At 39.4% G+C, this 60,948-nt stretch overlaps 1 protein-coding gene and 1 non-coding gene across 2 annotated transcripts; both read right to left on the bottom strand.

Annotated features, from left to right (window-relative positions):
* Positions 1-25,922: 25,922 nt before the first annotated feature.
* On the bottom strand, positions 25,923-38,748 carry ZNF330 (zinc finger protein 330). The gene is made up of 8 exons (XM_049770115.1): positions 38,625-38,748; positions 36,731-36,829; positions 32,944-33,023; positions 31,790-31,916; positions 31,240-31,344; positions 29,293-29,339; positions 28,070-28,187; positions 25,923-26,879 (listed from the first exon to the last, which is right to left on the bottom strand). Exons 1-8 carry the CDS (start codon positions 38,734-38,736, stop codon positions 26,599-26,601), a joined length of 969 nt encoding a protein of 322 aa, XP_049626072.1. The 5' UTR covers positions 38,737-38,748; the 3' UTR covers positions 25,923-26,598.
* On the bottom strand, positions 34,230-34,348 carry LOC126005386 (5S ribosomal RNA). Its single transcript, XR_007494494.1, has one exon. It is a non-coding gene; the product is annotated as a 5S ribosomal RNA (ribosomal RNA).
* Positions 38,749-60,948: the final 22,200 nt, after the last annotated feature.

The raw sequence follows: 60,948 nt of genomic DNA on the forward strand, positions 1-60,948 counted from the left end.
TTGATTTGATCCAAACTCAAACCTCACCCAAAGAGAAACTCATCTAACTGTAGATCAGAGTCCAATACCAACCCAGAGGGTGTTTTGGTGACCAAGCACATTTATTCTGAAAGAGACAACTTTTCACCACTTGTTTGCCTATATATGAATTAATTCACCTATTAATGAGTTTGGGATGCTTACACTGCATTGGAGATCCAGAGATAAGAAGTCAATGAGGAGATAAATTAAACACTTTAATAATGCTAATTCTATACATTGATATAATTGCATATTTCAGACATCTAGAAAAGTTGTAACTAACCCCACATGAGGAAGCAGGCCATGGGAGACATTTTAGAAACAGTGATGGTTGTATTAAACTGGGAATGATGAGACAAGTTACTCCTGTGGCTGGGAAAGAAACTTAAATTCTGGAGTCAACCCAAAAATATATTAGAGAATGCAGCAATTCAGCATAGCTAAAGGACTGTGCAGAGTAAAGTCCACCTAAAGACTGTTTCTAGAGAATGGAAAAATGATCATTTTTGAAGGATAAGTAAGATTTTACAGATAGAAATAAAAGAGGATTAAATAACTGCTTGGCAGTACATAGAAATTATGTGACGGATGGAAGAATGGATGAAATATGAGTGAGTGGATGAGAAGGGCAGGCTCAGAGAATTCAAATTTCACCCTGAATGCCACGTACAAACCACAGAAAGACAGGAGCTGATTAGCATTAAAGCCAAATCATTTTGGCAAGTGTATGAAATAAAGACTAGAATTGGAACGTTGCAGGCAAGACCAAGAAGCCAAGTGAGGAAGAGGGAGATCACAGCTTTACATAAGACAATGACAATGACAATATAAAGAATGGGATGGAGGTCAATCAAAAAAGACTCCAGCTCAGTGACAAGTTCAACAAGGGGGAAAGTGGATGAAAAGAGTACATTTGTTTCTAGGTTTCTGTTTAATGATATCATTAAAATTGCAAAACAAATATTTAAAATATATGTGGGAGCCAATCAGATGGCAATTAATAATCCTAGCAAATGGAGGGAAAGGCACCAATTCCTGTAGAGAAGAAAATTAGCTGCCAACATGGTGGATTAACAGAGGTGAGAAATAGGGGGGAAATGACTGAGGTTGGCCCCCCATCTTAAGGCAATCCCATCTATGGGACATTAATAACACAACTTCAAATTTTGAACTGACAGATAGATGGCATAGGACAACAACTATTGGTGTGGATGTGGGGAGAAAGAAAAGCTCATTCATTGCTGGTGGGAATGCTGTCTAGTCTAGCCTTTCTGGAAAACAATATGGATATTCCTTATAAAATTGGAAAATGAGCTCCCATATGATTCAATAATAACACGACTAGGGATATACCCTAGAAACACAAAAACATAATATAAAAATGCCCTCTGCACTCCTATGTTCATTGTAGCTCTATTTACAATAGTCAGAATCTGGAAACAACCCAGGTGCCTGACAACAGATGAGTGGCTAAAGAAACTGTGATATATCTACACAATGGAATACTACACAGATATTATGAAAAATAAAGTAATGAATTTTCCTATTCATGAATGGACTTGGAGACACTTAGGCTGAGTGAAATGAGTCAGGGGTAGAGAGATAGAGATAGGATAGTTTCACTCATCTGTGGAAGTTAAGAAAAATAAAAGATAGTACGGTAATAATATCCAGATGAGGGCCAAAAGGAATAGCCCATGATGAATCTTACCACAAAGAGTGGTAAGTGCAGTTACAGAAATAACTACACTAACAATTGGAATGACAATGGTGTGAGAGAAAGAAATAGGATGCTAGTCTCAAAGACAGACATGGGGTGGGACAGGAGGGAAAGTTACACTGGTGAAGGAGGGTGGATATTTTATGACTGAAACCCAACTATGAGCATAATTGTTACATTGGTGCTTAAATAAAGGAATTGTTGAGTTTTTTTTTAAAAAAAAAACAATTGATAACATTAAAACCAAAAATTTATTTTTCTTCTTTATAGTCTAAGATCTCACACCTTTTGACAAAGAGGAAAAACCCAAATTGTAGGATATAATATAATGATGTCACTTATCGGTCCCAAGAAGATGGATTTCATGTTAAATTATGAAGTAAATAAAATCTATAGTATTAAAATGTATGTGAAGGAGAAAATGTTTGTGCCTAATAAGTACTTTAAAATTAAGAGAATGTTTAATTCTTTTTTATTTTAAATAATTTTTATTGTGACCAATATGAATTACCAGTCTTTGACAGTTATTTTTAAAGTACATTGTGACAGTGAATTAGGGTCATTTTCACCACAACTGTTGTCCTTCCTCCACCCCTGTTCCCAGCATGCATTTCATACTTCTTGCATTGGCCCCTGGACTGCTAGTGTAACATGTTCACTTTGTTATAGTTTATTGTAGGTTGAGTATCTTGATTCCATTGTCATTGACTTTGGGTTTGGTATTTAGGTCTGATCATTTTTATTTCCACTCAGTATTCATGCAACTGTTTGCTCCTGGTATCATCCACTCCCCCGCCCCCCATTTATGAGGCAAAACAAAATGATTCAAGTTCTGTGGTTCTGTTGGGGGAAAAAGAAAGAAATTTGTGAGGACCCCATCTAAAGGTATAGAAATGAATTTAAAAGAAGAAGGAAAAAAAGAAAAATTCAAACCAAAACAAGCAATGACAAAAGGACACAACAACTGCAACAACAAATAAAAACAACAAGAAAAAAAAAATAAAGGAAGGGGCTAATGTGGCAAGGTTTTGTGGGGGTTTTTTGTTTTGTTTTGTTGCATTGCATTGCATAGTAAGTAGTGGAGGAAATTAGAAAGGAAATTCCCTTGGCCTAAGAGATACAAGGTTTCTCCACCCTTGAAGCATACAGTCATGGGAACAACTACAAGCTCCAGACATGTTCATTATCAAACCTCAAGGTCCTTTTATGGTGCCAGGAAACATTCTACTCAGTTGTGGTTGTCAAAATCAATCCTCTGTAATTAGAGATCTTGGTATTTGCACAGGTCATCAGATGAAGTCTAGGATAAAGTCTTTCTTTATGGTTCCAGAAGTTCTGCTCCATCACAGTTGTTTTAGTCAGTCTTCTGTAATTAGTGATCTTGGTTTATGCATAAATCCTAGGACGAAGTTTAGGACAGAGTCTTTCCTTATAGTTCCAGAATCTCTGCTCAGTCACAGTTGTCAAAATCAAACCTATAGAATTAGAGATCATGGTTTTTGCATAAATCCTAGGCCAAAGCCTAGGCTAGAGTCTTTCTGCTCAGTCATGGTTGTCAGAGTCAATCTTCTGTAATTAGTGATCCTGAATTTTGCACAGATCAAAGGACAGAGTATCTTCTGATTTCATCTTACCATTTGGTGATGTGGTAGGGAAACCTGCTCTTAGATCAAGTTGTTGCTCTTTCTTCATTGTCAGGTTGTCATATCAACCCGGCATAAGTTGGTGCCAGAGCTATTCTTTGATTGACTTTGTATTTGTGCTCTAAGTATTATAAATGAAGGGTATGGGAGATCAAGAGATAACTTACAATGCAGAAAATGAGTACAGGTCAATGCAAAAATCAAAATCAGTTGATCTGATACAAATACCCCTAGTGAGATCCAGTTTTTAGTTATAATATCAAAAGTGCCACAAGGGCTAATTCTTATAAATGTGAATTGAAATATTAATGAATGTACTTGGGAAAACTGTATTCAAGAAATTGAAAGTATCTCTGATAATAATATTAAGACTGATTTCTCTATGGAGGTGAAGACTTTACATGTAATTCTCTCATTTGAAATGAAAAGAGCATAATGAGCATTTCCAAATAAAATAATCTCAATTTCTGCTGTGTCTCTAAAACATGACAGACATCTTGGGCCGTTTCTCTACTTGCTTCAGGATGGGACTTGATCTTCTTTGGCATTTAGCCTTAAGGGATGCCTCCTTCAGAGATGAGTCGCCCCTCCCACAGACAGAGGAAATAACTGATTTTTTTTTTGTCTTTCTAAATCATGACAGACATCTTGACCTTTTGTCTGTTTACTTCGGCCTGAGACTTGATCTTCTTTGGCATTCTTCTGTGAGGGCTCATGTCCTCCAGAGGTGAGGTGTCCCACCCACAAAGGGTGGAGCCAGAGGAGCACTTCTGCTTCGCAGCCGTGTACATCATCTAGCCAATGAATACCACCACAACACGTAGCCCACAATACAAGGGTGACAATAGAGAAACAACGCAGGCCAACACCAGCCACAGAAAATGAAGATGGCAACTCTGATGACCTGAAAACAGCCAACCACCTAATTAGTCTCTCAGATATGGAGTGTAGAGAAGAAATATGGAAGATGTTCACAGAACTCAAAGAAAGCATAGATCGAGTTGAAAAGAATACTAATAAGAAACAATAAAATATGAACAGAATACTAATAAGAAACAAGAAAATATGAAGACAGAAATCAGAAAACTCCAAACTGAAATAACAGGTCTGAAAAACTAGGTAGACAAATTGAAAACCTCAATGGAAAGCCTCTTTAACAGGGCAACAGCAGTTAAGGATAGAATCAGTGATCTGGAAGATGAGATGCATAACAACTCGATACAGGAGAAGAGATTGGGGGAAAAAAAAGCCTTAAAGAAAATGATCAAGCAATGGAAAAATTACTCAAAGAATGTGAACAGATGAAAATAGAAGTCTTTCTCTGGCTTCTGGCTCTCTATTGAATCCTTTCTTGATCTGGAGGCATAGAGTTCTTGATCTAGCCGACATGGAGTTTGGGAGACACCCCATGTCGAAGGCCTTCTCCCTAACTTGAGTGTGCTGGGGGTCTTGATAGGCCCCAGCCTTCCCCTCTTCTGCCTCTGGCCTCCAGGCCCTCCCTGGGTGCTAGCCCAGGCAGCCAGACAAGGTGGGCATCGGATGGTCTCTCCTGGATTGAGTTCTAAGCTTTCCCCACCCTTCCCCCAGCACTAGGATGGGAAGGGCACAGGGTGGAGGGTGGGCAGACCCTGGCCTCTGGCTCTCTACCAAAATGGTGGGTCCTAACTTGGGGTGTGCTGAGATTTCCTCGGTTGCACTAAGGTTGTCATTTTCAATTTCTTACCAGTGTACATGTTCAAAACCACGCGGGGGCTAGCACCCCCAGATGCACAATATATATTAAGAGTATTCCCTATCCTTAAGTTATTTTTTGGGTATGCTGAATGTCCTTTTTTTTCTGCCTTTTCACACACCCCAGAAAGCTCATTTTTACTCCTTAACTCTTTCTCCCCACCCCCCAATCATCAGTAACCCACATTACTCTTTTTAACTTCAGTACTACACAATCCCAATCACATACCAAAGCCGAGGATTGGATCTAACAAACTCCAACTATTTCAAAAGACAAAAAATGAACATGTATGGCTTTTGAATATTTTATGTGTTTTTTTCTCTGACAGCTATATGTCTTACTAAATATTCTCTTAGACAATGAAGATTCTAACCACTTTTTATCTTTTCTTCTCTTTGTGAGCTGTTCAATAAGGAATTTTGGTGAAAGAGTCCCCCAGTTTAATGCTTATGATTGTACCATGTCATGGGGATTGTTGGACTTGTTCTTATGGCCCCCATATGTGCTGATAATGCCACGTGGCATTGTTCTTTGTTTGCATAGGCACATTAAAATAAGAAAATACTATACATACAAATAAGATCTTATCTAATAAAGATTGGAACCCACACAAATCTTGTAGTGCAAAGGGACCTTACACCTTACATTGGCATAATGACCTGGCACAGGCCTCAGAAGAATGGGCATTCTGCATTCACCCCTGAACCAGGGAAGCCATCCACAAAACATCCAGGTTTGTCTATAACATCACCTGGAAGCAATCCTCTACCAGGGAAGTCCCTACCGCTGCTCTGACATCGACCTGCTCAAAAGAGACTTCCCTTAACACTGAGTAGATTTAACAACAACAACGACCTGCTTACAGGACAGGGCTCTCTGCATTGCCCTTTAATTGTGAGGTGAAACAAGAGGACGCTCCACATCCTGACTTCAATGTAGAATATACAGATTACAGGATCTTTAATACAGAAACATGATACTAACAACAGAGACTGTGTGAAAAATAAAAGTGTGTTGGCACTACAGACAATGTCTTGGATTAGTCAAACTAGCTTGCCTTGAGCCTAGAGTTGGTCTTATGCCAGGAAACTTTAGGGGTAGGGTCTCCTTATATTTAGGCCAAGGTTATTTCTTTCCATGTCCCTCATATTTTGGTGGGCCTATGCAAACAATAATTGCCACTCTAACGCCATTTTTACTGTGCTCCTTTGACTCTAATCCTTAAAAAGAACCCATTTAAACTTTTGAGGTTAACGTAAACTAATGTGCATGTGCATTGAAATGTAAAAAAATACTATGCCTTTAATGTTTAAGGAGTTACATAAGTTTTATGGCTTTAGATTGCTTTGCGTGCTGCTAAGAAATATTCTAATGTATTACAATCTGGGGACTTGAGGAATAAAGGAATTGTACATGGGTTCTGTTTTATTTATCATAAAGTTCTTTGGCTGAACGTTCAAAGTTAAGATATCAGCAAGGTGACTTCTTCTGAGAATTCTGTTTATAGGTGATTGTCCTTCCACTGTAACTTTACCTTGTCCTCTTTCTTTGCATCTTTAGTCTCATAATTAAAAAAAAATTAAAAAAAAAAGAAAATAGAAGTCTTTGATAAGCTCAACAGAAACAACTTAAAAATCATTGGAGTCTAGGTGACCCAGAAAGAAAATCTTCAGGAAGAATCAACAGTCAAAAACATTATTACAGAGAAAATACCTAAGCTAAAGACTACAAGTGACCAAATAATGCATGCACGAAGAGTATCAGGTAAAAGAGACCCAAAGAAAAGCACCCCAAGACACATCCTAGTCACAATGATGAATCCCACAGATAGGGATAGAATTCTGAAAGCAGCATGATCAAAAAGGAAACTTATATTCAAGGGAGCATCATAAGATTTACAGCAGAGCTGTCACAAAAAACCCTCAAGGCCAGAAGGCAATAGTGGGACAAAAAGAAAAACTCAATGAAACAAATGCTTCGCCTAGAATACTGCACACAGCAAGACTCATTTCCAGGTTTGAAGGAAGTATACATAGCTTCAGGGATAAACAACACCTCAGAAACTTTGCAGATTCAAAACCAGCCTTAAAAGAAAAACTGAAAGGTCTACTTTAAGACAAAACTGACCAACAGACACACCAAACTTCTACACAAAGATGGCACAAAATCTCATGACAATTATCTCTCTCAATGTCAATGGACTGAATATACCAGTTAAGAGACACAGAGTGGTAAATGGATCAAAAAGCTGAATCCAACCTTCTGCTGCCTACAAGAACCACACTTGAATAATCATAACAAACATGGACTCAAAATCAAAGGCAGGAGGAAAATCATCCAAGCAAAGAGCACCCTTAAAAAAGCTGGAGTAGGGACCAGAAAGATAGCATGGAGGTAGGGCATTTGCCTTGCATCCAGAAGGACGGTGGTTCGAATTCTGGCATCTCACACGGTCCTCCGAGCCTGGAGTGATCTCTGAGCCTAGAGTCTGGAGGAACCCCTGAGTACTGCCGGATGTGACCCAAATACCAAAAAATAAAAATAAAAAAAATAAAAAGCTGGAGTAGTCATACTAATATCAAATGACACAAACTTACACTCAGAAAAGTTGTAAGGGACAAAGATGGACAATTTTTGCTAATCAAGGGATATGTACAACAGGAAGAAATCATGCTCCCAAATATATGAGCACCCAATGAAGAACCAGCAAAGTATTTAATACAATTGTTGCCAAATCTGAAAAAATATATCAATAACAACACAATAATTGTGAGATACCTCAACACTGCCCTGTCATCCTTTGATAGATCAACCAGACTGAAACCCAACTAGCTCTGAAAAAAAAACATACTAGCTCTGAAAAAAGAAATGGAAGAAAGTGAATAAGTAGATAGATATAGATATAATATAAGGCACTCCATCCTCAGAAACCTGGATACACATTCTTCTCCAATGTACCTGGGTCATTCTCCAGAATAGACTACATACTGGCCCATAAAGCATATCTCCATAAAATCAAGAGGATAAAAATAGTGCAGTCTACCTTTGCAGATCACAAGGCACTAAAATTAGACGTAAACTACAAAGGGACACAGAAGAAAAATTTTAACACCTGGAAATTAAACAGCTTATTAGTGAACAATCAGTGGGTCAGAGATGAAACCAAAGAGGAAATCAAAACATTCTTAAAAAAAATGACAATAAAGACACAAATTATAGAATTTATGGGACACAGCAAAAGCAGTACTGAGAGGAAAATTAATAGCTTTGCAAGCACACATAGGGAACAAAGAAGGGGTCTACATAAATAGCTTAATGACACAGCTTATAAAATTATAAAATGATCAACAAATGAACCAAAAATAGTAGACTGAAGGAAATAACAAAGCTTAGAACAGAAATCAATAAAGTGGAAATCCAAATACAATCCGAAAGATCAACAAAAGCAAAAGTTGGTTCTTTGAAAAAAATAAAGAATATTGATAAACCTCTGGCAAAACTCCCAAAGAAATAGAGAGAGAGAAACTTGATAAACTGTAAATAATGATAAAATGAAAAGGTGGAAATCACTACAGATATTGCAGAGTTTCAAAGGGTAATCAGAGACTATTTGAGGAAGACTTGAGAAAGACTACTTGGCATGTTTCTATGCCACGAAACATGAGAACCTGGAAGAAATGGACAAATTCTTGGATTTATATAACTTCCCACGGTTAAATAAGGATGAGGTACCATATCTGAATAGCCTCATAACTATTGAGGAAATTAAAATGGTGATCAAAAATCTTCCCAAAAACAAAAGCCTAGGTCCAGATGGATTCACTAATGTATTCTTTCAAACCTTTCAAGAGGAACTTCTACCAATCCTTTTTAGGTTCTTTCATAAAATTGAAGAAACAGGAACACTTCCAAATAGTTTCTATGAAGCTAACATCACCTTGATACCAAAACCAGACAGAGATTCTGCCAAAAAAAGAAAATGACAGACCAATATCCCTGATGAACACAGATGCAAAGATCCTCAACAAAATTCTGGCAAATAGAATTCAAAGCATCATCAAGAAAGTCGTTCATCACGACCAAGTAGGTTTCATCCCAGGAATACAAGGATGGTTTAACATCCATAAATCAATCAACCTAATACATCATATCAACAAAAAGAAAAACAAAATTCATATGATCATATCAATAGAAGTAGAGAAAGCATTTGATAAGGTCCAATACCCATTCTTGATTAAAAAAAAAAAACTCTCATCAGTATGGGAATGAAGGGACTTTTCCCAATATAGTCAAGGTCATCTACCACAAGCCAATGGCAAATATTATTATTAATGGAGGTAAACTAAAAGCCTTTCCCCTAAACTCTGGTACAAGATAAGGCTGCCCTCTCTCACCACTCCTAATCAACACAGTACTAGAAGAACTTGCCATAGCGATTAGGCAAGAAAAAGATAAAAGGGCATCCATATAGGTAAGGAAGAAGTTAAGCTCTCATTGTTTGAAGATGGCATGATAATATATTTAGAAAACCCTAAAGACTCTGCCAAAAAGCTTCTAGAAACAATAGATTCATATAGCAAAGTGGCAGGCTACAAAATTAACATGCAAAAATCAATGGCCTTCTTATACACTAATAATGATAGAGAAGAAATGGACATTAAGAAACAATTCCATTCACATTAGTGCCTCACAAACTCTATTATCGTGGGTCAATTTAACTAAAGTGGTAAAGGGCTTATACACAGAAAACTACAAAGCCCTACTTCAAGAAATAAAAGAGGAAACAAGAAAATAGAGATACATGCCCTGGTCATAGATTGGCAGGATTAATATTATTAAAATGGCAATACTCCCCAAGGCATTGCACAGATTTAATGCAATCCGTCTAAAGATACCCATTACATTTTTTAAAGAAATGGATCAAACATTCCTGAAATTCATTTGGAACAATAAATACCCACGAATAGGTAAAGCAATCCTTGGGGAAAGGAATATGGGAGGCATTACTTTCCCCAAATTTAAACTGTATTACAGTTATCAAAACAGCATGGTATTAGAATAAAGACAGATCCTCAGATCAGTGGAATAGACTTGAGTACTCAGAGAATATTCCCTAGATATACAATCAACTAATCTTTGATAAAGAGGCAAGAAATCCAAAATGGAGTAAATAAATCTCTTCAACAAGTGGTGTTGGCACAATGGTTAGCCACTTGCAAAAAAGAAGAACTCAGACCCCCCATCTAACACCATGCACAAATATCAAATCTAAATGGATTAAAGACCTTGATATCAGGTCTGAAACCATAAGGTAAATAGAACAGCACATAGGTAAAACACTATATGACATTGAGACTAAAGGTGTCTTCAAGGAAGAAACAGCATTCTCCAAACAAGTGGAAACAGATATAAACAGATGAGACTATATTAAGCTGAGAAGCTTCTGCACCTCAAAGTAAATAGTGTTTAAGATACAAAAGCCACCCACAGAATGGGAGAAACTATTCACCCAATACCCATCAGATAAAGGGATAATATCAAAAATATACAAGGTACTAACAGAACTTAATAAAAAAAATATATAGCCCCATAAAAAATGAGAAGAAAAAATGAACAGACACTTCCTCAAAGAAGAAATACAAATAGCAAAAAAACACATGAGAAAAGGTGTCCACGTCACTAATCATCAGGGAGATGCAAATCAAAATTACAATGAGGTACCATCTCACACCACAGAGACTGGCATACATCACAAAGATCAAGAACAATAAGTTCTTATTGGGGATGTGGAGAGAAAGGAACTCTTACTCATTGCTGATGGGGATGCCTTCTGGTTCAGCCTTTATGGAAAACAATATGGAAATTCCTCAAAAGACTGGAAATTGTGCTCCGTATGATCCAGCTATTCCATTCTTAGGGATATACCCTATGAACACAAAAAAGCAATTCAAAAATACCTTCCTCACATCTATATTCATTGCAGCACTATTTACAATTGTCAGACTCTGGAAACAACCAAGATGCCCTTCAACAGATGAATGGCTAAAGAAACTGTGGTACATATACACAATGGAATATTATGTAGCCATCAAGAGAGATGAAGTCATGAAATTTTCCGTACATAAATGTACATGGAATCTATTATTTGAGTGAAATAAGTCAGAGGATGAGAGATAGACACAGAATAGTCTCACTCATCTATGGGTTTTAAGAAAAATTAAAGACATTATTGTAAAAAGTTTCAGAGACATTAGAGTTAAGGGTTGGAAGGGCCAGAAATACCGACTCACAATTTGAAGCTCACCACAGAGTGGTGAACGCTGTTAGGGAAATAACTACACTAACAGCTAGCATGACAATGTTATGAGAGAAGTAGAATGCCTGTTGTGACTACAGGCAGGTGCAGGGGAGGTGGGGCGCATTGGTGGTGGGAATGTTGCACTGGTGAAGTGGGGTATTCTGTTTATTACTGAAGCCCAACTACAAATATGCTTATACTCATGGTGCTTAAATAAAGATTTATTTTATAAAAATAATCTTTGGGGGAGGGGTTGGAGAGATTGTACAAAAAGTTGGGTGCTTACCATCAATGAGTCTTATTAGGACTATCAATCTCTGAAACTCCCCAGGGTCCTCAAGCACAGCCAGGAGTGATACCTGCATGCAGAGGTAGAAGAAAACCCTGAATACAGTCAAGTTTGGCCCTAAAATAAAACAAAAATTCCTCTTTCTATAATTCAACTCACTAATATGTGCCATCTAAATTATTAATATGTTGAGTGAGTTATTCTATAACCTAAAAGTGTAATTTATCTGTTAAAATAAAATATTAGATGTTTTTTTCTTCTGATTTCCTCCCTGAGAAAAATTTTTAAAAAATTAATTTGGAGGCTGGAGAGATAGCACAGCTGTAGGGCATTTGCCTTGCATACAGTTGACCTGCCAGGGACCTGATTCGATTCCTGGCATTCCATATGGTCCCCCAGTCTGCCAGGGGCGATTTCTGAGTGCAGAATCAGAAGTAACCCCCTTAGTGCTGCTGGCTATGGCTCCCAAACCAATAATAAATAAATAAAAATTTAAAAAATAATTTTAAAAGATTAAATGAGGAAAAATAATAAAAACTTTGCTTGTATTCACCATCATTTGGGGGACAGAATGAAAGCCTAAGGACTAAGTGAGAGCCTGTCAGTAGATTGTGTACAGTTACATATTAAGTCACAGCAAGTAAAGAAAGAAAACCAGAGGAGACAGTATGTAGTAACACAAAGTTTATCTCCAGAGTGCTAACTTCCATCATTCCATTTTTATGTGAGAAGCTGTGCTTTAGGGCTCAAGCTAATTGTATCTCACTGTGAAGTACTCTCACACCACACTGCAAGTGTCCAAGTCGAAGAGCAGTGAAGGGTGGAAGTTTGGGAGACAGGCCAGGTGACAAGAGCATGATGTTCCAGAGAGTTCCTTCACAGAAGGGGCCTCTTCATCTGAATCATCAGTAGACTCGGGGAAGTTTGAATTCAATGGGAAATTTGAATCTTCAATAAAATATTCTGCCATCATTTTCAAAACTGGCCCAATTTAATGCTCAAATTGATAATACATTTCAGAAGTGAGTTATCAGGACCATCTGCTAATGCAAAGAATGAATTTTTTCTTGTTAGGGGATGGGTTGGGCCATACCTGGTGAAACTCAGGGTCCACTCCTGGTTCTGTGAACAGGGATCATGCTGACATTGCTCAGGGGACCATTTGTGGTACCAGGAATCAAATCAGGAGCAACCACATGTAAGACAAGTGTCTTCACCCATCTCTTGATTATCTTCCCAGCCCCTTGTCTGCCCATTTTAAGAGGGCCCCTCTTTCAGCTGACAACTTTTGTGTATTTGCTTCTGTAGATATTTAGTCCCTCTATGTCACTCTAGGTCCCAACCACTGTTCTCAAAGGCCCCATTTTCACTGGAATTATTCTTGGGACACCACCAGGAGTGGATTTTGATTGCAGAGCTAGAAGGAACCTTCATGGGGCCAGAATAATAGCACAGCATGGAGGCATTTACCTTGCACATGGCTGGACTGGGTTTGATCCCCAGTGTTGTATTAATTATTAAATATAAAGTCCTAGTGTTGTGGTGACACCTTTCTAGACTTGGACCGGCACCTGCAGCCCCTTGAGCCAGTGGGTCTATAGGTTGCAGGGTAGCAATGAGAAATAATTTCACAGGCAGTCATTTGAAGCTTCAGGAGATATCCATCTTTATTACAAGGCCCTAATCTCCATGTCCATTTCCTACAAGTCTTCTAAACTAAGCAGCCTCTTTCCTGCTCCTCTGCATCCATCCTGGCTGCCTATGCTCTCTCTCTCCCTACCACACCCCTCCTCTCCCATCTACCTATTATCCTCTATTCCAAACAAGAGTCCCTCCCAGGTGTAGGTGGGCCTGACCATCCAGGTGAGATAAGAATATGAAATTGGGGGAGGGTTAACACCCCAGCATCCCATTGCTGGGATAGGCATTATCAGGATTAATTTCTGAGTGTAAAACCAGGAGTGACCCTCCCTCCCCCCCCTCAAAAAAAAAAAAAAAACAAGAGAGAAAGAACCACTGAGCATTGCTGGGTGTGTCCCCAATGCAAGAGAGTGGAAGAGACAGACAGAGACAGAGAGAGAGAGAGACAGAGAGAGAAATGTGCTGACTCTGGCCTGGAAGGTGTATAGCAGGGATGGAGACTGTGGCAATAAAGACAGATGAGAGAAGATTCCACAGGCTCCCTGACCTATGTCCTTGATTTCACTTTCCAGGCCTCTATGACCTGGAATTTCAGGTACACCCAGAACCTTTCCTACTGGACTCCTGGGAGCCTTAGAAAGAGGGGGAACTCCAATTCTTTCTCTTCTTAGGGATTAGCTATTCTTACTTTCTGCTATCATCATGTTAATCTTTATTCTTTTTCTGCATTGATGAAGAATGAAAAGCTCCTTGGTTGCCCTGAAAATAAGTATCTTTATGGTAGCTATAGTTTGCCAAGTTCACAGAAGGCTTGAGGGGTACTGTGATATCTCTTTCTAAAATTAGCTCAAAGCTGAAATAGAAATCAAGGTCACGACTATCTTGCACTCTGGTATTAGAAGCCATTGGCATGCCAAGAAGTCAAGAATTCTCTGAAAACCAGCCAAAAGGAGTGTCTTTAAAATGAAGAATGTGCCAGTGACAAATGAGGGGCAAGCTGGGTGAGGGGCAGGGGGGACGAATCTCTGATTTGATCATTAATATTTTATTATTGGAGATGCAGTCTAATGTATTATGCAAATGCATTTATTTAAACTGCATGTGCTTATATTATTAGCTATTAATGGCTTATATTAGCAGCTTACCAGATAATACTTTCTTCCTAATAGTGATTTTTTTTTTGTTCCCTTGGAATGGGATTCCTGCCAAATCAGAAAGTGGATGAACTAAGATGTTTGACCTAATAGTCTTCTATTTTAGTTCTCCAGATGCATAGGCATGTCAGAAGTTGCCTCTGAAAGTGAATCCTGGGTTAGAGAAAATAGTTGACAATTAGAATTTTTGTGAACTCCGCAGCACATTAAAATAAATTGTGCTTCTTTGCTGGATGGTTGTCATATTTTGTTCTCTATTTTGATTCCTCTTGCTTCTGGTCTATTCACCTACTTTCATGGGAATGAGTATATTGATGGGCATTTTAGGTAGGGAGAGCCCTTTTTAAATTATTTTTAAACTTCATCATCATCATGATAATTATTTATTATTATTATTAAGGAACCATGATTTGCAAAGTGCTTTATAACAGAAATAACTTTCTAGGGCCAGAGATAGCATAGCAGTAGGGTGTTTGCCTTGCATGTGGTCAATCCTGAACGAATGGTGGTTCGAGTCCCAGCATTCCATATGCCCTCACCACCTTACCCCTGTGCCTGCCAGGAGCGAATTCTGAGCACAGAGCCAGGAATAACCCCTGGGCATCGCCAGGTGTGACCCAAAAACCAAAACTCAAAGAAAAAGCATTCCAGTGGGATCAAGCTGCATTGCTTACATTGCTCGGATCCTTCATTGGATTAAAGCAAAATCCCCATCTGATAATGAAATGGTCCTTTGCTCTTTCTCTGTGAATATTTATCCCACTCATATTCTGAGGTGAGTTTGTACTTTTTTGGAACCATAAACCTTTGTGTTTTGTATAGCATCCCCAAACCTTCACCATGTTGCCTATGTCAGCTAATCTCTCAATGTACATGAACTCTTGCCAACCTAATGGGCCTTAAGAAAGTTTGTTGACTAAATTAAATCAATAAAAAATGAATGAAAATCAATGAATGAGTGAAAATGCTACCTTTAAGTGTTTTAATGTTTTTTCGTTTTTTTTTAAATATTTTTAATGTTTCAGTGAAAGGGAGGAAAATTATGACAAATGGTCATATATAACCTTGCTTTGCATGTGTTATATACATTTATCCCCAACGTCGCATATGGTCCTCTAGTCACACAGTCAAGAGTGCATCTGAGCAAGGAATAGCCCTTGAGCATTGCTGGGTATGACCCCAAAACCAAACAACAAGATCTCTAAGTATAACAACTAAATCCTGCCATACTTTCAAACTCCTAATAAAAAAGTAAAATTGTAGTCCATAATTTTGGAATGCCAACATGATGAAGTATTCCCTTAGAAGGGTACTCAAAAGTCAAATAAAGAGATTGGTACCTTATTCCCAAGGTACCATCCTAAAATACAACAAGCATATATAAAACAAAGAAGTGGGGATTTCAAAGAAGGTGAAGCTTTTGTCAAGTTAAAAGACAAAGATGATCAAAGGTTTTCTTTAGACTCAAATTCAAAGCTGGTTTAAAAGTACTGAGTGGTATTCCAGGCTGAGATTCAGAGAAAAAAATTTTTTTTCTTTAAACTTTCCTTTTATTCGCAAAAAAAAAAAAAAAAAAAAAAGAGTTCTTAGGCAAATAAACCTTCAGGAGCACCACTCCTTTTCTTAAAAAAAAATTCTCAAGAAATATTCTCAAGCATTTATTTTCAAAATATTGATGCCAACATCAAAATAATTTGATGTGCTCATCAGATTTTATCCCTGTATTGACAAGATACTGAAAGGTCAAAATTATATAAGCTACATTCATTTTATATTTTTAATTTGGGGGGCCACACTCAGTGATACTCAGGGGTTACTTGTGGCTCTATGCTCAGGAATCACTCCTGGCAGGCTTGGCAGACCATATGGGATTCCAAGGATTGAACCCTGCTAGGCCGCATGTAAGACAAAATCTTACCAACTGTGCGTTGGCTCCAGGACCCAAGCTACATTCATTTTAAACACTATTCTTCTCCTGGAGATGAAGAAAAATGTGATATCTGTGCTTATAATAAGCACAGATCTATGTAAAGCTGTATAATAAACTTGTAAAAAATAAGTGTATAATCTCATGATGTTACCCAGGTAATACCTAAATCTTAACCTGTAAAACATCAATGAGTATGTTTGTGCCCTCTACAGACTCATTCATATGATGCCACCAGTCTTCATTACCTTTCATTATTCATGTAAAACTTACGTTTGCTTTACAATTGCACAATCTGTTTAGAGAGTCCACTGCTACTTGTTCCCTGGCCTCTTCTACTATGGTCATCGGCTCCTGGGTTTTTGCATGAGAAGGTCTCTGACCACTTAAACATCCCCAGGTGACTCATGGGAGCCTGCAGTTGCCACGTCTGGCTGAAGCGAGGTCTCCAAAGTCTTATCCTTCTTCTCCCTCTGCAATCTCTTCTATGAACTCAAGTGGGCATTTTCAATATGCATCGAGCTCAAAGAAGGGGTACGAGAATGAACTCTGGCTTCTTCAGACTGGCGACTTTTGTTTGGAGACTTTCTCACTGACTAAGACTTCATTGGTCTACAGAAAGTTCAGAGGTTGTACTGATGAGCGAGCTCCAGAAACCAGCAACAGCAGTTATGACTACATTTATCAACCCATCAGCATCTTCTGTTGTTAAATGTGGCCTGTGGCAATATCCCAAAGAGTGTGGAATTTCATGAGTCAATCTTAAATGTCGTAACTCCTATAGACATTGTCATACACTGTGCTAATAAGAGTTTTGTGGGGTTGGGAGAATTAAATTGTGTTTTCCACATCCTAGTACCTGTTTCTGAGGAACGGTATTGCTGTAAATATCTGCACTTTAGTATGGTTTAGCTCAGTGTTTTTCAACCTTTTTTGTGCAAAGGTACACCTTTTTCATGAAAAAAAAATCACGAGGCACACCATCATTAGAAATATTAAAAAATTGAATTCTGTGCCTATATTGACTATATATAATATAATTCTCTTGAATAGAATCAAATAAACACAAAAAATTATTTTAATTACTTTATTATGAAGTAACAATAATAATCTAATGATTTCTCTATTTGTGAGCTGAAGCCACATGTTAAGGATAAAATTGGAATTTTTTCCACAGCACACCAGACAATATCTCATGGCACACTAGTGTGCTGTGGCACAGTGGTTGAAAAACGCTGGTATAGCTAATGCTTCACAATATATTCAAGGCTCATTTATGAAACTAATAACCATTCCAACTGAAAGCATTTGACCCCTAGGCTCACATGAAAAAGGCCAAAGTATTGATGTTTTCAATAAAGGCTTGAGGGATTAAAATGTGTTTTCTAGGGGCTGGAGCAATAGCACTGCAATAGGGCATTTGCCTTGCACTTGGATGGAAAGATGGACCCAGGTTCAGTTCTGGGCACCCCATCCCATATGATCCACTGAGCCTGCCAGGAGCAATTTCTGAGACAGAGCCAGGAGTAACCCCTGAGCATCGCTGGGTGTAGCCCAAAAACAAACAAACAAAAAAAAAGTCTTTTCTGGGTGAGAGTGATAGTACAGTAGGGAGAGCATTTGCCTTGCATACGGCCAATCCATATGATTACCCACAAGGTTACCCAGATGGTATCCCAAGCACAGCCATTAGTAAGACCTGAACACTGCAAGGTGTAGCTCCAAAGCCAAAATAAATAAATTAATGCTTTTTCTATAGTTGCTGGAAAAAAGGGACAAATGCAATGCATTAAAACAATGTACATTTATTATATTGCTATTTTATAGGTTTGGAGCCTCATATTTCTCACTTGGCTAAAAATCAAGGTGCTGGCAGGACAAAGCACACGGTTTCTCTCAAGGGTAGGGGAAATGCCATCTAGACATCCTACACACCTTGGCTCCTGGTCTCTTTCCTCCACCCTCAACTCCTTGAGTCCTTTTCACATCCATTTCACATTCTCCTCCACCCCCTCTTATACCTCCCCTTTCTCCTACTGGAAGAAAGAACTTTTGTGATGACACTTAGGCATATCTACATAACCTGGCTCCCTTCCTGACCTAAGATCAACTGATTTGAAAACATAAAATCATCTACTACTTTAACTGCTCTTCTGCATGTAATATCAGATATTCATCATTTTCTATGATTAAGACATAGGAATCTTTGGGAAGCCATTATTCAGCCCCCTAGGCTGTTAGATTTTCTTTAACGCAGCAAAAAATCTAAAAATCTCTCCATGAGTCAGGATCTCATGAGCCTATCTATTTAAGCCACGGGTGCACATGATTAAGTTAACAAGCTTTGTTCAGTTATAATAATATTCATTTCCTGTGAAAATACAGACTCAACCATATGCAGCTCCCAAAAATGTTAAAGCAACAAACAGTGCGGATAAACATCATGTTCCTCAGAATCCCGAATAGGGAGAGGCCTAAACTGGACTTCCTTTTCTTAGCCTCATAAATCTGGCTCAGGGTCTGCTGAAAGCTGCTCTTGTATTACCCCTCCCTCACAGGCATTCTGGAACAACACATATTAGCTCTTTTAAGGGCAAATGAACAAACATAAAACATTCCTCCAAAAGATCCTACAAAAGCACAAGATTCTAATCAAGTTAACTTTAGGGCTTTAGTTCTATAAAAATGAATTTAGCTTTCTTCTTGTGGTGCGGGTGGGAATTTGGACCATACTCAAATTTTCTCTGGGCTTAGTCCTGGCTCTGTGCTAAGGGAACACTCTTGGTAATACTTAGGAGATGCTATGAGGTGCCAGAGATTCAAAAGGGTTGGCTGCATGCAAGACAAGCACTATCACTCAAATCCAGTGAAATGTAATTTAACATTTTCCATGATTTCTCTGAAGTAAAAACATATACCGTATTTGCTGGCATATAAGACGACTGGGCCTATATTTGCTGGCATATAAGACGACTGGGCCTGTATTTGCTGGCATATAAGACGACTGGGCTTATAAGACGACCCCCTAATTTTGTAGTTAAAACATAGGTTTAGGCCTATATTCAGACAGAACGTTCCTATGCTGCATGTATTCCTGTGCTCATGTACCACAGTGAGCCAATCACAACAAGCAAAAATTCAAAGGTTATACTGTAATAGACTTTCTCTCTGACTCTGGCCAATCTGAGCAGGCTTTTTTCAGTGTAGATTCGGGTCCAGAACATTGTCTAATTTGCATGCATCAAAAGCCTGCTTGGATTGGCTGAGTTAGAGAGGCGGTCTGAGCAGCCTTGCAGTGATTGGTCCAGGATCGAGTTGGAAAATTCCTTTTGTGGCAATATTCAGACAACTATTGTTTAGCGGCATATTGAAACATTTTTCGGGATATACACAGCGTATAAGATGACCCCCGATTTTCGGTTGGCTTTTTTTTGTTTCAAAATTCATCTTATATGCCGGAAAATACGTTACTAAGCCTGCCTTAAATACCATTGATGATGATTATTACTGGTATTAGTTTTTCAGGTTGCTTCTGGTGGTTTGGTAAGGAGTATTGCTAGGGGACCAATCCCAGGCCCCTTAAATATCACTTTTTTAAATTTATTATAAAGTTCAAACTTTATTATAAATTTATTATAAAATCACATAAATATGAAGTTGAGAGCATTAAGTAATATTGTGCAATGGAAAACCATAAATAAGATATTCATCAAGACAAGAGTCTCACATAACTAAATTAATGATACTAAACAGAGGTGTAGAGCAAGCGGCCTTGAACTTTTTAAACAGGGGACCAGTTCACTGTCCCTCAGACCATTGGAGAGCTGGACTATAGTTTACAAAAACTATGAACAAATTCCTATGCACACTGCACATAGCTTATATTGAAGGAAAAAAATAAACAAAATATTTAAAACGAAGAACAAGTAAAGTTACCACAACAAACTTACCAAAAGTGCAGTTTGGCCAAAATACAGAGAAGAAAACCCTAGTTACCTCATGCTCTTCCTATTGCTAGACTCAGTTAAGAGGTCCTCATTCACATCACAACTCAGATGCTGTAGTTGAGCCAATTCAGCTCCATCAGCCCCAACCTCAGTTCAGGCTCTGGGCAACGCTCTGCCCAGTCAAAGCCAAGAAGGTTCTGCAGCAGCTACTGCGCCCAAAGTAGCCTGGCTCCACGGCCCTGCTAGCTTCAGTGCTGAGACAAAGGGCTGTAACCAGACCCACACCCACAGCCAGGGTGGCCACATACACTGACAGTCAGAAATGGGTACAGGAGCACTGGAGAAGCCACAGAGAAACTGGTGGCAGTTTCCACTCATACTGTGTTCTGTCCTGTGAAATTAATGCTCCGCCCGCCTCATGAAGATACCTGCAAAACAGATTGTACCTCACTTCTTGCTATCTGCCATGGTCTCAGTGGCCATGCTGGCAGGACTTGTGAATCAGTGCATTGCAACTGCAGGACATGGAGGATGAATCAGGCTGAGCCAGTGTCAGAGATAGAAGTAAATGATCCCCGGAAGCTCCTGGGTTTCTAAGGCACACCCGAGTCTGTCAGCACATGGGACCAGCACAGAAGCCAGAAGTCATGGTCTTAGGCAGTGCGTACCCTCGTGGGCCGACCACCCAAGTTTCTTTGTCTTCTTTCATGAAGCTTGTCTTCACAATGGCCTTCTCTGAATGTGTGTCCCTGTGCACGTGTGTGCAAATAATCTGCAATCTGAGGATACCACTTCTCAGGCTGAGGTTCTTTTTTTTTTTTCATTCCAAGGTTGAAGAAATTTTAATGAAGATATAGTGCAATAGATAGGTAAGAACTTCGTTGGTGTTTCTGTTGGTTTTTTTTTTTTTAATAAAAAAAATCTTTATTTAAGCACTATTACAACATGATTGTAGTTGAATTTTAGTCATAATCAGAACACCCCCTTTCATCAGTGCAACATTTCTGTCACCAATGTCCCCTCTCCCTCCTTCCCAACCCCTGCCTGTATTCAAGACAGACATTTTACTTCTCTCACCCATTAAGATAGTTATAATAGTTGTTAGTGTAGTTATTTCCCTAACTGCACTCACTACTTTGTGGTGAGCTTCATATTGTGAGTCGGTCCTTCCAGCCCTCATCTCTATTCTCTATGTGCATTACTATAATAATCTCCTTTTTTCTTAAAACCCATAGATGAGTGAGACTATTCTGTGTCTATATCTGACTTATTTTACTCAGCATAATAGAGTCCATGTACATCCACATATAGAAAAATTTCATGACTTTATCTCTCCTGACGGCTGCATAATATTCCATTGTGCATATGTACCACCGTTTCTTTAGCCATTCATCTGTTAAAGCATATCTTGGTTGTTTGCAGAGTCTGGCTATTGTAAATAGTGCCGCAATGAATATAAGTGTGAGGAAGGGACTTTTGTATTCTATTTTTGTGTTCCTAGGGTATATCCCTAGGAGTGGAATAGCTGGATCAAATGGGAGCACAATTTCCAGTTTTTTGAGGAATCTCCATGTTGTTTTCCATAAAGGCTGGACTAGACAGCATTTCCACTAGCAGTGAATAAGAGTTTCTTCCTCTCCACATCCCCACAAGCACTGATTTTTCTTGTTCTTTCTGATGTGTGCCAGTCTGTGGAGTGAAATGGTACCTCATTATTGTTTTGATTTGCATCTCCCTGATGATTAGTGATGTGAAGCATTTTTTCATGTGTCTTGGCTATTTGTATTTCTTTGAGGAAGTGTCTGTTCATTTCTTCTCCCCATTTTTTGATGGGGTTAAATGTTTTTTCTTGTTAAGTTCTCTCAGTACCTTGATATTTTTTATATTATCCCCTTATCTGATGGGTACTGGGTGAATAGTTTCTTTCTGTGGGTGGCTTTTGTATCCTAGGGACTATTTCCTTTGAGGTTCAGAAGCTTCTCACCTTAATATATTCCCATCTGTTTATTTCTGCCTTCATTTGTTTGGAGAGTTCTTTTTCCTCCTTGAAGATGCCTTTAGTCTTAAGGTCATGGAGTGTTTTACCTACATGTTGTTCTATATACCTTACGGTTTGGGGACAGGCTGAGGTTCTGTCATAGTCCTGCAGACTTGACTAGTGAACTTAGCTGTTCCCAAGTGAGTTCACAGGCCTAAATTTTTGGTATACAGAATTTGGGGGTGGGGTGGGGAGTGTCATTATTATAATAATATTTGTGGGGGCCAGAGAGATAGCACAGCAGTAGATAGCACTTTTCCTTGTAAGTGGCCAACCCAGGACCAAAGATGGTTCGAATCCTGGCATCCCATATGGTCCCCCGTGTCTGTCAGGAGCAATTGCTGAGCAGATATCCAGAAGTGAGCCCTGAGCGCAGCCGGGTGTGGCAAAAAAATTACTTGCAATTATTATTGTAAATTGATGTCCTCCCCAAGTTTATATTTCAGTGTTCATTCCAGGTCCATTAGATTGTGATATTAGAGGATCTTTAAAGCAGTGGTTGACTCACTGATAAAGACTGGATGGCCAGCTTTACTACCCAGTGTAGTACTTCTTACTACAGAGGCCCAAAGGGCCCATGAACAGTGAAAAAGTCTGTATGGGTACAGGTTACCAGCACAAGAAACAAGGAGTCAGGAGAAATCAAGTCTGCCCACACCTTGACCTTAGACTTCTGGGTTTTATCACAGAAAACAAACTTCTGTGGTAGAAACTACCATGTGGTGGTACTTGTACGGCTGAGACACTATTCATGACCACCTGCCCCACCATGTGGGGTTCTGTTGGAAACAGTAGAAATATCTTTGACTCTGACATGAAAGTTGCTGCTAAATCCAGACCTCCTACATGGCAGCTCCAAAACACACTGCATCAAAATGTGACGGAAATTTCCAGAAGGCCATTGATGCCAATGGATCACCTTCTCTGCTCTAAAGATGATCCCCTGCCCTATGACAAGACCACTCAGGATTTCAGCCAATCAGCTCTCCCAAGGGAGGCACTCAGCAGCAAAGGCCCACCCATTCCCGAAGGCGGGTCTGGATCATCTGTCTGGCAGACTCACAGAGCCAGGCGATCCCTGCAGTCAGGCTTCACTTCCTTTGCTCACAGGGCAACATTTCACAGTGGTCACCCAGACCTCTAGGCACTTTTAGCCAAGTCACTAGCTTACACACAAATATTCCAGGGCTTCTTCCTAGAACCTGTCATGTCTGCAATTGAGGCTCGTTCTAAAACCAAGCAAAGATTAACTTCCTAGGGACCTCCAAATTGTGTTGCATTTATCTGAATAATAGAACTACTGTACTCTTATTAGCTAGCCACTTTCCATCTTGGGAATCATGTGACAGAATTTTGGTAACTGGGCACTGCCCTCTGGCTACTCTGATTTCAAGGTTGTATCACCCATTGTCATCAGCAAGTAAAACTTTGTTAAGCTTGATTCTGTTGTCCACAGTGACCAAGGTTACCACTAAACTTTTTAGGGGCTCTCATGGCATTTTCACTGCAGCTTTAAGTAGTAGTGGATAGATTTTGTCCCGGAACCTGACTACCCAAAGAGTCTTCTGGCCACACAGCCCATCCATTACAGCAAAACAAAACTGACTGATGAAACTTTGACTGCTTGTGAATTATTTCTCTGCTGTTAATGTGTCTTCAAACCCATCCTCCTGAGGGGTTAGAAACATGCCTGGGGCAGCCTCACCCAACATGGACTTTGTATTTTATTTTAATCTACAACTAGCACCCGAACAGGGACACAAGACTCAAGAAGACCTTAGTGATGGTGAGTGCCTTGACCTTCTGGTGGCTAGTCATGGTATTCTTGAGTCTGGCTGACTGTGTAGGCCTTAATGGTGGCATGTTCTGAACATGGCAGAGATCCCTTCAGGAGGGACAGAAGCAAACAGTGAAGGAGAACTGAAGACTTTGAGCTGCCTCTCAGAAGTCAAGGCCCCTGACCTTTCTTCTATCACAGGTGCTTTGTGTGAGGACCTCAGCCCCCTAACCTTATAGAGGACACTGATTGGGAAGAAGCCAAAAGAAAAAAGCTTCGTTGGAAGGGGACCAGTAGCAAGCAGACGAGCGCATCACCCCAACCCAGATTCTAGCCCTGGAACAGAGGCCTTTCCATCCCAGAAGACCTCGGCAGCCTAAAACAGAAGGTGGAGAGAGGTCCAAGCCCAGCTGAAGCCCCCTGGAGGAGAAACTGCTTTCCAGAACCTCCTGCATCTTAACTGTGTTTCAGGTTAATCTCTTGACCCTATTTGCATTTGTCATTATCTTGTAGTTAAAATATGTTTTATCTGTATGGATCTTACTGTCTAGTTCTAAGCCCCAATGCAAACAGAAAGTTTTGTATCTAACTTTAGCGGCTTACTATTACTTTGCACAACACTGGGAAAATGCATAATGTTGTTAGTTTTAAATGTTCTAAGATATCCTAGTGAATGTTACCCAATTACTATGAGGTTTCATTGTGTATCTTATGTAGCAACTTATTTCCAAAGTGTATTATCTGCAGAAATGTTCCTGTGATTTTGTTTAGGAAAGTTTATGGAAACTCCGATGTTCTAGACTTATTAATAGTGTTTGGTGTAATAATGCTAACATTTTTCAAACTATAAGTGTATCTGCAGAGAAGTTCTGTTTATTCTCAGACAAGTCTAGGAAAAAAAAAATTGTGATATGTGTAAAATGTGGAAAAGGCTGATTGTTTTGTATACAATTTAAACTTTGCTTTAAGTTCTGATATGAAGTGCCCCCCCCAACAGCTGGCAGAGAACAGGAAAACAAGTTTTTTAACTTTACCCCCAACTTCCTGTTTCCCTAACTTCTTCAGAGATGTTAATCACACCAGGATTACAGGGCCACCCCCTCCCCACTCTGGAATAAAAGTAAGCCTACTCTGATGAAATTTCAACTGACTATTTGTAAATTATTTCTGCGGCCTCATGCAATACATAAACTTTATATTTTATATTTCATTTTAATCTAGAGGTGTCTCCAGTAGTCTTCAGTGACCTGGATTTTTCAAAAGTTAACTAATTTTGGTATAATAGATCTTACTTGATTGGCAACTGTCTTTGAAGTTTCTATATTCAGACAACCGAGTTCTGGGTTATTTGTTCAACTCTCCTGCTCCAAGAGATAAAGGGTCATCCAGAGGCCCTCTGGCTTTTTTTCAGCCTGTTATTGTCATGTGCTACTTACTTTTCTAAAGTAAGGATGGTCTAACAATAGCTATAATGCACGCTTACACTCTTGAGACCCTTTCCTCCATATTTCTTAAATCCCAGCCAGTTCGACAGCATGGTCCTGCCCACCACACTAACCCATTCACTGTACCAATGACACCAGTGCCAGCAGTCACCCATTCTCACCCACCATGGCCCCCTCAAATTATCAACCTGAATAATCTCTCTTGCCTATTAGGCAAAACATGAAACAGAGTAAATTGCAATGCTTTACAAATTAGTTGTAAAGGCTAAAAATGAGTAAAATATAAGAAGTATTTTAACTGAAATACTAGATTTATTCCAAAATAACAAATAAATGAGATTTACTGGTAAAGCATCTCTGTAGTAATACTATTTCTGATTCTCTGTCAGTGGAAAATGGCTAAGCAGTGACCTCTATGTATATTGTCCTCATTCCTAAGTGGTGCTAGTAATGACACACACACACACAGTGAAAAGAGAAAAGATGAGTTAACCACTAAACATAAATATCCTGGTCCCCTTGAGGTAACACAAAGAATGAAAATTTAGAACTCAGCATCTGACTGTTATCCTCTGGATGCACCAGAAAAAAATACATTCATTTTACCCATTACATTCTTAGAAATCAGACAGAATGAATTCAAAGCTGATTATTTAATAATAGCAATTTCATTTCAAATATATTATCATCCTATTCCTTTATCCTGTGTATCCATCTAACTGGCAAAACTTACTAAATTACTAATGTCAGTAAAAATCCAATTCATGATGCTCCAATTGCTTGGCTCAATTAAACATCTTATATTTAAAACTCATTTTCTTGTGCCTGATTATCAGATTCTATAAAAATGTCCTACTCCATGCCTCATAAAAGCAACTAGTCTGCCACAAGGCAAGTGACACCCACGTGTCACCAATACACACACAGACACACAGACACACACGCACATACACGCATACAGCTCTCCTAATTCTCTTGCTCCTCATAGTGCGCATAGCCACTGGCATAGGTCCTTCCTAAATTCAAATTAGTGAACAAATCGGATGATTCGGCATCAGAATCCTTTGCCCCTTCATCTTCTTCCTCTTCATCCTCCTCTGCCTCATCATCATCTTCCTCCTCTTCTTCCTCATGGTAGCTGGTGTCCCCATACTTATCAGAGGCAAGGTTCTTCCAGTAGGCATCATACCCAGAAGCTCCGTCTCCCTCCTCGCCTCCAGTCTGCCTGCCAAACTTCAGGGAGCGTGCTACAGAGGACAGAGAAAGAGCAAGGCACTGGATTAGCTCAAGTTCCATCCTCATTTGCCTCAACAATACGGAAAATATCTAGAACAAATGTATCAACTGTAGATTGGCTGCTTTTTTACTCTCAGGAGAAAAAGGCAGGCACATTCCTAATTTCCTCACTTAATACACCATTGGAAACAGCAGTCAAGATTTCATCTGACTCCAAGTGTATAAACCCACACCCAGTGTAGCAAATTGTAGAGATTACAATGTCATATGTAGAAAAAGATTGGAAAATAAAGAGAACTACTCTCCAAATGTAAGTTAAATAAAGCGTGAAAACTATTTCATCTAATGAACTAAAAGATGATTTTCAAACTACATAAATCATCTAGTACTTTAATTCATGTCAATACAATTTTGTTTTAGGGCTACACCCGGTGGCTCTCAAGGGTTACTCCTGTCTCTGCATTCAGAAATCGCTCCTGGCAGGCTCGGTGACAATCTGGGATGCTCGGGATCAAACTGGGGTCAGTACCAGGTTGGCCACGTACAAACGCCCTATCTGCTGTGCTACTGCTCCAGCCCTAATATTTTTCTTACGACAGTTATTTTAGAAGTCAGATGTTTTGGAAGACAGTCTCTCATTACTCTCTTACTTTCTGGGGGAAGTGTGGAGGGAAATAGTGAGCAGAAGGTGGAGTGGAATACCCATTGTGCTAAGGGGTCACTACTGGCAGTGCTCAAGGGCCCTTGTACGGTGCTTGGGATTCAACCAGGGCTGCAAGACAAAGGCCTAAGCCACAGCACTGGTCTTATTTCTTCTTGCTATCACTGGCAACACAGAGAGCAAAAATTAGCAAAACCTCACCTCACCATACAACTAGACTGTCAGATAATTATGAATGTATTATGATGAATTCAGAGTTAGGTTCTAACCTGATTTGTAAAGAATCAAATTCTTTTCATCAAACTGCAAGTTTTGTTACCGGTAGCATTGCCTTTGCAATGCCTTCATGGTCTACACTGCAGTAAGCAATGATGGCATGTTTCTCATGTTAAAATTGAGACATCTTGCTTATCTATTTTCCAAGACTCAAAAATTCTATGTATGTAAAAGAATACAGTGATCTTTCCACAGAGAATCAAGAGACAAACACAAAAATGGAAGCAGCAGACAGCCCTGACAGGTATTAGACAAGAGCCTTACTGGACATGCTCAGATCTTTCGTTTCCTGTGTTTCATGTCCACACTTGGGGCATGGAGGCTGTTTGCCTTTTTCTTGCTTAAACACCTTACTCCTTGTATGGTCATCGCAGAAGCATGCCTGTGTGGAGAAGTAAAACACAGCAAGGGATTTAGTGCACAATAAAAAAACTCCAAAGACATCGCTGAACAGAAGAATTTAAAGATAAGGCACTGTTACAGCAAAAATAAAGTTTTCTGGTCACTCAACAAAAGATCTCAATGTTTTAAAGGAGTGCTCTTTGCCCAGATCCTTGTAAACTGAATGTAAAATTCTCAGCAGAAAACTTGATGAGTAGGAACACTATTCCTTCATAAACTGAGTACTCACAGCATTGTAGATGGTATCATGCTGAACCATCTTCATGGCTCACCCGAATGAAAACAGGGGTAAGTGAAAAGGCGATCATAAGACAGAAGGTCGTGAGAACAGAATGCAGAGAAGCATGAGAGCTAAGCATGAGAGCAAATGTGAGGTTCAGGAAAGGTTTTGGGGGAGCTGGGGAGTACTATGTGAGATCTGAAGAACAGAACAGGGGCAGCGTGGAGTAAGCAAAGATGGGAGAGAGACAGAGGCAGATGACATAGCACTGAGCACACCTCAGTCTTTTAGGAAAAAATAGAGCCAAATTGACAGAAAAATAAGGGAGAGAAAAAGGAGTGCAAGAACCTGAAATGTGTTCAGAGCATTAGAACCAGAAAAATGTCAGAGATCGTTAATCACCAGCATATTTTTAACAAACCAAAATACTGAAGACATTAAGAAAATCTTCACTTTCCCCAAACTCTCCTAAAAACAAGTGCATTTGGACATCAATTACAATACACCCCGCCATCATTTTAGCCATAATATTCCCCATAAATGAGGCATAAAAACACTGAGGGATACAGCTCAGCAGAAGGGCATATGCCCCGAGTTCAAAACCTGGGAACAAAAATAGACAAGTTGGTCAAAGAAAGACTCAGGAGACAAGCTTGAGCGAGTGGCCACCCCAAGACACCCCACTGGTCTGTCTGCAGAAACACGAAGCTGCCTCCTCCACAGCACACCAATCTCCAAAGACATCAACTAAAAGCTTTGAAGGTTCCTCATAGATTAATATTGTGACATACAGTCCAAGAAGTGGTAGCAGAGACTGGGGATTACCAATAAGACTGAAAATAAAGAACCCGAGGACAGGATATACCTTACAACGGAGACAAGAGTGCTGGCCGAGCCGATTGCAGGAGACACCTGCAGGAGGAAGTGTAAAAATGTCCAAATTCAGACTCAGAGCAAAGAAACATTCCAACTCATCATCTCCTCTCTAATCCTAGTCCTACCCCCCACACTCTCTCTCCTCTCTTCTTCCTCTTTTCTCTTTTTTTTCTCTCCTCCCCTTCACTCACTCATTCACTCACTACAAGACATCAATTACTATCCTGCTTTCCCCCATTTCCCCATAAGTTGTGATGGCAAACCTCACAATTATACATTTAGAAATCTGAAATAGTAAAACATCATTTCTGTGTTATCAGATGGAGTCAACCTTGACTTCATAATATAATGGCTGTTTTTTTAAGAGTAAGCAATGATATTCTTCTCAGCTGGAGCAGACAGCTGCCATTTTTTTGGCACAACTGACAGAAAATAGACTGTTTTGATAGAAAATGATGACCATGAAGAGAAAATACAGTTCAAGTGGGAAAATTCAGATTAATTTTGGCCTTCAGCTATAGTCAGAAAAAAACATGAAGATGAGTACAATTATACTTTAAAACATGTGCTAGACCTGAAATCTGCTTTATGAACTGAGTGTTCCATGGGTTGGGTGTTGTCAGCATTTAGACAAAGATGAGGGGAAGCAGACAACTTGTGGAGGGTGTTAAATTGGGAAGTACAGACTTCATATGCATAAAACCCCACTTGAACAGTACTGTAAATCACAGTACCTCAAAGAGAAGGGGAAAAAAATATGTGCTGGGATATGAGCGAAAAAAATAGCAGAGACTAAGGGAAAAAGCTGCTCCAGACTATAAAACTTATTGTGCATGTATCTTAGACTGGTGACTTACCAACTTTAAACTTATATGTGAGAAAAGAAATTAGCAATGTGTATTAAGTTAGAACCAAAACCAAGCAAATGATTACTTGCAGAATTCCAATCTTTCCTAAGATGCCATATACTATTTATTTAGAGCTTTTAATAGTATTAAATATTACAGCAATAGTACAGCAGGTAGGTCATTTGTCTTGCATTCAGTTGACTTGGGTTTGATCCCTGGCACCTCTTACGGTCTCGAGTCCACCAGAAGTAAACCCTGACTACAAAATAAGCCTTAAAAGGCTTGACCACAAAAGCCTTGAGAAGCCTGACTACAAAAAGCTTTGTAAAGCTCTGAATGACAACAGATGTGGTCCCAAGCCCAAAATAAATACAGTCTAGGAACTAGCCTAATACTTTATGCAGATCCTCATTTTAATTTAGTCTTTATAGATAATAACATTTCCCATTAATAAATAAAAAATTTGGGTTTTTGAAAGATTTGAGAAGTATAACACAAATAAATAATGTTTTATTTCAAACGGGCTTCTGAGAATCAAATGAAAAAAGAAATCAAATGCAGTCTATATGGAAGATTCTACCACGGTGCTAACAGGGGAAGACAGACATGAGACCCAAGTGTGCAGGCAAAACCCCAATGGCTCAACACATTTACCCAACGATGAGTCCTATGTTCCTGCATTTTACAAAAAAAATTCCACAGGGTTCCTCAGGACAAACCTGCCTGAGTTCCTGTGACCTGCTTGCAGGAAACGAGCATGATGATATTGGCGGTAGACATACGACATGAGTGTCTGGGAGATGGCATCAACCAGGAGAGGAAATGACCCTCTGTACTCAAAAGGAAAGTTTCAGCCTGCTGTGGTTGGTCAGGCTCACAAAAGGAAGCCTGTGCCCAGACCAAATGCCACTGGTACCTTTGCTGGGAGAGGAAGTGGGGGAGGTGTATTCTAGATCTGCCTCCAGAAAGAAAAAAGAGGTGGTTACTTGGGTCCCGATGAGGCTTCATGAAACTCTAGCTTCTGTGCTCTTGAAGCTTAACATTCACGCTATCAAGAATCTGGGGAGAAAGAACATTCAATAACTTACATTTAAACGTTTCTGCTTCTAAAACTTGGCAGCTGGCTTGATGCTCAAATTGGTCATCTTCACAGAGAAAGTTATGGCAAAAAGAACAACTGAATATTCTGCCTCCTACAGAATTAAAAAAGATGTAGATGTGATCAACTTAAATTTTAAAAAGACCTAGCTAAACAATTCTTTGGAAAAGATAGTGAGTCCTTCTAGATTGCACCTCAAAAAGGCAAAGCAATTTCTGTTCTAGAAAGGCCACAGTGGAAACTGCTGAAATAGCTATCAGAAAATGCTACTCATTCATCTGCAGCCCCTTATATAAGTCAGTGTTCAATATTTGCTCCTGGCCCTCTACACTCTCCAAGGCTCAGGTACAAACAACTTTGGCATTAATGATCACCAGTGCACCGAACCCTTTTCCAACAAAACCAATAATCCCAACAGGGCCATCCATCCATGCTGACAGTCCACCAGAAGCACAAAGGGAAAAGGAAAAGGTGTATCTGTGGTGTCAAAGAGCCAGGCCCCATCAGAGCCAAGCTGCCCTCCCTCCCCTGGCACTCACCGTGGTCCCAGACACGGCGCTCACACTCCACACACTCGGCGTCAGTCAGGGGACAGGCACAAGCATGTGTGCTCAGGCACTTCCGGCCATGACAAACCCAGGCTTCGCAAAAATCACATATCGCGCCCTGCAGAAGAAAAAGGGGAACATCCATCCATGTCTGTCACTAGATTGGCTGCCACCATCCAGGATATAAAGTAATTCATGAGCCCTTAGTAACATCATACAGGAAAAAAAAATGTTCTTCAAGTCAAAATTAGAGTTCTCTGAACAAACAAAAATCAAAGAACTTAACCCCACCCCCCACCCCCACATACACAGCTACTTATATAAAGCTTAGGTACAAAGGAAAAGCAGTGAGGGAGAAATTAAGAGACTTATCCAACGTTAATCACTCATGTAAACCAGGAAAAGAAAACACTGTAAGCAGACTAAATCCTCCTTGAAATGAGTCCACATTATCAATATTGTTGTCTGTGGCAATTTCAATAACTAAATTGACTTTTAAAAAGAAACAGTTTAGGTAATAAATTACAGCAGGATCATGATCCTGGTATTGCTGTATAGTGATATCACAATCCTACCACCTAAGCACTCAGGCCCTCCTTCCATCCTTCAACACTCTCCACTATTTCACCACCTACATACTGTTTGTTCCCTCAGCACTACTGTGTGCTCTGTGCCCCAGACCCTTCCACCTACGCTCCTCCCTGCAATGTACTCGTTTCCCTCACCCCTCATCCCAATACTCAGCACCAGGTCAGTGGCCTAGCATCCAAGGCTAGAACCTGAGCCTTGGTTAGCAAGACTCTTAAACTTTAAGTGATATATAAATCACTTACATATATTCTACAAAGTAAATGATACTTTATAAAAAGTATGAAGATATATGAAGACAGTACCCCAAGCAAATAGAATTTCATTTGTACCCAACAGTCAGAAGTGTCCATTCTTTGCCTCTTCCTCAGTGAGAAGCAAGCAGTCAAAATCAAATGAACATAGAAGAAAATTAGACAAATATGCCACAGAGAATCCAGACAACTCCAGACTGGATCAGGGATAAGGCACTGAGAGTGAGAGGAAAATCATCAATGGTCAGAGTGGCCTTTTCTTAGCACCGGAAGTGATTTGTATGACAACAGAAAGCAGCTTACCACCATGGCAAGGCCAGTACTGTAGACACCAGCGTGCTTTATGACACAGTCTGAAGACTTCATCATGCACTTTGTCTTTCCTGGGAAAAAAACGGTTTGCAACATTAGTCCTGTAGAGTAGTAGGACTGATTCTCAAATGACAGACTTCAACTGCATGGGCCTTTTCTTACAAGCTGAGGATAGAAAAATCACAGACTCACAGGTATAATACTATAATTTTTCTCTTTCCGTGATTTTAATACCATTTTCTTTTTCTTTTTCTTTTTTTGTTTTTTGTTTTTTTTTTTTGTTTTGGGGCCACACCCGGCGGTGCTCAGGGGTTACTCCTGGCTGTCTGCTCAGAAATAGCTCCTGGCAGGCACAGGGCACCATATGGGACACCGGGATTCGAACCAACCACCTTTGGTCCTGGATTGGCTGCTTGCAAGGCAAACGCCGCTGTGCTATCTCTCCAGGCCCCATTTTCTTTTTCTTAACTTGATTTACTATAATAATATGGTATAGAATATTATAAAAGTTATAGTGTAGTATTTATATGAACACAAAATGTGTGAATTGTCAAAAGGCTATTATTTGTAAAGTTTTGTGGAAATCAAAAATTAAACATGACCTGCACCTCTAAATCTACACTGTTCAAGAGTCTGTGCAAATACTTGTTAGTCTCTTTTCATCAAGCCTAATTCCTATGGAAATAACCTTAAAGTCAAAGGACAAGAATAAGCAATTTTTATTGCTTCCATAACTAAATAAAGGATATGCACATAACTAAATATGATTAGCAGATCTAAATATTTTGAGTTAGAAATGTATTAACAACCCTGCAAAAGGGACCAGAGAGATAGAACGGTGATAGTTTGCCTTGCAAGCGGCTGACCCAGGACCGACAACGGTTTGGATCTTGGCATTCCATATGGTCCCCCATGCCTGCCAGGAGCGATTTTTGAGCACGGAGCTAGGAGTAACCCTTGAGCATTGCCGGATGTGATCCAAAAACCAAAAACCAAACCAAAACAAAACAAACAAATAACCCTGCAAAGATGCTTTGCACAAAAATGTTATACACTAATTCTGCTATACTAAAACAGAAATTGCAGATTATGCTCCATAATCTAAAAATATTATAGATGTTTAAAAACTTATGTGCTTTCAGAGGAATTAAAACAGTTTACAAAGCAATACTGGGAAATGAATTTCATGTTTTATGTCAGTTTGTTATAAAGACAGTCTATTTTAAAGTTATTGCTTTATTTTTTTTTTTTTATTCTTTTATCTGTATTAAAGAAGAAGCCTACAGCACCCGGTATTCCCAGGCGGTCTCCCATCCAAGTACTAACCAGGCCCGACCCTGCTTAGCTTCCGAGATCAGACGAGATCGGGCGCGTTCAGGGTGGTATGGCCGTAGACAAGTTATTGCTTTCTTTCCATAGAACTCATACCAAAACAAACCAAGTAAATGATGACACAACTAATCTGGTCTGCTTTGAAAAAATCTAAACATATGTAAAAAAAATTACAACATAGGCCTCAGGTAAACACCCTCCCAAAAGAACACAGAAACAGTGCCCCAGCACAAAAGCAGGAGTAAAATATTTCAACTAAAAAATCCTAATACAGCACATAAATTGTGATCTAGCAGCCAATTTCCAAGCCAAAGTGCTGTCAGAAAATTCTCTTATCACCAACTAGGTAAGAATTAATGGTGACACACACATCAACCATCTCAAACACCATGAGGCCAAACATCAAGAATCTGAAGACACTCAATTTCCCACACTCTGAGCTACCTGAGCCAACAGAAAGTGGGAAAAGAGTAATTGAACATGAGACACAGTAGCTACCTGACCATTTCAAGTATAACAGGCAGGACAGATGAGCAAAGGCAAACTCGTCCCACTGGCAGCAATGGTCTGTCACATGCTCTCCTGCTTCTGCTGGGGACCTCAAAGAGCTCCCTCTCCTTTGAAAGACAGAACTACACCAAAATTATTTAGGGGCACAGCCCAAACAATCCTCACTTTCTGCAAGCTATGATACATAAACACCTTCAAATGAATATATCTCCTCTGCTCCATCTGACATAATATCCACAGTCAAAAGGATGCATGTTCAAATGAACACTGAAGAGAGAAGGGATTTGAAGGTTAAGGGGTTTCTGCTACATCCCCTGTGTTAAAAGATCCTGAGACCTAGGAAGGCACCAAGTTTAGAAAGGCCTTAACTACCTGAGGCTGTCTGCAATTACAGGAACTTTTTCAAAGCAGCCTGTACTCTGCAAAGAGAGCAACATGAAAAATGACACCTATAAGAAAGTATGCTTGAAAAAAATAACCTGTATTCACAGGCATTAGGGCCCTAAAAAAACCTTGGTTGCCTGTCCATGAGACATTCAGAAAAAAAAGGGATGTAGCATAAATATTAACTGAGACATAACTTCAGCTAACATTTTAAAGCTTACTCAGATTTATAAACACACCTTATGAGGAACGTTTGCATAGATTCAAGTAGTCTCTATTCTCCACTATTGAGTCTTACAGAATTACTCTCAAACCTAGCTTTTGTTGTTAGCCTACGTTCAGTCATATCAACGGTTGACATTTCAAGCCCCAGTTCAGAATACATAAACTAGAATTAGACCAAAACAATATTAGTCACTGGGAAACTGACTGTGCTGGCTAGGGATCTCCGATTAGCAAAAAGCGGCTTCAAAAGCGAAAGTACTCTGTCAGAAATATTCTTTAACGATTTGCCCCTATGCCTCTTTTGGTAAATTAGTTTTGTCTGAAAAGTATGACTTGTCAAGAAACTGAGTATAAATATTCCACCTTTTGCTTTGAACGAATGGAACAGAGCTTGACCCCAACTTGAGTCTATGGCCTCTGTCTCCCACAGCCACTCAGTGCACCCACCTTTCAAGGAACCCCAGAAGATTCCTTAGTGTCAGGACTAATAGTCCGTGACACGATTCTTCACTGGGACAGATCTCCCAGGCTAGGACAAGGAGTAAAACCAGGACTTCCCTACAGGCAATGATTCGATAAATCCCGCTGACTTCACGTGTTCTGTGGAGGACTTATGAAGCACCAAATCTTGCTATTCTGATGAGCTGCTACCTGTTTTACGCCATTATACTTATGCTCAGGAGTGGGGCACATGGCAGTAACTCTATTCCAACCACTTGAGAAGACAGATAAGGGAAGTCAAGAATCTTATCACTAAGCCAGTCCAGAAATAAACATAACCAAAATGGCACCTGGAAATCAAGGATGCCATCAGCCTGGTGCTCACAACCTCAACAGGAATGAAAATTCAATGAAGGAAGCCAATGGAAATCAAAAACTTTGGTGTAAAATTAAAAATTCAAAAGCAGCCAGGCTAGTCAACAACAAACAATCTTTGATTGTTTAAAACTAGTTGATAACTTACATCTAACTTGGATCTTAATCATCTTCAGCACACTTCAAAAAGGCAAAGGTATGGGGGCCGAAGAGACAGCATGGAGGTAAGGCGTTTGCCTTGCACTTGCTGTGCCTGGCAGGGGCGATTTCTGAACTTAGAGCCAGGAGTAACCCCTGAGCGCTGCCGGGTGTGACCCAAAAACAAACAAACAAACAAAAGGCAAAGGTATGAATAGAAAATTGCTTGGAAAGTTAGGTGACATTGCTAGTAATGTCACCTAACATCCCAAAGCATGACATCATTAGAAGCAATCATTCTAGACCCATAAATGACTAACTTCCGAAGCAATATGTGAAAAGAGGCATTTGTCCAGAGTTATCACATACTCACCGCACTGTGCACAAATTGGTAACTTCTGTACAGAATTACAAAAATAGCAAAATGCTCTGTTCTTCTGCCGCCTGGAAAAACAGAAATGTAAAATAGTCAGTTGTGGGTATAATAAGGTCAGGAGGTCAATATTACTAGATACAAAGATAAAAAAGGGGAATAAATAAAACTTTAAAATATTTACCTCTGACACTTGTCGCATTCCTGTAGAGGTGAAAAGAAAACAATTATTTTTTTAGGGTCAAAAATTTGGATTCTAAGAAAATCTTACCTGCTGCTCCCAGAACCATTTTCCCAGGTCTTTGTCAACTGAAGATTTACCGGAAAGTCACTCCTCCCGAATAGCCTATCAGTGACTTAAACCTCTGAACAGAACCTCAGCTGCCCAACCCCTAATAGCACCTTCAAGCATAAACTCTGGCACAAACCAGAGACCAGGCTCACTCCCTGTGTTCACTCCCTGTAAGGACATGTGCAGGTCATTTGTTGCACTGTCTGGCCCAGACCCCTTTCTTTAAAAATGACCCTGACATACAAAAAGAAGCCCCCAAAGCCACTTTAGTGCCCTGTAACCTTGCTCTTACACCCACCCCACATAAACTTGAGGCTGAGATGGGCGCCCAACCAAACCCAATAGTTCATCTAGTTCTTTTCCTGAGGTCCACAATGACAATGTGTGACATGGGTAAGAGACCTGAGGCTTTTAAACACCTGGCGTCAAGGGCCACAGAGACAGCAGTTCCTGGGCTTGAGCAGACTTTGCATGCTGGGTGCCTAAGTTCCATACCAAGCAATGCTACGGGCACCCTCTGAATCACCCTCCAAGCAGAGAACAGAGAAAAAACGCCACCTCCTGACTCCACACTACCTGGTCTGGGCCCAACACCCAAATAGATGAAACCATCTGGTAAACGGAATGAGAAAAGAAACAAAGGCAAAACGTGGAACTAAAAGGCTGTTCTAGGCCCAACTGTCCCTGGATTCTATTTCTCATCCTACTCAACTATACAAATTAGCCTGTTCACTCAAAAAATTCCACTTTTCATGTGGCTTTAAGTGAGCTGGTTTTATGTCACTTACTAACAGATTGAAAGTAACATACAAAATCTTTAAGATTGCGAGAAGACTGTCATTCATCTTTCTCTCTCCCTGTGGAAAAGAGCCAAAACACCAAGAAGATGAACAATTAAAGTTGGAGGAATAGCATCATGATAAGACTTAAGATAGCTCTCACAGCTAACTCAAGGGCCCAGTGGAAAGAGAAATAAGGGCCCCCCAAAAAGAAAAAGAATAAAAACATGAATGTGGAAAGACCCAGAGCAACACAGACAATGAAAGGATGGTCAGGGCACAGAGACCGAGGATTAAAGAACTTGCTTTTGTGTGGCTAACCAGGGTTCAATCCCCAGCACCACATGTGGTCTCCTCAGCATCACCAGAAGTGGTTCCTGAACACAGAACCATGAGTAAGCCTGAGCACTATTAGGTGTGCTCCCTTCTCCCAAAAAAGAGCTCTGAAAAAGTGAATGAAAAATTACTAAGAGAAAAAGATGAGGAGGAAAATAAAGGCTCCAAGTAACAAAATCAAGTGAAGGTAGGCACAGACAGTTAAGACAAGTCAGAAAATGCTGCCGAGTTCCTGGTGTGTATTTCTGTTCAATAACTATCAATAATCAACAGTGGCCATGGCTTACGAACTATGGAAAATGCACCAAATATCAGCAACCCTGCTGCTGAGGGTTAGTGAAAAGAATGGCTATGTTTCCGACAGATTCCAAATTCAGAAAAATGTATGTGGCAATACTGACTCACAGACCTTCTAGTCAAGTCTATTTCAGATGTTTATTGTACAACTATCTCACTATCAAGCGATAGAAGAGATTTACCATGGAAGCATTGCACGGGTGTTTGGCTAAATCTATGGTGCTTCTTGAGGCTCTCAATTGCTTCTCACGCTCTCGCCGGTTCTCCGCCTTCTTCCTGGCACCTGTCTTTTTTTTAGGCATTGTCTCCCCTCTTTCTGCAGAAAAGAACAGAGAAATAGGTAACTGCCTGCTTGTAGCTATTCTTTTAAATAAACTAAGCAATAGAGAATGAAATGTTCTTATGCTATTAAAGTCAGACCAGACATTTTGACAGGCAAGCACATTTCATCTTTTATGAAATTTAAGTAAACATTATTCCAGACTAAAATAAGGCACTCATTGGCACTACCAACCAGTTTACTAAATGCAAACATTAAGCAGCTTTATCCTGCAGGGTTGAGGAGATAGTACAGTGTGTAGGATGCTTGCTAGCATGGGCAGGTCTGGGCTCAATCCCCAGCACCCTATTTGGTCCCTTGAGCCCTATACGGAGTGATCCCTGAGCACTGCAAAGTTATCTATAAAATCCTAAAGGAGGAAAAAAAATGTTTTACCCTGAAAGCTAAAAGTCTCCTTTTGTTACTGAGAAGCAAGTTTCTGTGATGTTAAGGATTCTTTAAAAACCAAATGTTTGGGGCCCGGAGAGATAGCACAGCGGTGTTTGCCTTGCAAGCAGCCGATCCAGGACCAAAGGTGGTTGGTTCAAATCCCGGTATCCCATATGGTCCCCCGTGCCTGCCAGGAGCTATTTCTGAGCAGACAGCCAGGAGTAACCCCTGAGCACCATCGGGTGTGCCCCCCCCCAAAAAAAAACCAAAGGTTTGTTTTAATTATATATAAACATATATATATGTATATATATATGTATATGTATATATATATGTATATATATATATACATATATATATATATTCGCAAGAAAGAATTAAGAAGCATTTGAATTGCCCAGTTATAACATGTTTTTGACAGACACTTTGACAATGCCAAGATCTGCAGTACAGTATAATGACCTGTTTCCCTATGTTATTTAAACACCTGGCAGGCAAATCATATGATACCAAGCCCAACGATTTTCACTAAAAACATACTGAATAATAGTTGCTCTGACTCTGAAAGTTACCTTTTCTCTAAGAGAGGTCAGCATTAAACTTATTTAAGGGAACACAGCTACGATATACATCAGAATAACGATTCCGGGAGGAGGGGCAAAGCATTAATGGAGCAGTAAAGAGCTTATCTTGCACGGAGTCAAACCAGGTTTGAGCTCTGACATCCCACATAGTCCTCAGAGCCCTGCCAAGAGTGATCTCTGAGTGCAGAGTCAGAAGCAAGCAGGTATCGCTGCGTGTGCCCCGTCCCACAAATAAACAAACAAACAAACAAACAGAACAGACTCAGGTGGACTTGCATCACTTTGCAGAATGAATCACCTTCTTTAGACACGCACAAACCACGACTTCTAGCCAGCATTTGTCTTTGGCTTTCTATCCCATCATCCCATCTACAGACGCCAGGGGCCCTGGATCTCCCACCCAGCTCTAGCTGCAAGTGCCCATCCACACCCTGCCAGCAGTGGGTACTCGCTGAACCAGCCTGGAAAGGGAGTTTGAAGTTTCTGAGTCTTTCTGACACTTGACCTTCCCAAATGGGACTCAACAAAGAAAAGTTGCAAGTCTCTAGGCCCCTACCCAGAAGCTGAAACCTCCAGGCCCATTCTAAGTAGGAAGGGTGCCCTTGCACGCGCACACACACAACTTGCAAGAACAGGCATATTACACACACACACATACACACACACACACACACACACACACACACACACACACATGCACGCACGCGCCCAAGAACAGGTATTTCTCCCTGGCAGAGGCCCTACTTTACATACACACACACCCCAAGAACAAAACACACACACACACACACACAAAGAGCAGAAATTTCAGAAATTTTTCACCCCAAGAGCAGAACACACACACCCAAGACATACACACACACCCCAAGAGCAGAAATTTCAAAAATGTTTCACCCCAAGAGCAGAACACACACACACACACAAGAGCAGAGATTTCAGAAATCTTTCACCAAGAGCAGAACACACACACCCAAGACACACACACACCCCAAGAGCAGAAATTTCAAAAATTTTTCACCCCAAGAGCAGAACACACACACACACGCGCGCGCACGCACGCACACACGCACACGCACACCAGGTATTTCTCCTGGCAGGGGCCCCTCGGGTTTCTGATCTATTTTTTTTCCTGCCTCCGTTTGGGTCCTTTTAGGCGACTTCGAAAGTGACCCCGTGACCCGAAGCGGGCGCAGCGCGGCGGAACTGCGCCCACCGGCCCCGCCCACCGGCCCCCGTCCCGCTCACCCGCGCGGGGAGGCTGGGCTGGCGGGACGGCAGCAAACGCAGCTCGAGGCCCACGCCCGCCGGAGGACGCGGCTGGAGCCCAGCACGGCGGACACGGCCGCTTCCGGAAACCACGAGCCGGGCCGGAAGTGGCCCTGCGTCAGCCGCGGCGTCGTGACCTCAGCGCGCCGGCAGCTAGACACGCCCACTACCGCTCGTTCTGCTCTGGGAGGCGGGGCTTTCGAGGAGCTGTATTTACATAGGAACTTGGAGGATGGTTCATTGAGTCCTGGACCACGGAGGGACTCTTGGCTTAAGTTCATTCATTGTTTCAGAAAAAGAGAAATATAAAAGGCGGGGGGCGGGGGTAGTCTACAAGCAAGAGGGACATGAAAATATAGATTTGATAGATAATTCTTCTTGACTTCACTGGCAACTTGGAGATACCTACATCTTTTGTACCTCAGTTTCCTGTTTATTGGCTGGGTCTTGCCCTCTGATGCCCTAGAGTGCCTTCCTTTGTCCTGCACGGGCTCTGCACCCTCAGAATTCCACGTTCTGGGCCTCTGCCTGTGCGTAACTGCAGTCTGATGGCCTCCCCCACTTCTACTTTCCCTGGGAAGGAGTTTCCTTTCCACATATACCAGCCACTGCAGTCTCTTGTTTAGGAGGTGCGGTCAGTCCCCTTGACCCTCTCAATCGCTCATTCTGAAGATCTCTTTACTAAGTTGCCATGTCTCCATCTTTCCTGGGTGCTATAAGCACCCACGCATTATTGGGAGGTAAATTTTGGAACCTGGCCTCCAACTCCATCATTCAGAGCCTCATTAGCATCTACTTCGAAGATCTATACTCTTGGGTTCTTGAAGTCTTCACCTCCTGGAACCATCACACCCAGATAGTCTCTTCAGAATAACCTACTGCTCTGCTGGCGTGCAGAATCCCGGCCACCAATTATGTAATCTTCTATCTTCACTGCTCTTTTTCTTAATATTTTTTCCTCTTGAAGACTTCTTCTATTTTTGCTTATCCCCCTCCTTCCCTGAAACCTCACCTCCATTTATAAAAATATAGGTCATTATTTCAATAATCATTTGAAATGTCATTCCTCACCAAAACTCTTGAATCTTTCCCTATACTGCATTCAACAGCTTTCCTTTTCTTTTTTCTTTTAGCCTGTAATGTGTGTCCTAATGTTGTTAAAGGCGAAAAAAGACTAAAAAAAATCATAATTTCGTTCTAAACCTAACATCAATACATTCATTATACAGGCTCTCAAAATTTCCCTGTCAACCTATATTTTCCTAATCAGCTCCATCATATCTGCTCCCTTCATGTCTATGTCAATCCTTTCTCCCCATTCCTCCATTTTCTACCACTTCTCCAGCAATTTTAATGGTTATTATCACCTGTTTCACAGAGAAAATAGAATGCCAGTCATAGCTCGTCTGCATGATTGTTGTGCTCCTGTCATCGAATTAACTGATATGTGCCACCAATTCCTGATTTTATGCGTGAAGAAACTTGGAAAAGAGACCTTACAACAGATCACACAGATAGATCATTTAATTTATGGTATCTCCTATTGCAGCAGTCCGCAAACTTCTTGGTCTTGGGACCCCCTAAAACATTTATAACTCAAGGACCATAATAAACTCTAATTTTGAATGATACTAGCTATATTTAGCCTATAAAATTAAAACTCCCCCCAAAAATCTGTCTCCATAAGAAATAATATCCAAAAATGTGTTATGTACCATAAGTGTTAAATAAAAGGTACTTGAAAATAACTATTTTTCCAAAGGCATGGTGATGTTTTAAATTTAGCAAATCTTCAATCAAAAACACACTCGGGCCCGGAGAGATAGCACAGCGGCGTTTGCCTTGCAAGCAGCCAATCCAGGACCAAAGGTGGTTTGTTCGAATCCCGGTGTCCCATATGGTCCCCCGTGCCTGCCAGGAGCTATTTCTGAGCAGACAGCCAGGAGTAACCCCTGAGCACCGCCGGGTATGACCCAAAAACCAAAAAAAAAAAAAAAAAAAACCACACTCAAAGACAGGTGAATTTCTCTTACCTGCTATTTCTCTAAGAAATGTTTTGATATCCCTATTTTCACAACACAGTTAGGCTAACAAATCACAATCTGTGATGAAACATGGGGGAAGTAATTACCCAGTACACCTAATTTTCAGAACCTTCCTCCAAAGGATCAGCTCTATGCTCTGATTTCGGCTTCTTATCAGATGCAAGATCCAGGCAGGGCATTGCTGGTCTTAGTTGGCTAGTTGCTCTAGGGCTCCAAGTCCCCCAACTCACTTCCTTAGTTACACTGGATCATATAGTTTGAGCAGCGATGTTTTCTGTCCTCACTCATGCTCCTGGGGTGAACTACCTGCTATTGGCCTTCTCTTCAATCTTCTGAGAATTACATCTCTCTCTCTCTCTCTCTCTCTCTCTCTCTCTCTCTCTCTCTCTCTCTCTCTCTCTCTCTCTCTCTCTGTCTCTCTCTCTCTCTTTCTCTTACATTGTGTCCTCCCATGACAATAATTTTGCCAGGTTCCACTTTAGCATGAGGCAAGCATTGTCCAGTGGGCAGGAAGGACTTAGGAGCATTACCTGACAGAAGTCCAGTGATAATATAAGGAAGAGGCCTGTAAATTCTTGCTTTTTTTTTTTTCTGTGAAAAGGCCGAGGGGCTCCAAATATGTAACAGGAACAGACCATCTTGAGAGTCAGATGGTGAACAATTAGAGATACTTGGTGTCACCATTCAGGCAGTGGCATAGAAATTTATTTCTTTTTCATTCAACATACTGACCTGGGCATACTTGACCCAGTCAGGGCTGGTTCATCTCTTCTGGAGCTTGGACATATTGATGATTAAGAACTGGGCCTGTTCCTGCTTTCCTACTGCAGGAGATAAAAGCCTCTTCATTTGTTTCAGAGACCTTCTGAATTGGAGTTCTCAATTTTTAATAGCCCTTATCCATTCTAAGCTTCTTTGGAAATAATCAGTTGCATTTAGCAACAGTCAAATTAGTGTTTCTTGGGGCTGGATCAATAGCACAGTGGAGACGGTACTTGCATTGCTTGTGGCTGACTCAGGTTCGATGCTGGCATCTCATATGGTCCCGAATGCACACTAGGAGTGACTCCTGAGCACCTCAAGGTGTCCCCCCTCACATACACACAAATTAAGTTTGTTCTATGAGGTCTTTCCAGTCCCTAATACCCAGAACCCACTAGTAAGTATATCACCATCTTTTAGGCCCCTCCCACTTCACTCTTGACAACAGTTGGTGCTAGGTCACTATGACTTTATTCAAAGCTCTCCATGATCTCTATTTGTCTTTCCCTGAGGAGGTCTTCACTGACAGCTGTGCAGCCAAGGAACCAAGTCCAAAAATGCCAGATTCTTTCTATGTGCTAGGCCCATTGTTGCCATCAACACCTTGGGCTGTCTCCTCTGAAAGTACTCTGAAACTAAAACCTGAGAAATGAGGACAGTAGCAGTTGTTTGTGTGGTAACCCAAGGTAAGGATGATTAGTAGCTGAATGAACACAAGAAAATACTTGTCAGACCTGGAAGAAGATCTGGGCATGGATTCTGAAATTGGAGAAGGGGTTTGTGTTAGAAGACTGCACACCTGAAACTCAAGTATACAAGTCACAAATATCTTTGTAACTTTGTAATTAATGGTCATTTGCTAAAAATAATAATAATAATAATAATAACATTTTTAAAGAGAGAAAGGAAAGGAGATGGGAATGTGGGGCTTTAGCTGATGTTAGTTGTCAGAATAGGTTATGTTTTAATTTGGGGACCACATCAGCAATGCACTGGAGCCCTTCCTGCTGCCCAGAAGTGACCCTGGCCAGTCTCTGTAGAATATCTGCAGTGCTAGAAACTAACCTAGTATCAGCTGTGTGCAAAGCAAGTGCTTTGCCTACTATTCTCTTTCTCTCTGTCTCATACGTATGCATTCTCTCTCTCTCGTTCTCTCTCACTCATCTTTCATTGTCATAGTGAAAATTAAGCAAAATAATTAAACGTATGTAATGTCATATCATCTACCAGTATGGCTAAAATTAAAAGACTTATCTTTTGAAATCTGGATGTCAGATTCTAATATTCATTGGCTCTTATGATTATTTGGAAAGCTCTAATAAACTCATGAAGAAAAACACTAAGTACTTTCTTTGATGATTAGGTTGAGGATAAGAGGAAGAATAGAATTTTAGTCTAAGCATTTGATTCCTGGATTGCCCTTTATGGTTTACTAAGATTTTGACATTCTTCATTATTTTGATACCTACAAAATTCTATTGTAAAGTAGACATGATCTCCACTTCACAAAGAAGAAAACAGAAAGTACCCTTGGAGTTGTTATGTTACTTGTAGTAATTAGGTCATCAGAATTGTTTAGTGTGTAACTTTTGCCCCTTAGTATATTGCATTGTTACCTCTTATTTATGCACTTTTTCTATAATGTAAAATAGGGGAGATGTGGGATAACAGGATTTGTCTGTTGTAACCCCATCCCCCATTCTTCCTGTGTAATCTTACCTACAAGAAAGACCTGCCCATTTCTGGGCGGGGTCTTTGAGGAGTTACAAAAGGAAGTCTAGGAGGGGATTGATGAGGTGATTGTGGAGAATGGGAAGATGAGGAGAGATGGTTGAAAGAAGCTAAGACGCAGGGCAAGCTGAGATAGCATGCATAAAAGGTTTATAGGCCACACATGTGATGGCTAGGGCATGAATAAAGCTGGTATCTCCTGGAACCTGTCTGTAGATGATTTCCTCACTGCTATTCTGAAGCTGCAGCCCCAATGGCTTCGGGAGGTGCATAAACGTGGTCAGAGGAGAAAGGCCTCTCATCCCTCCATCACCATCCACCACCATCCAAGCCTATCCAAAGAGCGTTAATTCAACAGTCTGTTTCTATATCAACATTCACATTGTTTCTCATTGGATGGAATTCTGTGAATGCTGCCTCTGATTGGTAGTGGAACCGGATGGTCCCACCTTCCAGGTGTGAAGTTTTTCCTCATATAAAAAAGTTTGGGTGGAAGGGAAAGGCCCTTTCGTTTTCCTGATCTCCCTGGACTTTGTCCACTTGGTGTAATGGTCTATTAGAGTGAGGATAACCTGGCAAATTTTCAAGAGTCTTTCCTTTTTGAAAGACTCTATCCTAGCTCCATCCTATGACCTCTGCAAATGCCAAGATCTCTAGTTACAAAGGCCTGATTTTATCATCCATTACTGAGCGAAAAGTTTCCAGACACCACTAAAAGACCTAGGGGAGAGGAAAAGACCATGTACAGAGCCTAGAGTTATTCTCATGACAGTATGCTTCAAGGGTGGAAAAACCCTGTATCTCTTAGGCCAAGGGAATTCCCTTTCTAACCTCCCCAATATTTACTGTGTCTATGCAAAAAGAAAAAGAAGAAGCACATTTTTTTTAATTTTTTTTATTGTTTGGTTCGTGTCTACATTGCAGTGGTACTTTTCAGGATTTTTTCCTTTTATGTTGTAGTTTCTTTTTGTTTTGTTTTTCTGGATTTTTTTTGTTTTGTTTTTTTTGTCTTTTTGTTATGTTTTCTTCCTTTTTCCCATTCTTCTCTTAAATTGATATTTATAACACTCTAGATCAGGAGTCTCAAACTCTCAGCCCGTGTGCCACAAATGGTCCTCCGTACAACATTTTGTGGCCCTGCCCTAGAGGAATCTTTTTTTGTTTTGTTTTGTTTTAGTTGTTTGGGTCACACACCCCCAATGTTCAAGGCTTACTACTGACTTTGCATGCTAGGATCACCCCGACTTTGCCTCCTGCTGCCCCCAGGTAAATTGAGTTTGAGACCCCTGCTCTAGATGGACTCCTCCTGGTTTTTTGTTTGTTTGTTTTTTGCTTTTTTTTTTTTTTTTTGCTGGGTTTTTTTTTTTCTTCAAACAGAACCACATAACTTGAATCATCTTGTTCTGCCTCATAAATTAAGGGAGGAAAAAAAGGATGGTACCAAGACCAAACAGTCATACAAATATTGAGTAGAAATAAGTAATGATCAGACTTAAACACCAAATCCAAAACCAACAACAACAGAATCGATACCCAATCTGCAACAAGCTAGATACAGAGGGGACCACTTATACTAGCAGCCCGTTGGTGTGGCAAAAGAGGTGGATGGGCTGCATGCTGAGAACAGGGGTGGAGGGAGGACAACACTGGTGGTGAAAATGCCCCGGATTTAATGTCACTACCTAAAATATTACTGTGAAAGATTTGTAATTTACTTTGGTCACAATGAAAATTATTAATAAATAATTTTTTTTTGTCTAAGTGTGTGTGTTTATTTTGCAGACTGCCTTCTGATTTCAGATCCATCTCCCCAGTGTTCAGGATTGGAACTAGAGGGTTTAGATTCAATATTATTATTCTTGACAAATGATAGATACCTTTTCAGATTTGAATTTAGCATCTTTCCCCTTAGATGAGTCCTCCCCTTTAAAAGATTAGCCAGTGAACACCAATGCTGATCAAACTGCTTCAGCTAAAAAGCTAAGAATCCATCCTCATTGGCATTTCTCCTCTTAGTCTACGATCTCATTGCCAACCCTTTAGAATATGGCATCCAGCTTTTCTGTCCAGTGCACTTCATCAATAAAATCCAGCTTACTGTTTCTGGTCAAGTATCTCTGGATAAACACTGAGAATGGGGCACACAAAATTCTGGTTAAAACCAAAATCAAAAAGTCTTCCCAGAGCAAGATTGAATTGATAGTAAAGCATCGGAAATTCAGGAAATTGGGCAGATTGAGAATGTGGGAACTTCACATGAAGCAAACTCTGTACCTAGCATGAAGCTGAGTTCATTTATCTGTCCCAGTGATAAAGAAGAATTTGGATCTTAGTAACTAGATCTGCACATCACACAGGTATTCTGAGATCACAAAGGGTAGGAGAATGGGGAGAATCTTAAGAGAAATCATCCACTCATAAAGGATGAAGTAGACACTGTGTCCTCTCTTCATCTTCAGTGGAAACAACATTAAAAGCTTAGCTTGCTGGGGGCAGAGATAGTAAAATGGGTAGGGGTCTTGCTTTGTATCTTTGTCCTCTTACCCTCTTCCATCACTTAGGAATGATCATGACTTCTAAGCTTGGAAGTTCAGCTAAAATGAGATGATTGGGATTTCTGTAGAGGTGGGAATGGCTTCCAAGGAGGATCTGTGACTCCTCCTGTAATTTTCTGCACTTGTTACTGGTTGGTTCAGTGCAAGGACAGGATGGGGCTTCTTGGACTCTATAGTGCTGGGATCCCCTGTTCACCCCAGTGGACCTCAGTGCCTCCAGAGTGCACCTTTCAATGCTTGGGGGACCATGTAGTTGCCCAGGATCAATCTAGAATTGGCCCCATGTAAGATACATGACTAACCCTCTATATTACTCAGCCCCGAGAAAGAATGAACTACTTTAAATGATGAAGATAGTGAAAATAAAGTTTATACAGCAAAATCAAACTTTCTTTTATTCCAATCCTGGAAACTCATCTATTTATTTTGAACATGCAATGGTATTTTATCCAATATAGTTGTCTGGAATGTTAAGGAAAGAAAATTAAGATAAGTTAAAATGAGTAAAAAAATAAGTAAAAGGAAAGTCGATTCTACCAGCTATTGATTTTCTTCTTAGAATCTAGTGGAGGAAAATACATAGATTATCTTCCATGCCTCTAAACTATACTATATATAAAAGTTGACATATATTAATGGTTAGTTTGGTAGAGAGGAAATAACACATTATTATGAAGGAAATAAAAAATTCCTAACTAGGACTGTAAGATGTGTTTATCATAATAGTATCTAATAGCAGATAGTAACTATTGACTTAAATTATAGTCTAGTTTTTTTCTTTGAATAGGATTAAATTAGAACTTCAGTGAGGATTTCTTAAAATAACAAGCATACATGCATCTCATCTCCAGCTGCTTCCATAATTAAGCATGATACAGCAAAACACTTTAAATTGCCAAACAGAGGAAGCAAATGAGATTTGATACTGTGATTTTTGATTTTTTTTTAACCTGCTACTTAAGATGCAAAGACAATACTTAAGAATTACATCAAAACAGACTTGAAATGTATTGGTTAGAGAGTACATTCAGTTGCCTATAACTGAAAACTCAAAAAGTAATTCACCAAAACAACTGTGGCTTTTTGATATTATTGTTTTTGTCATGTTGTTGCTGAGCCAAGCATAGAGGCTCAAGACCTTGGTTTTGACTTCAAGAAATCCAGAGGGATTATTTTGGCAAGACTCCGAAGGGAAATCATCATTAAGCAACTTTTGGGGCAGAAAGACTGAATAATGGGGGTAGAAATTAAAAGAATCCAAGGCAGCCAAATCAATCTTTAACAACAGCTTCTCTGGTAGCCAAACCAGTAACTCTGGATGGCTATAATTGACTGAAATTTAATTAAATGAGCACGAAGAGCTCCAGAATGACTGACACAATGCAACTCTAAATGAAATTGAAGATCTGTCTTTAAGGGAGAAATGTATCACAGGTAGTAAGTGAGAAATTGGCAGTTTTAGCAGATCTTGCTGTTTGAAATTTCACACTATAAGAAATTAAAAGCTAAAAGGATGGACTGAAAAAATAAATGGTCAAGGTGAAAAACGATGTTCTATAAAAATCCCTTCTGATCAAAAATTAGATTCTGCATGAAGCCTAAGCTTTCCTGCAATGCTATGCTTGAAAAGTGAGTGAAATCTTACCCAAAAAAAAAGCTGAAAATGTAATCAGAGTATTAAAAGCTAGATAACTTGTTAGGGATATTTGTCTGGAGAATCAAACTGACATCAGCAGAGTGCATAAGAGAATAACTGGCCAGTTACCATATCAAGAAGTTCAGTCTCAGGCTCAGGTTTGAGGGGGTTGAGCCTCTATGCCTGGCTCAACAACAACATGAACAACAATAATAACACCAAAAAGCCACAACTGTTTTGTTTAATTATATTTTGAGTTTTCAGTTATGAGTAACTGAATGCACTCACTAACCAATACATTTCAAGTCTATTTTGATACAATTCTTAACTATTGTCGTCATGTCTTTAAGTAGCAGATTAAAAAAAATTCACAGTATCAAATCTAATTTGCTTTTTCTGTTTGGTAATTTAAAGTGTTTTTGCTGTATTTCAGTGTTTGCTTTATGTCCTTGAAGGCAGCTAAAGTCACCTTGGGGCAGTGGTGTCCACAAGGCTTCAGCATGAAAACATTCAAGTATTCACAGAAGAAAATAATTGTCTCCTTGGGTCCTCAGATTGCTCATAGTTTCAAATGAACCAGATGTGAAATCCAAAAGGAGTTCAACAAACACACACAAAAGTGGCCTGACACTAAAAACATAAATCTGAAAATTTGATTCATCTCATTAGTTGCTACAGACAAAAATGTACTTAGTCATTAGTTGCAGAAAAACTTTTTGCTCATCACTCATTTGAGTATAAACAGGTCCATATGCCATAACTTTCTCCCCATTTCTAATAAACTTTTCTATGAATAATTTTGACTTATAAATAGATAATTATGTTATACAAGATTAATGGCCCTTAGCTTTCTGGACTCCAGCTCCCTAGAACTTGCATTTACTGCTTTTGTCTTCATGAACTGACTTCCAGCAATAGTGGTGAATATTAATCAAGAAAGCAGGCATTTCTGTCTGGGCTTCCTACTTTAAAGAGAATGTTTCCATCATGTTGTTGTGAAGTACTATTTGAAAAGATAATTTTAATAGACTGCTTTTCCTGGTAGAAATGGCAGGATGGGTGAGATTTAAACTTTTCCTTTTTAAAAATAAATGTATTTATTTAAACACCGTGGTCTATAAAGTTCCTCAAATATAGTTATTTCTAGCATTCTGTGTTTCAACACTAATACCACCACCAGTGTAACATTCCCTCCACCATTGTTCCCTGTTTCTCACACTCCTCACAATCCAGTCCCTTGGTGAGTAAGAGTGATTTACTTATTATTGCTTGTTACAATTAAATGGTAATGGAATTATTAAAAAATATACTTCATTAAAGAAAAATTTGTGAAAATTGTTTCTCTCTCCATTAGGTCATTATGTCATTGAAGATTTACTATAATATTAGTTGCTAGTTCAGCATTCTGCTGCTTGTTTTGTTTGTTGAGCTTAGGTGGCTTCTATGATCATTTCACATCTAATTTGAAGCAGTCCTACCAGAATGTCAGTATTGAAAAATATAGCGGTATTGTGTGGCCACATGTGCAGCCACAGAGTCTAGGACTTTGAGGATCTGTGCAGCTGGGTCGATGACCTAATAAGGCAGCATCTGTAAATCATGAGTTTGGATCCCAGGACTTCCAGAAGTACAGAGGTATGTAGGGGAGGGAGATGGCCCTCCCTGACTCCACAAGGATCCCAGAGATTTCAGTCCCCTAACTGGCATACTTGAAGTTTTTGGTGTTTAGGTGTCTCTATAGAGATTAGTGAAGAGTGGTGAAGTTGGGCCATTGGCCTAGTGACAGCTGTGGGGTGTCTGTGCAGCTGTTGATGCCTTAGTAAAGCTGAAGACTTGGACCACCCACTTCAAGGAGCCCCAGTGTAATCAGATGTGAGACCAGTATATCTATGAGTTTCCTTGGCTTGGCTTGCCTCTCTTTTGGTCTGTGGCACTGACTGATGAGCAGACAAAGTGGCCCCTTTATATTATTATAATTAAGAAGTTTATGAATCGGGGAGTAAGTCAGACAGCCAAAACTATATGGAAAAAAACAATCCAATGGAAAAATGCTTCAAAGATGTCATTAACATCAGATATTCACGAGCAAGAAAATAAGTTGTGAATAAGTAAATGAAATTACATTGAGGGGAAATCCTAAAGTGTTTGTGGGCCTCCCGGGCTTTTTCTGGCAGTGCTTTGAGGATTTATGTTCTGCCAAGGAACAGTTTGAACCTGCATCCTTGTGCTGTCTCCCTGTTCTCTATAAGAAAATTCATAGAAGGGCAGGAGAGATAGCATGGAGGTAAGGCGTTTGTTTGCCTTTCATGCAGAAGGATGGTGATTCGAATCCCAGCATCCCATATGGTTCCCCGAGCCTGCCAGGAACAATTTCTGAGTGTGGAGCCAGGAGTAACCCCTGAGCACTGTCAGGTGTGGCCCAAAATCTAAAAAAAAAAAAAAAAGTCATAGAATTTTCTGGCTATTATTTCATAACTAGTCAAATCAACAGAAACATCTGGACATAATATATGAAGTAAGGAGTGAAAGACTGTTCACCACTAAATATCATAGCAGCATATACTACAAAGCAGCCCAAATTTTCACCAACTAGAAATGGATTAACAAATCATTAGGAATTGTGATTATCCAAAGGAGGGGGGTAGGAAAATCAGGTTAAAAGAATCTGTTTATCTTTTGAAGTGTAGAAATCATAATTTTAGTGGTGAACACAGTATAGTACATATAAATTATTGATTTATAACACTATAGCTGAGAATTGTTATAAATCAATATTCCTTCATTAAAGGTTTTCTTGTCATTTCTACTCCAGGCAGTGCAATTTATAAATAAAAAATATAAACTATAATAACCCATACAATTATGGATTAATTTACAAGTGGAGTATATATAAATAGTTATATATGCATTACATATATTATTTGCATTTAGAAAATATTAAATATTTTATGTGTTAATAACTACCTTCAGTGGTAGGTATTTGGAGGTACAATTTTACACATTTTTGTTCTTGCACCAAAAACACAGACCCTTCAGTCAGGCCATATTCCAGGGCAATGTTTATAGTTAACATCCTTGAGGATTGAAATATTAAGCAATTAGACAAATAATAGTCTTGCTGTTGGTAGAAGTAAAAAAATAAATTAAATTTCTCAAACTCAGAATTATTTTCACATGATTCATACTTATTATATTAATAACAATCTCTTTTAACTGGGCATTTTCATGTTTGGACATTCAGATAAGGAGGACAAAGGGGAGAGATAGAAAGGAGCTCTTGATATGAGGTAGAATATTGCCAGGGTACAAATATTTCATCCAAAACAAATATTATCCCTGGTTTCTTTGTATCTGTTTGTTTGTTTACAACTTGGTTTTACCCCAAAACAGAGATTTTCTTACATGTAAACCTGGGAGGAACTGACTCAGGCTAGGCTGAGCTATCTGTCCTTATTTTGTCCTTACTTCTGCACCTGAGGGCAGTCTCAGTACTCAATAAAAAATATAGTTCTGGCAGACCACTAGCTCTTGAAATGAGGTAGAACATTGTCATACTACATGTGCTTCATCCTCAGCTTGGCTTGCATTATTTCATGCGCAACCCTGCTTTAGACTCATTCACCTGGGGTTGAGATACAGCACATGGGGAGATTTTACAGACTATTGTAGTAGTTTCAAGCTAGAAGAATTTACCGTAAATTACTAAGCACTTTAAAAACAAAATAAAATAAAAGCTATGAGAATAATAAAGATATGAGGGGCTATAGCAATAGCACAGTGGATAGGGCATTTGCCTTGCAAGTGGCTTACACAGGTTCCATCTGCAGCATCCCATATGGTCCCCTGAGCCTCTGAACACAAAGCCAGGATTAATCCATGAGCACCACTAGGTGTGGCCCACAAACCAAAAAAGGAAAACCACCTCATAATACAGAAAACTGAAGCAATGGCAGAAGACTCAGAGATGAGTTCATCATCTAATTAAGGCAATTTCTTTAATAACTTTAATGATTTTATTATAAAACTAAAAGACAGGTTCACTTCTTTCTTTATGCTAACCCTTTCTTGGGGGGGGGGGGTGTTGGGTCACACCCTGCTGCTTCCAGGGGTTATTCCTGGCTCTGTGCTCATAAATCACTCCTGGCAGGCTCAGGGGACCATGTGGGATGCTGGAAATAGAACCGGGTTCCGTCCTATATTGACTGCGTGCAAGGCAAATGCTCTACCACTGTGCTATCACTCCGAGCCCAGTCTAACTCTTTTTAATTGAATCTCTTCCTTCCACATGCACTTAACCCACATGCTCACTTGTGTGAACACACACACAAAATTGGCAATTTCTTGAAATTACTCTTCACTCAAAGCTTGTGGAGGGAATATGGGATCTAGGAATCAAGAAGCTGGTCTTTGGGGTGTGCAGACATCACCAACACTCTTGTCAAATAAATATGTGTCTTGCCTTATGGTCAGATGAAATATAGTTCCTGTTTTGGCTCCTGTAGAAGAATATTTTTCATCATAATGGAGACCCCGTCACATCTAAACCCTGAAATATTTGTGCTTTGATATGGAACAAACTTATTTTATTAGAAATATAAATCGTTGGGGCTTATCTCTACAAATTCATCACCTATCTTAGTTTCAAGCAACAGACTAAATTTTTTTTTCTTTGTCCTCCCAGGCCCAATTCGTACTCTTCTTATTGTCCTTATGACCTACAAAGCATAGTGTAGAAAGAAAAAAAAGAAAACATGCAAATGTAAATAATAGCTTGAAAAATAATCTTTTTTTTTTTTTGGTCATCTCAGGTTTTCTGGGTTTTGAGTATTATGGGGGTATGTGTGAAAACATTGGATAAGCAATGAATGGAAATAGTCTGCCTACTTAAGTCTCAGCCTAGGATATGGTAGTTCTAAAGCTCAACTCAAAATGATTCATTAACAGTTGTGATTTATGTTATGAAATAAATGTAGGAAATTTTAATTCTCCTTATTGGTGCAAAAACATGCATCATATATGGCCTTCCACTAATATTCTAGTCTGAAGTCAAATGACCTTCAAAAATGTCAATATTTATTTGATATCAGATCATTTTATTTTAAGAATGTTTATACCAAATGGTTAAGTATGTTATGAAAAAAGTCCTCAAGGCATGCATTCAAAGAAATATATTAGATAGTCTTGCCAAAATTCCACACTTTAAAATACCCCTGGGTTTTGCTGATGTAAAATTGGCCCTTTAAAATAACAAATAGACTTAGCTTGCAGTCACACTGAGATTAGAACATTCATATCTCTGACCCTACAAATACATATTTCTGACATTTATCAATATTCAACTAAAGATGGTGACTGAATGGGCAAAAGTAAAATGTGCATGTAGCATCATACTACTGTTTATATTTGTTTTACAAGCTAAAATTTACCAAGAACTTAATACTAATTATATTATTTGGACAAGATATGTGTCAGGGTTGTCACTGGGACTCCCTAAAGCTATTCTCAGTTCTGTCATAACATACCCTCAGTTTTTCTCCCTTTAAATCTTGCTCCATCCTCGGTGGGGGGAACGGATCATTTCAATGATACATATTCATATAACTGAAAGAAGGAGACAGTATGGAGAAGTAATTATAGAATATCTGTACTTAATAACCTTCTGCAATCTGTTAACTACAAAGAAAACAAAGCTGAATGAATCCCAAAAATGTACCTTTATGCCCCCAAACAACCAAAAAGAGGCATTTGAAAGAAAGTAAGTGCAGTATCATAATTCTGAGTAAAGTAGGAAGAAAGAACCAAGAATAACCAAAAGGTTCAACAGAATTATCAATAACTTTCTCTGCATATCTCCTCCCTTTTATCAGTGCTCCTGTCTGACCTTGAAAGTTGCATATACTTGCACAAGGAAGTTTACTTGCAATGAACTTCATGTCCTCTTCAAAGCCAATCTACCAGCCTCTGCTCTCCACAATATGCATCCAAACCAATGTTCCCAATCTGCAACCCCCACACATTGCTACCTCAAGATTCCTTTTCAACCTGCATGTCTCACAACCTAAGGCTGCTGGACTTTGTTTAAAGTTAATTGTTTCCTGTTCCCAAATGTTTGTGTATTAAACAAAGTCTCCTTGGTTTGGGGCTTTTGCCTCTTAGCTCTCACACAACCCTACTTCTGAGTCCCATTCATTCTTTCAAAATTTTTAACAGAAATTTTTATCTGAATGAAAGACATTGAGAATAGCTTTCTCCTACACTGTGCTTGGAGAGTATATTTCTGTCATGCTCAGAACTAGAAACCAAAGAGGACAAGGGCTAACCATTAGTTGTGGTAGTGACTGAGGGTATGATGATGGTGATTATGGTGGTATTAATGGTGTTGGTTGTGGTTATGGTGCTGGTGGAGGTGGTAAAGATGATGGTGGGTGATAGTAGTGGGAACAGTGGTGGTTTTACTGACAGTGGTGTTGCTGATATAACAGTGATAACAGTTGGTGGTAACAGTGATTATAGTTGTGGCAGTAGTGACAGTAGTAGTGGTGATGAAAGTAGTGAAGGAATTAATAGTAGTTGTAATGATGGTACTATGGTGGTGTGGTAAAAGAGCTGTGGGATTGTGACGGTGAGTGATAGTAGTGGTGACAGTGATGGTATTACTGCCAGTTCTCTACTAGCCACACTTAATTTTTAATAAATCTTTAGTCTCCACCTAGGATCCCAAACAACTCTGTTGGCAAAAAAAAAGAAAAGAAAAGAAAAGAAAGAAAGAAAGAAAGAAAGAAAGAAAGAAAGAAAGAAAGAAAGAAAGAAAGAAAGAAAGAAAGAAAGAAAGAAAGAAAGAAAGAAAGAAAGAAAGAAAGAAAGAAAGAAAGAAAGAAAGAAAGAAAGAAAGAAAAGAAAGAAAGAAAGAAAGAAAGAAAGAAGAAAGAAAGAAAGAAAGAAAGAAAGAAAGAAAGAAAGAAAGAAAGAAAGAAAGAAAGAAAGAAAGAAAGAAAGAAAGAAAGAAAGAAAGAAAAGAAAAAGTAAATCAAAACAAAATATAAAGTCTTTCTTGAAAATGTTTCCAAGCAAATTTGCAATAATATAAGATTAAGACAGAAAGTTTCAAGATTGCTGACAACCCTACTAGACTTGGCATCTTTGGGAGTTTTCAAATAAATTAGATTAGGAAGATCCTTAGTTATCCAAAAACTGGAGGAGAAGAAAGTCATAACTGGGAAGTAATGAGTTGTCAACAAAATACTGAGATTCATCTACACTTGGTTATAATCACATTTTCATCACATTAGTCATAATCTGGTTTACATATTCCATGATTTATTTTTTACTGAAAAACAAGAATTGTGAGTCATCCAATAGAGTGATCATATCACTAAAATGTAGTTTAGGAAACAAATTGGAAGTAAGTATTTTGACATTCCTGAAAGGAACCCAAATTCTTCTTTTCATTGGGACTGCTTAGTGCTGTGAATGCCCAGGTCACTCTCCAGAGTGCAGGCCTGGTAGTGCTCAGTGATGCTCCTCTGAACTCAGGCAGCACATCTGATCCATTCTGCCCTGCTACTGGAGCCACAATCCCAGTCCCCATAAATTCTCATTTCAAAGATACGTCAAACAATATGTTCTTGTTTGAATGATTTATTGCCCTTATGTTCTCCACAGCCATATTCCACTTTATGGAATAGTTTGAACATACAGAATAAAATAGGATTGCTTCTCAAGTCGCCAGTCACCAGTGTTTTGGCCCCCACAACTTCTGAAATTATTTGCATATCATTGTATATTTAATAACTTTCATGTTGTTCTCAGCTCAACAATTCAATGAAGATAATAACATTTAATTTTTATCATAAAAAATTGAGGATTATTTTTGTTTTGTTTGGAGGCCATACCTTGTGGTGCTCAGAATTTACTGCTCAAAAATCATTCCTGGTAGGGCTAAGGGGACCATATGTTAACCCTAGATTAAACCTGGTAAGGGCACAAGAAAGGCAATTGCCTTTGTACTTTCTTTCTGGCCCTAATAATAATTTTAATGTAATTTGCAAACTGATTCTGAAAGTATCTTTGCACAAATTCTAAAATATCTAAGAATGTTGTAAATGAAAATATAGTCTCCTATATCTCACTTTAAAATAATTATTTACATTTGTCGATATAATGTTTTAAAACAAACGTCTTTCTCTAAATTAGTACCTAGAAAACATGGATACAAGTAACCTTAAGAATATATATTAATTAGGGACCGGAGAGATAGCATGAAGGTAAGGCGCTTGCCTTACATGCAGAAGGACGGTAGTTCGAATCCCGGCATCCCATATGGTCCCCCGAGCCTGCCAGGGGCAATTTCTGAGCATAGAGCCAGGAGTGGCCCCTGAGCGCTGCTGGATGTGACCCAAAAACCAAAAAAAGGGAAAAAAAGAATATATATTAAGTAACACACTAGGTTTCTAATGAAACTCTGAATGTGTCTTAGAAAATAGTTACTTTGGCCAAGTACTCTTAACTATTATTTCTTTGCCTGAGAATCTTTTTTATTTTTCTCTTAAGTAGAAAGTTCTTGTTTCCTGTTTCCACTTGATCAAGCACTTGAGCTTTCTAATTCCAAGGTGATGACACATGAGCCAAAGGAAGCATCAGGGGATTGCAGTTTTCTGAATAGGAAAAAAGCAAACAGAAATTTCTATGGACATTCTGAAGATCAAGCTGTGGGCAGCCATCTTGGAAAGAATATGAGTGAAGCTTAGCAGAGATGGAGATAAAATGAAAAAGAATAAAGAGAGAGAAGAGAAGAAACAGGAATGGGGAGAAGAGAGATACAGGGATGTAGAAAGAAAGTGAGAGAGAGAAAGATAGAGGTAAAGAGAATAGAAGGAGAGAGGGAAACAAAGGAGACATAAAAGAGGAGAGGTGAAGAGATGGAGGAAAAGAGATAGGAGGAAAGAAGAGGGAGAGAGGAGAAAGAAGAAAATGTAGGAGTGAGGAAGAGAAGTGGAGAGGAGGAGAGAAGAGGGTGAAGGAGAGTGTGAAACTTAAGGGAAGTTGGAGCCCCTGGCTTAAGAATTGTGGTATCATTAAAACTCCCTTCGAGAAAAGAAGCACAGAGACCAAGGATGTTCCTGGTCTATGGTAGGATAATTTCCAAGAAATAAATTCAGAATCTATACATTTGGGTGGATGCTTTTCTCTCTATGGTTACAGCACATGAGTGATATTTTGCCCAGGAACCATGGCTCACTGCTTTTTGCTGGTCAAACTAGCATATGCCCACAGAACACTTACAAAGAATTACAGAAAATCCACCCCCTGCATTTCCTTAAACCACTAGCTACTTTGCAAAGCTTCAAAGACATAAAAGAAGGAAATATGGGTTATTATCTACAGTTGCTTTTCCTCATGACCCCATCATCTATGGACCTACCTGTACCAGATGATGATGTCCAGATATTTAATCCATTTTGATTTGACTTTTATACGGGGTGATAGAAATAAATCTGAATTCATTTTTCTACATGTAGCTGACAAGTATTTCTAGACATACTTATTGAAAAAGCTTTCTTTGCTCCTCTTAATATTTTTTGCTCCTTTAATGAAAATAAATTCACCATGTACCTGAGGGTCTTTTTCTGAGTTTTCTGCTCTATCTCCTTGATCTGAGGATGTGTCCTTATTCCAGTTCATGCTGTTTTAATTAATTACTACTCCTTTATAGTAGAATTCAAAGTTGTGGAAAGTGATGCCTTCCATCTTCTTTTTCACAAAGATTGCTTTAGTTAATTTGGGTTTGGGGTGGTGGTGGTGGTGGTGTGTGTTTATGCATTAAATCTGTATAATGCTGTGAATATTATTGTCATTTTGACAAGTTCATCCTCCCAATCCATGAGCAAGGGATGTGTTTCCATTTCCTCATGACCTTTTTTATTTCTTGAAGTAGTGTTCTGTAGTTTACTTTGCATAGATCATTCACATCTTTAGTAAGTCTGATTTTGAAGTACTTGATTTTCTGAGGACTATTTGTGAATGGATTTGTTCTTTGGATAGATATTCTTTTCTATTGCATTATTTGCATATAAAAAGTCATAAACTTTTGCACATTAATTTTGTAGGTTTTCACTTCACTATATAAATTCAGAATCTATAATTTCTAGAAGCTTTTTTGTAAAGTTTTGTAGATATTTTCACAAGTAGTCAAAGTTTAACTTCTTCCTTTCTTTACTATCTGGATGCTCTTATTAATTTTTTTTTTGCCTGATTGCTATGGTAAGTACTTCCAATACTCTGTAGTTTAGAAGTGGTGAGAGCGAGCAATCTTGTCTTGTGTCTGATCTTGAGAAGAGTTTTAATTTTTCTCCATAGAGTATAATGTTTGCTATGAACTTGTGGTAAATAGCTTTGACTGTGTGTTCTCTTTAGGGAAGTGCCTATTACATTTTCCCCCATTTTTTGATGGGATATTCGCCTTTTTATTGTCAAGTTTGCAAGTGTTGATATATTTTGGATATTAGTCCTTTGTCTAATGTTTTGTATGCAAATATTTTCTTCCATTCAGTATAATGTCTTTTTATTTTATCCCCTTTCTGATGACTTCTGCCCATAGGAAAACTTTCTCTATATCAGACTGAGGATAAACAAGCAAGAATAAGCAAATCTCTGAATTCTGAAGGAGCTTTCAATCACACTGTGGTGATGGACAGTATGGTAACAATTGCTATTGTCCAGTATATCTGAAAGAAGCCTGAAATCTACCCTCTTTCAATGGAAAACACGTGGCATTCATCAGATACATGTTCTGCATGGGAATGCATAGACAGCTCAAAAATTACAGTACATGCCTAGCATGAGTCAAGCCCTGAATCCAATTCCCAGCATCTCATACCCAGCACTGACTGATGTAGTCCTGGTGGTCCCTGAGTATATCAATGTCTGGCCTGTCCAAATGCTCCTGCATTCCTAGAGCAATGTTAGAAGTGGCCCTTATAAAAAGTTAATTTTATTCTTTCCAATTTCCACCAATTCCCTAAGCACAGAGCTGGGAGTATGCCAGGATTACTACTGGGTGTGGCACCCAAACAAACAAAAGTAATTATATTAATTCTAAAATCAAGAAAATTGAGCTCTGATATGCTAATGAAAGTTAATTCCACAGAATCCTTTCAGCCACCTTACATCATTTTGAATGTGCCTGATACCAGGTCTCAAATTCATTCATGGAAATGGAACAAATTC

The sequence above is a fragment of the Suncus etruscus genome, chromosome 3 (assembly GCF_024139225.1).
Source record: "Suncus etruscus isolate mSunEtr1 chromosome 3, mSunEtr1.pri.cur, whole genome shotgun sequence".
NCBI lineage: Eukaryota > Metazoa > Chordata > Mammalia > Eulipotyphla > Soricidae > Suncus > Suncus etruscus.

What these genes read in the sequence shown, in the direction of transcription:
- ZNF330 (XM_049770115.1), bottom strand. Translation starts at nt 38,736, where the DNA reads ATGCCTAAAAAAAAGACAGGTGCCAGGAAGAAGGCGGAGAACCGGCGA. An exon ending in ACCAATTTGTGCACAGTGCG is followed by an intron (nt 33,024 to 36,730) that starts GTGAGTATGTGA and finishes TTTTTTTCCCAG; the next exon opens with GAAAGACAAAGTGCATGATG. An exon ending in GCGCCGTGTCTGGGACCACG is followed by an intron (nt 31,345 to 31,789) that starts GTGAGTGCCAGG and finishes TTAATTCTGTAG; the next exon opens with GAGGCAGAATATTCAGTTGT.